Source organism: Hordeum vulgare, chromosome 1H (genome assembly GCF_904849725.1).
Source record: "Hordeum vulgare subsp. vulgare chromosome 1H, MorexV3_pseudomolecules_assembly, whole genome shotgun sequence".
NCBI classification, from domain to species: Eukaryota; Viridiplantae; Streptophyta; class Magnoliopsida; order Poales; family Poaceae; genus Hordeum; species Hordeum vulgare.
Genome location: NC_058518.1, coordinates 63,519,843 through 63,591,622, shown reverse-complemented (window position 1 = coordinate 63,591,622; position 71,780 = coordinate 63,519,843). Strand labels below are relative to the sequence as shown.

The 71,780-nt window shown below is 46.0% G+C and overlaps 3 protein-coding genes across 3 annotated transcripts; 2 read left to right on the top strand and 1 right to left on the bottom strand.

Annotated features, from left to right (window-relative positions):
* Positions 1-17,534: 17,534 nt before the first annotated feature.
* Positions 17,535-21,202, top strand: LOC123396640. The gene is made up of 5 exons (XM_045091522.1): positions 17,535-17,658; positions 17,734-17,819; positions 18,021-18,334; positions 19,629-19,716; positions 20,739-21,202. The coding sequence occupies exons 1-5, from the start codon at positions 17,535-17,537 to the stop codon at positions 20,787-20,789; spliced, it is 663 nt and encodes a 220-aa protein (XP_044947457.1). The 3' UTR covers positions 20,790-21,202.
* Positions 21,203-24,354: 3,152 nt separating this feature from the next.
* Positions 24,355-36,676, bottom strand: LOC123424309 (putative F-box/FBD/LRR-repeat protein At5g56810). The gene is made up of 3 exons (XM_045107950.1): positions 35,464-36,676; positions 34,489-34,671; positions 24,355-25,028 (listed from the first exon to the last, which is right to left on the bottom strand). Exons 1-3 carry the CDS (start codon positions 36,550-36,552, stop codon positions 24,744-24,746), a joined length of 1,557 nt encoding a protein of 518 aa, XP_044963885.1. The 5' UTR covers positions 36,553-36,676; the 3' UTR covers positions 24,355-24,743.
* Positions 36,677-37,047: 371 nt separating this feature from the next.
* Positions 37,048-38,551, top strand: LOC123424293 (glucose and ribitol dehydrogenase homolog). Its single transcript, XM_045107949.1, has 3 exons — positions 37,048-37,331; positions 37,428-38,169; positions 38,278-38,551. The coding sequence occupies exons 1-3, from the start codon at positions 37,053-37,055 to the stop codon at positions 38,298-38,300; spliced, it is 1,044 nt and encodes a 347-aa protein (XP_044963884.1). The 5' UTR covers positions 37,048-37,052; the 3' UTR covers positions 38,301-38,551.
* Positions 38,552-71,780: the final 33,229 nt, after the last annotated feature.

Genomic DNA, 71,780 nt, shown 5'->3' with positions numbered 1-71,780 from the left:
AAAGAACTATTGCGTGGCGTGCTAGATGAAATGGAAGAGTTGGCGGCGGAGTTGATCTGCAAATTAGAAAAGATATTTCCACCAGGCTTCTTTAATCCAATGCAGCATTTGATTTCGCATCTCCTGACCGAGGCAAGATTGGGGGGCCCGTTCAAAATCGAAGATGCTACTCAACTGAGAGGATGCACAAGACGCTTCGAGCTAAGTGTAAAAATAAACGTATAATTGAAGCATCGATGGCCGAGGCATTCATTACTGAGGAGGCGGCAAACTTCGTGACAGCACACTACGAAGCCAAAAATCATCATTTGCATAACCCGAAGCCTCGGTACAATGATGGCGATCCAAAAAAGGTCAATCCAACCTCAGCCTATTCAAAGGGAAGCTCGCACCATCTGGTGCTTCGAAAGGGAAATCGTTGGATGTCAAAGAATGGCGGACCATTTCATTGTATGTCTTCACCAACCTAACAGAAGTGCGGCCGTACATCGAGTAAGTTCTCAGTAAATTATTGTTCCGCAACTTCTAATTCCTTTCAACTACTCTTATTCCCTGATATTTGATATAGTCGATACGTCGCCGAATTCTCGAATGGAGCGGTCATCGAAAAGGATTCTGTCGAAGAGTATGAGCTTCTCGCAAAGCATGGAGGCGACTATCCCAGTTTCATCTCTTCGTTCAAACAAAGGGTAATTAATTACCATTAATGGTCCATTTGATTTCTTGGTCTAATTTGCGGCTAATGCATCCATTCATTTGTATTAAACTTGTAGGCTGATGCAGAGTCTATGGACGCCGAGTTGAGACAAGTCGCTAATGGTTTTGACTATAAGGTCCGTTCATTTGACAAATACAACATCAACGGGTATCACTTTCGTACCTTTGGCAAAGAGCTATCTATGCCCGACCTAAAGACTACAAATTGTTCTATCTCTGCTATCGGTGAAGGAGGCACCGAGTATTATGGAAGAGTTGAAGCAATTTATGAACTTCTATTCTATGGTGAAAACCCACCGACCGTCGTAGTCTTCAAATGTTATTGGTTTGAGTCGAGGGAGACTAGAAGAACTCATGAACATATAGGACTAGTCGAAATCAACCAAAACACCCACTTAGATGTTCCCGATGTCTATTATACGGCTCAACAGGCGACACAAGTTTTCTATCTATCGTGGGCCTGCCAAACTGATCCAAATCTTAAAGGTTGGGATGTCGTTTATGAAGTGCCACCACATTTTAGACCACCTACCCTCAATGAAGAGGATTACGAACCTCACATTAACCCAGACACAAATGAAGGAGAATTCTTCCAAGAAACACGTATGTCCAAGAAACGTTTCAAGAACCGCTCTACTTCACCCCAGAACATTGAAGTAGACAGCGACGGTGAATTCGTCTTAATCCCTGAGACCGAACAGGAAGAGACGGAAGAAGAAGAGGTTACTGCTGCGAATGACCTGTCACTTCTTGACCGATTACATAATGGTGGCCTTCCACATGTTCTTCCTGATAGTGATGATGATGATGCATTTATTGATGATAGTGAAGATCATGATGCATTTATTGATCCCGAAGCATATATAGACGAGCACGATTGTTATTAGTTCATGTCAGGTATTCAACTATTACTATATATAAATTTTGAGTTCATGTTAGGTATTCAATTTTTATTAGTCATGTTGGTATTTATGACGATGATACACTTAAATTATATACATTTTATTACTCATGTTGGTATTTATGTTGTACTAATTTCATTTAATCTTTGTCATGACAGGTGTTGAAAGATGGTGGGAAAGGGTCGAAAGCACTCCACGGCTCCTTCTTCGTCGGTGGGTGGTGGGATGGGTACTTCCATTCCTGCCTCGCACTCTACTACCCGGAACTCAATACGATTCAACCAAAGCCTTTGCTTTGCAAAAGATACCCGTTCAGCCCTCTTCGGAGAGCGTTGCTCTCTACTCTACATGGAGTGGCCGCTTCTTTGACTCTCGCGGCCCCCGTGAGAGGAGGTCGACCCCCCGCGAAGCCGAGAGGTACTAAAGGTATTACTCATGTTGGTATTTATGTTGTACTCATGTTGGTATTTATGTTGTAGTCATGTTGGTATTTATATACATTTTATTACTCATGTTGGTATTTATGTTGTACTAAAGGTACACGTGGCCGCGGGAGAGGTAGGGCGGTGGCTGCCACGCCTTCCTTGCCGCCATCCCAAGATGATTCACCTGAGAACATGACTTCTAGGGTGGATTCGTCTGAGATGGAGGCTACACGGTCTCCGGTTCACGAGCCTTGGGTCGACGAGCCTTAGGTCGACGAGCCTTAGGTCGACGAGCCTTTGACCCATGAGACTCGTGTCCCAGAGGCTCCGTTGCAGGCGACTCTGGAGCAAAGCAGGGATGAGGGTACGTCCCCAGAGACCCAGTGGGATACCTGGGCTGATCTGGGTCAGCCTGAGCCAAGTGGCCATGCTGATAGCGACGAGGAGCTGGGTGAGGGGGCTACCGTCTACCAGCGTGGTAGTTCGGGGCTCCCGCTCGTGCCCGCGACCCGCGAGCATAGGTGGTCGATTAAGCCAAATGGGGACAAGTAAGTTAATTTACTCTTATTTAACCTTTTGCCTTCACGTTTTCTCAAATATCTAATGTTTTGGCTTTAATTTGTCATACTGCAGGGGTTGGATTGTTGTCAAGGGTGTCCGCAAGCCCAACAGCGTCCTTGGTGTGCTTTGCCGTCAAAACTTCCCAGGTTTGTTACGTTGCCCGGTCGGGAGCGACAGGTAGGAATGACCTAGGAGCACTACTTGGGTGCCCCGGCCCTGCCAGAGGTGGAGATCGACAGTGTTTTGTGCCACACAAGGGCCGACATGGTGATCCAACAGTTCTGGGTAATTTCTCCTTTACACAATTATAAATCAACCATAGCTAGTTATTGTACTAATCGGTGTTGTCTTGTTTGCAGACGTACTACAGGTGTGAGGAGGGATGCGAGGAGGACGCGACAAAGGTTATCAAAATGGAATGTCGCCGCCTACTTCAAAACTTTCGGCACGAGGCTCGGGTGCAGGCTGTTCGAGACTACTATGCCTCGCGGCGTATTAGGAAGGAGAAGGTGAAGTTCCACAATTCTAAGATGGAAAAGGAGCATTACATGAAGGTAATTATATATTATTAAGGCTTTGTAGTTAGTTTCCTTGATTTGGCTCTTACGCGCTCAAATTTCTCTTTATTAACTTAGGTGCCACCGAGATGGTGTGTGGATAAGATGGATTGTTGGGAGGCCTTGGTGGATCAGTGGTGCTCCGAAATGTGGGAGGCCAGCCACAACAAAGCCAAGGAGAGGCATGGCAAAATGGTTGGTGTGCCACACCATCAAGGGAGCGTCAACTTAATCCAATTTGGCGAGAAGGGGGTATGTGGTTTGCTTCATGCCTCATGCAATTCATTCTTAATGCTATCTTGAGCCCTTTACTAATACAATTTTCCTCTCTCTCTCTTTTAGGCGCGTCACAACGAAGGTGCCACAGATGTACGACACGTATGCGATGGCCCATACTGCCTCGTACAAGAAGGTCAAGGCATTCTCTAAGTCTGACCTCGAGCATCTAGAAAACTTGAGCAACATCTACTCCCACCACAAGCTCGTGAAGTACAGAGATCATGGGAAGGCGGGGAAAGGGGAGGACTTTAACCCCGAGCGAGGGGCCTATTGATCCAGAGCTGGTGATGATAGCTGGCAACAGGAGGCCCCATGGATCGATCGCCATTGGAGACGGCCTTATACGTTGTCCTAGAACTCTCCGGCAGATAAAGGCATGCCAAACGAGATCATGTCCTGAGATAACACCTCGTCCACGGCCAGTCGAGCTCGCCATCGAGGTTAGTTTAATGGACTCAACTATATTTCCGCATTATGTTGTGCGTTGGAACTAATATGATTACAATGCTAACAATGAGTTGTGTTGCAGGCTGCTATTCTGAAAGAGAGAGAGAGAGAGGCAATGCAGGCGGTTTTGGCGGAGAAGGATAAGGAGATGAAGGAGCTGGAGGAGAGTACGACTACATTGGTGGAGGCGGAGAGGGCACGGAATAATGCGTCTAACCGGGCCATATACGAGCTCTTCGTGGTAAGTTTCTTCTTCATATTATTTCAAATCTTGCATTTTAATGTCCCTTTCATTAATAACTAAAAAGTTTGACTTGTCGAAACCAAATGTACAGTCTATGTGCGAGAAGACCAGCCAAGTCCCTCCGGCGATACCAGTCATTAACATGGCGGGGATGGTGAGTTTCATTTCAATGCAGTGATCTTAAGAGTGTCATCATGCTAACGACACATTGCAAACGATTTTTGGTGCAGAATATGTCCCTAAACGCATCGCACGACCCTTCTACAGTGGAGCCTTCTCCAGGGCAGCCTTCTCCAGGTGAAACAAGCCAGAGCCACCGTGCTTCACCGCCGTGATGACGATAATGGTATGTTATTTCTAGCGTTTTGCTTAACAACCGCATAATGGTCCAATATGGTTTATTAAGCATACTTAGCTCCATAATGGTCTCCTTCTCCTCCTCCTACTCCTCCTCCTCCTAAATGACATAATTAGCCAATTTAGCTCCAAAATGCCTTAATAATCATAGTTGTCTCCAAAATGACATATTTTACACAAGTTAGCTCTAGAATGGCCTATACTTAGCTTGGCTTCCACCTAAATGACATAATTAGCTTAGTTAGCTCAAAAATGGCCTATTTAATAAAAATGACCTATACTTACCTAATTATCCTCCAAAATGACATAATTAGCTCCAAAAAGGCATAATTAGCTAATTTAGCTCGAAGAAGTGGACAGGAGGAGAAGATAGAGGAAAAATGAAAAGAAGGAAGAAGAAGAAGAGAAGAAGAAGGAGAAGGAGAAGAAGGAGAAGAAGCCCTCCTTCTTCTTCTATCCTCCTTCTTTTCCTTCTTCTTCTCCTTCTTCTTTTCTTATTCTTATCCTCTTCCTTCTCCTTCTCCTCCTCCTCCTCCTTATTTTTCTTCTCCTTCTTCTTCTCTTCTTTCTTCTTCTACGTAGCTTATTTTCCCCAACATAGACATACTTAGCTAATTATCCTCCAAAATGACATAATTAGCTTAGTTAGGTAAAACATCATAAGAACCTTGGTTAGCTCATTAAAATGACTAATTTAGCTCCAAAACTACATAATAAGCTCATAATGGCATATTTAATAAAAAATGACCTATACTTACCTAATTACCCTCCAAAATGACATAATTAGCTCCAAAAAGGCATAATTAGCTAATTTAGCTCGAAGAAGAGGACAAGAGGAGAAGAAAGAGGAAAAATGAAAAGAAGGAAGAAGAAGAAGAAGAGAAGAAGAAGGAGGAGAACAAGGAGAAGGAGCCCTCCTTCTTCTTCTCTCCTCCTTCTTTTCCTTCTTCTTCTCCTTCTTCTTTTCTTCTTCTTCTCCTCTTCCTTCTCCTTCTCTTTCTCCTCCTCCTCCTTCTTCTTATTTTTCTTGTCTTTCTTCTTCTACATAGCCTATTTTCCCCAACATAGACGTACTTAGCTAATTATCCTCCAAAATGACATAATTAGCTTAGTTAGGTAAAAACATCATAATAACCTTGGTTAGGTCATTAAAATGACTAATTTAGCTCCAAAATGACATAATAATCTCATAATGGCCTATTTAATAAAAATGACCTATACTTATATAATTATCCTCCAAATTGACATAATTAGCTCCAAAAAGGCATAATTAGCTAATTTAGCTCGAAGAAGAGGACAAGAGGAGAAGAAAGAGGAAAAATGAAAAGAAGGAAGAAGAAGAAGAAGAGAAGAAGAAGGAGAAGGAGCCCTCCTTCTTCTTCTCTCCTCCGTGTTTTCCTTCTTCTTTTCTTCTTATTCTCCTCTTCCTTCTCCTTCTCCTTCTCTTCCTCCTCCTCCTCCTCCTACTCCTTCTTCTTATTTTTCTTCTCCTCTTCTTCTTTTTCTTCTTCTACGTAGCTTATTTTCCCCAACATAGACATACTTAGCTAATTATCCTCCAAAATGACATAATTAGCTTAGTAAAGTAAAAACTTCATAAGAACCTTGGTTAGCTCGTTAAAATGACTAATTTAGCTCCAAAATGACATAATAAGCTCATAATGGCATAAGAACCTTGGTTAGCTCATGAATATTATATACTTAGCTTGTTTTCCTCTAAAATGACATAATTAGCCCATTTAGCTCCAAAAAGACATACTTAGACAATTTAGCTCCAAGAAGAGGATAAGAGGAGAAATGAAAAGAAGGAAGAAGAAGAAGAAGAAGAGAACAAGAAGAGAAGGAGAAGGAGAAGGAGGAGCCTTCTTCTCCTTCTTCTTCTCCTTCTTCTCATCCTTCTTCTTCTTATTCTTCTCTTCTTCTTCTTCTTCCTTCTGTTCATTTCTCCTCTTCTCCTCTTCTTGGAGCTGAATTAGCTAAGTATGTCTTTTTGGAGCTAAATGGATACGAAACTTACTTATTTCTTCTCCTCTTCATCTAGTCTTCTTCTAACTTACTTATTTCCCATTTTGCAGATTACATTCAATTCACGGAAGCTTTGATTATATTTATGGAGTGCTTGAATATTGTTTCTTCTAAAATGGCTTCACGGAAGCTTGGATTGAAACTATTGTAGTAAATGGATATGAAACTTTGTATGTATGGATGGAACTAGTGTAATATATGGTTTGGTACGGATGAAACTTGCATAATATGTATGTATTATGGATGAAACTTATTTTAATATGGTTATGAGTATGGGTAGTTTGTGTGAAATATATTATGTCATTTGGAGCCTTTGTGTGAAATATATTATGTCATTTGGGGCAGTTTGTGTGAAATATATTCCTGATTTGTGTGAAAATTGTTGGATATTATTAAAAATAAAAGAAACAGTGGCAGTTTGGAGCCTTTGTCGTGTGCCCACCAACGGCAAAGGAGCTATAGCAGACGGCAAAGGGTCAAAGGGCAGATGGCAAAGGGGCAAATGAGAGGGGCTTTGGTTGTACCTTTGCCGTCAGCCCACCAGCACGGCAGACGGCAAAGGGGCAAAGGGGCAAAGGGCAGACGGCAAAGGGTCAAAGGGCAGATGGCAAAGGGGAAAATGAGAGGGGCTTTGGTGGTTCCTTTGCCGTCAGTCCACCAGCACGGCAGACGGCAAAGGGTCAAAGGGCAGATGGTAAAGGGGCAAATGAGAGGGGCTTTGGTGGTGCCTTTGCTGTTAGTCCACCAGCACGGCAGACGCCAAAGGGGCAAAGGGCAGACGGCAAACTATCTGTGGGCCCAGTAGGCTGTCGTTAGCACTTGACAGAGGTGCCCGTAGATGTGTCGTCCCATATTCATTGTCGTCTACCCCCTCACGGCAAAGATCCTTTGCCGTCAGCTGTCCCAATGCAGACGACAAAGAGGCCCTTCACCGGATTTTTGTTTGCCGTCCAGTTTGCCATCTGCTGACGGACAACAAAGGCCTTTGTCGTCCGGGGTGGCCCCCTTTGCCGTCCACCATGGCAGACGGCAAAGTATGTGCTCCCTGTAGTGTCCTCCTCCTCCTCCTCCTCCACCTCCTCCTCTTCTCCTCTTCTTCCTCCTCTTCTTCTTCTTCTTCTTCTTCCTCTTATTTCTATTTCTATTTTTCTTTATCCTCTTCTTCTACTTATTCTTCTTTTCTTCTTCTTTCTCTTCTTCTCTTCTTCTTTTATTCTTCTCCTTCTCATTTTTTTCTTCTCCTCTTCTTCTTCTCCTCCTCCTCCTCCTCCCCCTCTTCTCCTCTTCTCCTCTTCTCCTCCTCCTCTTCTTCTTCCTCTTCTTTCTATTAAGCTAACTAACTAACTAACCTAACTAACCAAGCTAACTAACTAACCTAACTAATTTAACAAGCTAACTAACTAACCTAATAAACTAAAAAACTAACCTAACTAATTTAACATAAATAAAAATAAGGAAAAACTAGATTTTCTCTATGGCTCGAAGACCACCACCATAGATATCATGACAGTATACCAAACCCTAAATCACTGGGTATCTAGCTAGATGTACAGTAGAAACTCAAACTGCTCCATGACAGATGGTCTTTATATGAAAAGATAGCATTTGTGTTACCAATTCCTACTTTTTGCAACTTAATTTTGCTGGTGAGAACCACAGGCTAGTGGCAGATGGTCTTTATTACAGATTTTCCCAAACACAACAGAATAATAAAAGCTTGGGCATTATTACATATTTTCCCAAGCAGGTGATTTGAACTATAAGTATGGTTATGTGACACTTGTAGACATATGCATTAAGATTCATTAAAGAATGTGACAGTAGTGCCTCTATCTACAGAAGAAGAAGTAATTGCGAGGGTTAAACCTATAATGTTCATAGAGGAACTGTAGCACAGAACCATGGCATGATTTCGCAGATGTTCCACAAGAACCACAGGAACCAAACAAGCACATCGGTAGTAGCTAAAGTCTAAGCTAACCTTGAGGGCTAAACCCACTAAAATGTGAAGCACGTAACATCACCACAACCCAGAACCATACAAATTGCATGGGGAGGGCTCACCCGCGGGGGCGGCTGGGGCGTCGTGGGCGGCGGGGCGGCGGCACCGGGGGTGTTGGGGCGGTGGCGCCGGGGCTGTGGGGCACCAGGGCGGCGCCGAGGGCGGTGGGGTGGCGGCGCGACAGGGCCGGTGGGGCGGCGACGGTGGTGGCGGCGGTGGGCGTCAGGGAGAGGAGTGGAAGAGTGGGTGGAGTGTGTGTGAGTGAGTGAGAGAGAGGGATCGGGTGGGGGCAAAGAGTCGTTACAGACATTAGCTCTTTGCCGTCTGCTGGCGGGCGGCAAAGAGTCTAGACTCTTTGCCGTCCGCTAGCAGACGACAAAGAAAAGGCTCGAGTTTGACCTAATGTCCCCGGAGTTAGGTGGACCCCACCTGTAGCTTTGTCGTCTGTTGTGCGGCTCTTTGCCGTCTGCGATTGACGGCAAAGAAGTGACTGATGGCAAAGACGTTCTATGCCATCAACCAGTTCTTTGTCGTACGCTTTGTGGAAGCTGACGGCAAAGACACTCTTTGCCATCAGCCAACAGATGGCAAAGATCTGGCAGACGGCAAATGAATGAATTCTAGTAGTGATTCACCACACAAGAATAATCAACATCGGTAGAGTAAATGGGATGAATAGTGCAAGGTACAACTCCGATTGCAATGGTAAAGTGAGATGGGGTGAAGATGGAGATGGTGCTGGTGTTGAGGGTGATGGTGATGATGATCTCGATGATGCCCGTGACAATGGTGATGACGATGAGGATGATCTCCCCCTCCAGGAGGGGTTCTCCCCGGCGTTATCTGCCCGCCGGAAAGGTCTTTTCTTCTCTGTAGGTTTCCACCCCGGAGCGGCGGCGGAACTCCGAAAAAACTTCTGTCCTAGTAACTTTTAGGTCACGGGGGTCATATAGGCCAAAGGAGAGCACCGGAGGCAGGACCCACCACCTAGGCAGCCTCTAGGCGCGTCCTAGGGGTGACCCGCGCCACCAGATCGCCTGGGTGACTAGTGGCCCCCCTCCGGCCCTTCTTCAGCCTGTCTTTGTGATCTGTTCGGAAACTCCTTCCCCGTAAATTTCATCTCAATTGGAGATGTTCTGATTTGGCAACTCTTCATGCTATTTTCTTCGCTGAATCCTGCGTCTGCTGTTTCGGCACCGGAAAGTTTTAAACTGTGTAAAATAAGCCAAAACACTATAAGAACAGCATCATAGTGTGAAATATATCAATGAATAGAGACAAATTATGATACAAAATAGTGATGCATTTTGGACGTATCAGCACGCTATCGCCCGAGAGGACAAACGGACAATTCATGAAATGGCTGAACTGCCACCGAAGGTGGAGAAAGAGGTCAACAATGGCGAGGATAGCTCCGGCAACGAGCACATCCGGCTCCATGGATAATGCCCACCATAACCAAACCTACCAAATTTTGATAGTCCGATTGCATGTTAATAGTGATGAAGTAGTCGAACGATGTGTGTAATGTATCGATGTAGTAGTTTCATGAGTTTTTATGGATTTGAGAAATCATATTTGAGGTGTCCACATGTGATAAGGCGAATTTAAGTCTTGACCGGTCAGTGTTTACGGGTGTTTGCCGGACCGAATTTATAAGTTTCGGCTGTAGATGCTGTCAGAACGAGGGTCAAACATTTTTACGCAGGTGACACGACAATATGGACACATACAGTGCTTGAAAAAATGTGTGGTAAAGAAATAGAGTACGAGGAAGATGAGAAGATAAAAAAAATGAGAAATGGTTTATATGAGGAAGACAAGAAAAGAGAAGAATGAGAAATGATCCCTGTGTTGGAAATATGCCCTGGAGGCAATAATAATTAGTTATTATTATATGTCTTTGTTCATGATAATCGTTTATTATCCATGCTATAATTGTATTGATTGGAAACACAATACTTGTGTGGATACATAGACAAAACACTGTCCCTAGTAAGCCTCTAGTTGACTAGCTCGTTGATCAAAGATGGTCAAGGTTTCCTAGCCATAGGCAAGTGTTGTTACTTGATAACGGGATCACATCATTAGGAGAATCATGTGATGAGCTAGACCCAAACTAATAGACGTAGCATGTTGATCGTGTCATTTTGTTGCTACTGTTTTCTGCGTGTCAAGTATTTGTTCCTATGACCATGAGATCATATAACTCACTGACACCGGAAGAATGCTTTGTGTGTATCAAACGTCGCAACGTAACTGGGTGACTATAAAGATGCTCTACAGGTATCTCCGAAGGTGTTCGTTGAGTTAGTATGGATCAAGACTGGGATTTGTCACTCCGTGTGACGGAGAGGTATCTCGGGGCCCACTCGGTAATACAACATCACACACAAGCCTTGCAAGCAATGTGACTTAGTGTAAGTTGCGGGATCTTGTATTACGAAACGAGTAAAGAGACTTGCCGGTAAACGAGATTAAAATAGGTATGCGGATACTGACGATCGAATCTCGGGCAAGTAACATACCGAAGGACAAAGGGAATGACATACGGGATTATATGAATCCTTGGCACTGAGGTTCAAACGATAAGATCTTCGTAGAATATGTAGGATCCAATATGGGCATCCAGGTCCCGCTATTGGATATTGACCGAGGAGTCACTCGGGTCATGTCTACATAGTTCTCGAACCCGCAGGGTCTGCACACTTAAGGTTCGACGATGTTTTATGCGTATTTGAGTTATATGGTTGGTTACCGAATGTTGTTCGGAGTCCCGGATGGGATCACGGACATCACGAGGGTTTTCGGAATGGCCCGGAGACGAAGATTGATATATAGGATGACCTCATTTGGTTACCGGAAAGTTTTCGGGCATTACCGGAAAAGTTTTGGGCTCATCGGTAGTGTACCGGGAGTGCCGGGAGGGGTGACGGGGACCATCGAGAGGGGTGTCACGCCCCAAGGGGTCTCATGGGCTATGGGAAGAGATAAACCAGCCCCTAGTGGGCTGGAATAAGTTCCCACTAAGGCCCATAAGGTTTGAGAAGGGAAAAACACAAGGTGGAAAGAGTTTCCAAGTGGGAAGGTGGAATCCTACTCCAAGTAGGATTGGAGTAGGACTCCTCCACCTCAAATTTTGGCCAAACCTTGAGGGTTTGAGGCTGCCTCCTTCCCTCCCTCCCTCCTATATATACTGAGGTATTAGGGCTGATTTGAGACAACTTTTGCCACGGCAGCCCGACCACATACCTCCACGGTTTTACCTCTAGATCGCGTTTCTGCGGAGCTTGTGCGGAGCCGTGCTGAGATTAGATCACCACCAACCTTCGGAGCGCCGTCACGCTGCCGGAGAACTCATCTACCTATCTGTCTCTCTTGCTGGATCAAGAAGGCCGAGATCATCGTCGAGCTGTACGTGTGCTGAACGCGGAGGTGCCGTCCGTTCGGCACTAGATCGGAGCAGATCGTGGGACGGATCGAGGGACGGTTCGTGGGACGGTTCGCGGGGCGGATCGAGGGACGTGAGGACGTTCCACTACATCAACCGCGTTTCTTAACGCTTCCGATGTGCGATCTACAAGGGTACGTAGATCGGAAATCCCCTCTCGTAGATGGACATCACCATGATAGGTCTTCGTGCACGTAGGAAAATTTTTGTTTCCCATGCGACGTTCCCCAACACCCTGAAATGGAAGCATGACGTTGTACTCTTACACAAACATCTATAGTCGGACGCCCCAAACCCGTCTCATATGATCGGGCAGGCAGCATGGTCAGTGACCGGTCGCGAAATTTCGATTCTGACGGGTTTCTTAAACGGGCCTCAAGTGCCCGGACTGACCGGCTCCTCTCATATCCAGCCAAATATGAGGCGGATATTGGGGTGCCAAATGCGACCCGACAGTCCGATCCCACCATAAATGTTGGGGAACGTTGCATCATAAAAAAAATCCTATGCACACATAAGATCTATCCATGGTGATGACCATCTAAGAGAGGAGAGATCGGATCCACATACCCTTCTAGATCGCTAAGCGGGAAGCGTTAAGAGACGCGGTTGATGTAGTAGAACGTATTCATGATCCAGTCATGATCCGTCCCATGAACTCCGTCCCGATATAGCGCCAAACGGACGACACATCCGAGTTCAGCACACGTACAACTCAACGACGATCTCACGCTTCTTGATCCAGCATGAGAGACGAAGAGGTAGCTGAATTCTCCGGTAGCACGACGGCTTGACGGCGATGGTGATGGAGTTACTCCGGCAGGCCTTCACCATGCAGTACCGAAATAACCTATGGGGTGTCATCGAGTAGTGGAGGGAGAGGGGCAACGCCGTGGCTTGTGGTGCAAAAAGCCTCTCTCACCTCCACTATATATAGGTGGGTGGGAGGGGTGTCACCCTAGCGAAAAATCCCTAGGGTTGGCCGGCGCGCCAACGAGGGGAGGACTCCTCCAATTCGGTTTGGTGGAGGAGGAGTCCTCCTCCTAGTAGGTTTGCCCCACCTCTCTCTCTCTCTCTCTCTCTCTCTCTCTCTTTCCACTTCGGCCAAAATAGGCCCACTTGGGCTGGCTGCCTAGCCCACTAGGGGCTGGTGCGCCACCCTTGGGCCTACTTGGTCCCTCTTCGGGTGGGTGGCCCCTCCTGGTGGAACCCCGAAACCATTCTTCACTCCCGGTACTTTACCGGTAATGCCCGAAATTCTTCACTACAAGAAAAACGCTCAATTATGACCCCCAAAAATGATGGTGGTTTAATTGGTCATTGATCCATGAACAAAATTCTGAAATTAGTCATGGCAAGTCTAAGAGGGTCCAAAGCCCATAACGTTATGAACTTTTGCGTCCATTAGGTCATGATCCTATTGCACAAAATTGTCATTAAGATGTGTAGAATTATTTATGATCATATTTCAATGCTACCATGACCAAATATAAGACCATAAACATATGTGTGGAGGTGACTGGACGACACCTCAGCAATTTTGCCTATATGTCATGTATATAGAGCAAAAATTTGTTTTATACGTATATGGATGAAATAAATTATATTAGATCAATACCAATAAATTATAATTATTCATTTTAATATCCTAAATATTTTAGAAAATACAATATAATTACCGAAATGAAATATATGAGCCCATACTAATCTCATAATGTGTAGACCCTATTTACATATATATTTTTGAAAGATGGTATAGGGTACCTTAACTTGGTGTTTCAGACAATAAAAAATTAAACATGACAATAAAAAATATGTGGGTGAATTTTTCAGTAATGCCAAATACTGTCATAATTAAATGAAAAGTGTTTCCACCCACAACACTCAACCAAAATATATAGCTTTCTTTTGAGGGAAATAATAAATATTGCACAACTCTTTTTAGGCAATCAAAAAATACAACTAGAGACAACAATATGGGTCCATATTTCCTAAATTCAATATCTATACGGACTAATATCTAAATCCAATATGGATCCATAATATTGAGTCATTTAAGAATACCACATGAGGTTAACTAGTACAAATGCCCGTGCGTTGCACCGGGCAAAAAATATGATCATGTGTCTGCAGCATACATGGATATATTTAGTGAGCGCAATAGACTGAGTCAATAGGCATGAGACACTACACCAATTCTCTTTTTTTCTTCCAGGAAAGAAACTGCACTAACATTAAATTGAACTCTTTGAAATTCATCTTGCTTTCACAGGAAAGCCCCAAAAGATAAAGAAGAAATAGTCCAACATTGAAAAAGTATGTAAATATATTAGTTGGATGAGAATAAACATATGAAGCAGCAATGATCAATAATAAACAAATAGGTGGGGAGTGAATTATTCCTACTTTATTCGTTGAGGTGCAGTGACTTTGCAACATAGAAGTAAGTAAGCACGGTTATTGGTTTGAATCCATGCTAGCTGTAATGATTTTACTAATAACACATCTTTTCTCAATTTTAAATTCATATTGCTATCACTTACACATTACTGGACAAGTCGTTCAGATTTCCGACTCGACTGGACTATGCGGCTTCCTTCCAGCCCATAGTCCATCCTAACATCGCCAGTGAAAGAGCTATTTGTTTCATACATAATGTCCATAGCTGGTGTCGCCTCAGCCTGAACAACCCAACCGAACCAAAAGAAATCTGAGACGGACTCTTCTTCATGCTTGAGGAAGTATTTCTGGAAAAAATCATGTTCTTCTCTTCAATAGAAGATGTTTCAAGTTTCTGCTGTACAAGACGACTCCTGAATTGATCCGAAATCCAGAAAGAGAACCATATCAGTATCCAACATAAACACATCAATTACACTCTAAATTCAGGAAGTAATAATACCTGAACTCGACCACATGACATCCAGCAGCTCAAAAGATCAGGTCTTATTGGTCTTGAAACAAACATGGTTACCCCGCACATTGGTGTTCTCCTCATGCATTTTTCATGAAGGGGACAAGGGATAATGAGAGTAATTAATTCTCACTGTTATTAGGATTTCAGATGATACCGAGCAGAGTTACCGCCAAATCCTGACTATCAACGTCGTCGACACACTGGCATGTGCTGACGATGCCATGGCAATTCAGAACCTGGCCTAATGGCTTAAAATCTCTATTGTTCTTCAATATGTACATCTCAAATCAACTCCGGATCAACAAAACCATGGAAACATCAATAAGTTCTAAACTATGTTAGTGTGGAAATAACTAAGGAAAATTAATGGCCTAATTCAGATCTTTCTAAATTACAATACAACTGTGTGATGTATGAACACAGATTCTAAGAAAATAAAGCACTAATTCTAGGCACACGCATGATAACTTTGCATGCTTAGATGGACTGGTTGCACTGGGAATAATTAAGCTCTCAATGCTAGAAAGTGATGCTTATATATTGCTGGAGTGATGCTCTGTTTCAAGTTAGTTGTGTTGTGGTCTTGAGATGAACAAGCAGTTTGAACAATACACAGGCCAACATCTTCGAATACGTCAAGCATTTCGATCTCATCCAATTTTGCAAGCCAATCACTCTCATCCAGACCATTTTGAAAAGATCCACTATAATGTTCTACTTCCTCAAGAAAACACTGTCTCCGAGCTTTGTTTACACGCAGAGCAGCTTCGAGGGCAGATGCAGTCAACTTATCAGGTTGGCAATCATCAAGTATCATTTCTACGATAACCATAGCCTCAAAGGCAGCAATAGATAGCTCAACCGCATCATTAGCATCTGCCTTACGGAGCTTCTGAACATCAGCTTTTCCACCCGATGGTTGATGTTTTCTTGCACCAAGTTACTCTACGGACTACTTGTTGTGTATCATCCTTAAGGCCTTTAGCCTCCTGCACAGCTTCGATCTCTTGTGCTTGACCATCAACACAAGAGTCCTTTAATGGTCCTTTGCATGTACCAGAATTTAGAATATGTGGGCTAACATTGGCTTGAACTGAGGAGATATCCTTGCTAGCCACTCTACCGACTTCTAGTTGCTTATCATCCTTAATGCTTTTAGCGTCTTGTACAGCTTTGATCTCTTGTACTTGACCATTAACATAAGAGCCCTTCAACGGTCCTTTGCATGCACCAGAGTTTAGAATCTGAGGTCTAACATTGGCTTGAACTGAGGAGAGTTGTGCTGCACTTTCTGAAGAAAGGTGCAGAGAGAAAGGCAGCACCTGGAGGGAAAAAATTGAACCCATGTTATAACAGCACACGACAAGAAGAAGATTTATGTTTGTGCAGCAGAGGAAAGAGCCAATTATTTTGACTGTTACAAGCCTATGTTTGCTACTATACTAACTTGTTCACTTATAATGCAATCCATCAAGGTGATTGAAAATTAAAACACATGCACAAAGTTTAGAACCCCATTAAAACCACAAGCACATTTGACATGAAGAAGCACACAATAGGCAAGATGAAAATGGCATGCTGAACCTACAATTTTATTCTTTCCCCATTCAATGAAAGATTACAAACAAATGGAACAAAAGTAAGTACATTGTACAAGTGTTCATCCCTGGAACAAACAATGTAACTCAGGGCAAAGAAGAAATCCACAGAATCATCATAACTGTTATGCAGGATTGAATCATTAAAGGATATAGGTACATGTGCTGCCATCTTCTGATTTATTTGACCCAACAGGGTTACAATAGCCTAAGTTGTGACCAAGCTTCAGTGATAAGCATCAAGAATCTTAGCCTACCTCTCTGTCTGTCGGAGTACTTGCAGCAGGCGTATCCTCGTCTCCTGACAAATGCAGACGGAACCCGCTGTAACCACCAGCGTTTACGGTGGCATTCCGACAACTCTGTTGCTCCTGTGCAGGGTCCAGAATGAACACACAGTCTTGCAGTTGAGTGAAGAGAGCACAAGCACATCAGATCAGGAACAGATTGATACACACATGCACATCAGATGCATTCAGACCCACTTCAATCTTATGCTATTTTCTACCAATGACCAATCACCATTTTGGGTCATTGTCAAATGTCAATAAGATGGGGTTGCTATCCGCAAAATAATCGAACCAGGGTTTCCCCCTTCCTGTAACGTGCTCAGCGGAAACAGAAAGGCTATCGCAAGTGCTGACAAACCAAAGGGGCGAATATTTCGTTCAAAAAACCCAAAGGGGCGAATAAAATGATAAACCCAGAGCCTGCGTACAAGGTTAGCACCAATCGACGTGCAAATCAGGCAAGGAAAGCGCACCTCACAAGGCGGCGACGAAACGCCGGCGCTGTCTATTCGGTGCTCGCCGGTCGTCGGCTGCCGATGCGGCTGAAGCCATTGCGGGAGCCACGCATTATCCTGAAGAAGTCGAAGGAACACAAGAGGGCGTCAGAAGAGGGCGCATCCCCACAGTTCACATCTCCCCCTCCCGCCCAACCGAGAGAGAGAGAGAGAAGAGAGGGATAGAGAGAGAGAATGGCGATTACCTCGGAGAAGCGCGGGGCCGGCGGCGTGTTGCGAGGTCTCGAGCATGGAGCGGCTGGCCGCCATGGAGGAGCTATGCTACGTCTCCGATGACGGCGCATCCATGCTCTTCTTCGACACCCTCTTCGAGACGGCCGAGCGCATCGCCTCCTCGCCCGCCGCCGGCGAGAAGCCCACTCCTGAAGACCGCAATGGATAAGCCGGGGAACGGAACGAAAGGCTTTTTTTTCTAACTTAAAAACGTACTGCAGATTAATTATCAGAAAAGCGAGGGGTGTTTTTACAAAATTACCGCGACATACGGCAGAAGCACTGCGCGCTTTATTATTATAGGGGAGATATGTTGAGTGTTTACCCGAAATAAGACGATAAAAAATATAAAAGAAACAAAAGAAGAAACACAATTACATAAGCTGGATTCTGATTGGTGGAACCATTTATGCCACGGATCGATGACATGAGACAAATCCTATTGTCCATTGCTAGCAATCCCACGTCCATCCATCCATTCATCCATGAGAAGAAAAGTAGAAAGAAAAAAAACTAGCAGACCCATCCTCGCGAACCCTACCCAGCCACTCGTCGCCTCCTTCCCTTCCAGATCGCCACCACCACCTTCCTCCCCATCCCCTCCCCGCACCAGTGCACGCTGTCGTTCGCTTCTCCACCTGCAAGCGAAGCCGAGCCCGCGGTCTCCCTCCCCAAGATCGCTCCGGGGCCCGCGGTCCTCCTCCACCTACAGCTCGTCCCCTCTACGATCGTGTTGCCGACCTGTTCGTTGTTGGGCTTCGACGAGCTGAGTAGCAGAGCACCACCGACGGATCCTCCTTCCGCCTGCAGTCGCTTGCCATCCGGCGACGCACGGTGAGTCATCTTCCACCTCTCCCGTTCATCCCCTTCTCCTCGCGGCGGAAACCTAGGGTTAGGTTTAGGAGCTCGCCGCCCGCGTCCTCGACCTGAGACCGAACATGCTACTTTCGCTCCCGCTCGTGGCTGGCTCGTGTTGCTCCTTCTATTAGTAGCCGGCAGCACACTGCAGTTTACAGCAGTGTTTGGGACAGAGAGAAAACAAAGAAGGGAGGGGATTAGCACCCAGCAGCCACAGACGAAATCTGAACCCAAAGTACCAAACCACGTTTCGTTTTGTTTTCTAGGCGCCTATGCTTCTAGAACTATTTTTCAATTTGATCGCTGCTACTTGGTGCGTGTGCTGGTGCCCATGAGGTAATTCTCGGCAGGAACCATGCCTCTCGATTTGCCAACGAGATCCAGAAAGATTGTTTGATCAATGACTGTATGATTCATGCCTATTCTAGGTAAAATTTCAGTAAACTGTAGTAGAAAAGGTAAAGAACCAGTAAGCATGACATTTACTTGATATGGTCCAGATTGTTCTTTTGAACACCATATGGTCCAGATTGTATCCAAGTAAAATAGCACGCTAGTTAAAATTTGTACGACGAAGCCATAACTTTAGCGCTCTAAATGCACCTTTTGATCGACTACTACCCTGAGTGTCGTTCCATGGTTATTAGCTGTGTTTTGTCACACGGGATTTTGAGTACTGTCTAGATGTGTTGCTCAAGAAGAAGCCTTACGTGTTTTTGTTCCTAAACCGTGTCATTCTTATTTTTCTTGTACTTATCATGTAGATGTCATGGTTGATAAAAGAGTGTCCGGCTCGGTCATATACCGTGTACATGTTGCCTAACAAGTTCGTTTTCTCAATAAAGAAGCTCTTCAATTTTATGAATCTGACAGCATTTAGTTTTCTGCCCATAACACTGATTTTTTTATCTTGTTGCTTCTTTATATGGTCGATTTTTTGTTACTCCTAGCTTGTTGCAATGTAGACTCTTGGCTTGGACGATATAATTTATTATCTTCTTTAAAAAAATGTATCTGTACAATATTTTGCCATGGATGTTAATTATGATGTCTAGCTTTAAGCTCACAATCTTAGTTAGGAGGAGAAAGCAGAGGTTTGAGGTTCCTTTTGTTATTGTATAATTCTCTCATTATGATCATTAATATAATTCGATTAATTTTTTTTCTCATTGGTCTATGACTTTAGTCGGATTTTCTCTGTGTGTGTATCTCTCTCTGCATCACTACACTCCGTCCCGCTTCTCACTGTGTTTCTGATGCCGTGGTGAAGGTTGCAGAGGTGGGAGGGAAGCAGAAGAGGGCGCGACAAGCTGCCACATCTCACGTCCAATTATACTATCGTCTCCATCCTCTCTGAGGTAAATTCATCTTCATCCCACATCTAAGTAGGTGTCCTCTGCCAGTGTGTGAATATTCTTCTTCTGTGCATACTGTGCTCTGTTGAGATGTGGGATGGGATGGCCTGTCGCTGCATGGTATAGCTGTTCGGAGATAATTTGTTTTTATTTATTTTATCAATCAAAGTGAAATGTTGTTGGAGTCTGTTATGTTATTTTTTGAATATACTCCATCGTGGTTAAATGTTGTTGGAGTCTGTTATGTTATTTCTAGAAAATCCAAACGAACAAGATGTGTAGTGTAAACGGAATCACTTCATCTTAATCCCATAACCTATCACTTTTACTGAAGAAAATTGGTGTTGCTAAAGTCTAGATATCTCTGCAATAGTAGACTTGTGATATTATGTGAGCACACAGCTCTAGTTCTGCAAGTCCCAATTAAAACTTCCAAAGTAACATCAGTTTTGCACTGGCTGTCAATTTTAACATCTGTAATACTTGAAAAGTTGTGTTGCCAACTCCTACTACAAAAAGAAATGATATTTCTTACTAATATTTATTAAGATGATCACATTCACATTTTTTATGCAAGACAATATATGTGTATTTTCCTACTTGTGTCACAATTAGGCCATGAGGGCAATATATTTTTATGTTCATGACTCCTTTATTTTTATTTGGAAAATTCTTTATTTTGTACAATGGGATTTACTTATTATGTTTCAATCATGTATAGGCTCAATTTCCTTTTTGTGCATGGGAGGACGCCTTGTATGTCTTGTTTTCTTTGTCTAACTGGACGACACATGCGCTTATCGGGTGTGGGAGTTTATTCTTTTAGTGTAAAATATGTGGCGACAGCTATTTTGTGTGTAAATCTAAAAATAATAATTATGTGACTGTTTTTTAAGTGAGTTCGATCGGACGCGGATTTTTGGGACATGCGGCTACGCGCTGCCGAAATCTAGCCCGTCCGTTCGCGCGTTGCAATCGCTACTTAATATAGCTCATTGGCCAATACTTGATTTGTTTATTATCAGCTTGGAGAATACGTCTCGTTATACAACACGCGTGGACCAAGTCTCATTTAATTTTTGTACTGGATCAGTCATAACTGTTGTGGACGTGGGATAGCACTCCATAAGCACCGGCCTTGTTCATGGCATGCCCTGTAGCTCTTCTTCCAGTGGAGAGCAGAAGAACAAGAGTAGATGGCCTCGGCGGAAACATACATATGTTAGCATATTGACGAAGGACTTGATTCTGTGTTTTACTTTCTTGGGTGTACGCCGGGAACGCGCTGATGTATATCAAACTTGTTTGTGCGCTTGCATTGCAGACTTCTTTTGCAGAAACATGGCATGCCTGTAGCTCCTCTTCATGATTCGAGTTTACTATGAAGAACGGAGTTAAGTGATTTTTCAGTAATAATACATGTAAGGATTTCAGTTGTAAATCAGTAGTCCGAAACAAGTGGTGAAACTAAAATACATCATTTTCCAAATCGATCAATGTTGGGTGGAGCGAGCTGGTGTGATTATAGACAGGGTGCATGCTTTTAATGTGACTAGCAAACATGACCGTGCGTTGCAACGGAAAAAAAATCACCCCCTTGTACGTATTGGACGATATGTGTAATAGGCATTTCCAAAATAACAAATATAGAGAATGTATTAATTAATATTGCACGATAAGCTTTATTGTGGAAAGTAACATGCAAAATAATAGCATATTTGAAATCTTCACTTTTTTAGCGATTTTCATATATAGATTTGGAGTTAGGATTTAAAAGATATGAATGTTTTAAAAGCATTTGAATTTACACAAAAAATGAAGCAATAGGAAAGGAAAAACAGGAAAGTAACATGCAAAATAATAGCATGTTTGAAATCTTCACTTTTTTCTGAACGATTTTCATATATAACATGTTAGATATAAAGTTAGGATTTAAAAGATATGAATGTTTTAAAAGCATTTGAATTTACATAAAAAATGAAGCAATAGGAAAGGAAAACAGGCCGACCCTAGAGTTGAACTCAGGCCTCCTGCTGAGGCAGCAAGCCATCGTGTGTCCGTCATTGGGCTAGGCACATGATTGTGTTGAAACAGAGGTGACACTTTATATATACCAGATTAAACGAATCGTTTTTTGTTTTCTCCACTTAAAAAGGGAGTGCGGGTTCAGTACGCAAAACGTCAGGGACTTTTTTGCAAAACTGTCATGACGAACGATAGAAGTGTTGCGTGCTTTATTATTAGAAAAGATTATGAACAGGGAGTAATATACTAATCTGGTAAATGTGATAGCTCAGAGAGCCTTGGTCGTGGGGTATAGACGCTGGCCGCTCCACCCATGTTGGTGTGTTTGCGTTTAGGGCACCGTTAGGCATCAGACTACTGATGCCCTGCCTCCCATCAGACTTGTCATGAGTCCTCCGATTGATTCAATCTGATGTGTGTGCTGCCCCTGGAAACAAGCTTGGACAGTTATTTCCTACGTACAAAATCCAGCATTAATTTCCTTCACAAATCATGCCGTTAAGTGGGCCGCTAATTACACGGAATTATTTGAGGATATGCATTTTTGGTCCTTGGATTTAGGATGCAACTTGCAGATTTTAGGGAACTTGCTTTTCAGGAAGCAAAACTTTTAACCAACATGGCAATGCCAAATTTGCATCAGATGCATGTGCTTGTACTTTTGTTTGTAGTTAGTTATGTTTCCATTAGTTAGAAAAATTGCTTATCTGAATGTCTGCTTCAATATTTTTGATTTTTTTGTCATGTCGGCATATTATGTCTCAGAAGCATCAAGATCTTGTCCCATCGACTAAACAAATAGAGAATTGCTTCATATATCCTTCCATCCAAAATAAAAATATTTTGAATATTTCAAAAGAATCATGATCTTGCTTCTATATGCTTGAGAATTGCTTCAAACCATCTTTTGTCAAAACGGAAAAAAATATTCCACATGTTTCAAAACCATCATGATCTTGCTTCCATCGACAACTACTTCAAACCTTCTTCTGTAAAAAAAAAGAAATATGTTCCACATGTTTCAGAAGCATCACGATCTTTGCTTGCATCGACTAGAGAATTGCTTTGAAACTTCTTTCGATAAAAAGGAAAAATATTCCACATATTTTGTAAGCATCACGATCTTGCTTCCTTCGACTAGACGACTGCTTCAAACCTTCTTATGTCAAAAAGGAAAATATTCCACGTGTTTTGAAAGCATCACAATCTTGCTTTCATTGACTGGACGACTGATTCGAGCCTTCTTCTCTCCAAAAATAAAAATATTCCACATGCTTCGGAAGCATCATCATCCTGCTTTCATTGACTAGACAATTGCTTCGAACCTTGTGTAGTCAAAAAGGAAAAAATATTCCACATATTTTAGAAGCATCACAATCTTGCTACCATCAACTAGACGCTTGGAACCTTCTTTTTTCAAAAATGAAAAATATTAATTTCCCATGTTTAGGAAGCATCATAATCTTGTTTCCATCAACTAGCTAGAATTGCTTCCAAAAAGAATATTATTTCACTCCCATTAAAAGGAAAAATATTTCGTCATAGTTACACTAGTTCATATAAATTGCATCCATGGAAGGCGTGATCTATGACGCTGACGGGTAGAAGCTGCAGTGCCCCTGTCCAAGCCCCTCGATCTTCTTCAATGCGTCGTCCTTGGGATGTATATACTCTACAACCTCAAGCGTCATGAGTCATGGAGGAGGTAAGAGAGTGATAAATATGCTTCCAAGAGTATCAACTGTTTTGCATCGTACAGTTGCAACCTCGTCGAATCGGTTTCACTTCCTTCGGTCATCTAGTGATCCTCCGACAGCATGGTTAGGCAACAACACCAGCGGACTACGGACGCCCGGTTGGAGATAGGCATGGCGCCACGTACGGAGGAGGGGCGCTCTTGCGCGAAGGAATGAAAGGAACTGGTCGTGCTGCTCGAGGAGAGGAGGAGGCAGGCGCATGCGAGGCCATGGAAAAAGGGGATCTGGGCGCTGCATTCGAGATGGAAGAAAAAGGGGATCTGGGCGCTGCATGCGAGATGGAAGAGATTGAAATCAACAGGAATATCGAAAGAGTGATTAGGGAGATGTTATGGGCAGAGATTTGTTTCTAGACGAGGGGATTCTTTTTTCTTTTTTTTAACGTGCATGCACAATTTATGGTCGTCCGATCCCAATTGAATCAAGGCCAGTCCATTGGTCTGGCGTTGGTCTCCTATCAGTCTATAGATAGGAAGTGTTTTCCTATATTTCATTGTCAGGCATACACACATGTAAAATACTCCCTCTTCTAAATATAAGTCTTTTTAAAGATTTCACTACTTTATAGTGTAGATAAACTCCTTTTGCTTCATATGTACTTCCTCCGTTCCTAAATACAAGTCTTTTAAGAGATTTTACTAGGGGTCTACATACGAAGCAAAATGAGTGAATCTACACTTTAAAGTATGTCTATACACATACGTATTTTAAAGTATGTCTATACACATACGTATGTAGTCCACTAATAAAACCTCTAAAAAGACTTATATTTCGGATCAGAGGGAGTAATCCATAGTGGAATCTCTAGAAAGACTTGTATTTAGGAACGGAGGGAGTACATCCCTATGAACGTGCATTATTTGTTTTAGAATTTAAAACTTCAGAATGTGATTGGTTTGATTTTTGCCACACACACCAAAAAAAAACAAGCTCCATGGAGCTCGTCCTAGAACCAGTTTTTTCACAGATCTCAGACTGATTAAAACTCTGTTGGAAATAAGAACTGAAGTTCAGACAACATCCACATGCATAAAGTGCAACCTATACATCCTGCAACATCTCGAAAGGATCAAACAAACTATGGAATTCACAAACAGTGCAATTTATACCAAGATGCCAACGATAAAACGACCACCAGGCACGAGCACCAACACAAGCGACAAGTTGGCAAAGCGTTCTGCGAGGCCCTGCGGTGCACATAAAGTTTGCCAGCAAGTTCAGGCCATGGTTACCTGTGCGACGACTAGATTAGGCGAAGCGTTGCCCCTTGATAAATATTTCTGGCCTACAGAAGCTTTGAAGCATCTGGCAGAACTCCTCAGCCTTGCTTTCAGCAACTGAGCAATGGAAAGATATGGTGATCTTTTCTAGCACTGTTGCCCAATGGAATAACCGTTTCATAAGAGCAGCTTCATGTTCAGTTCCTCTTAAATTGAGGATCCGTACTTCTCGGAGGCAATACAGCGCGAGTTCCTTGGTTTTCCAGTTTGGTGGCTGATCACAAACACAACCTGATGGGCACCCAGTTTGTGCCTGCAATGGGAGCATGTCAGCCCAATTAATAAGATCTGCCGAAATAATTGAATGCCATGAAATAAGAATGATGGAGCTGGAAATTCCAAGATCGGCTGAATATTTAAGGTGTGTGTTTTACAAATTTACAAAAGAATACCACCTGGAAATTAGTTTGAAGTCGACCAACCGCAGAGTATATGATTGTTGTACTCAAATAGAAAGTCAAATAAAGAACATTATTCTAATTTTATAGACAGTTGTGCCTTTTTTCTTGAACAAAGAAAGGTATTGTCCTATCGATAAGCTGTATCAAATGACATCTTAAATTGACCTTAGACCATTGGTACTGATGCAACCTTTAGAAACAAATGCGCCAAACATAGTACCTAAATCCTGAAAATGCTCGTTGGGAGATAAATGCCAGGGGAGGATGGTATCCTCACCGCAGGTGACTGCGATTCATGCAGAACCAATATCAAAACGCACGTATAATTTGCATACACATACGCAAATATTATAGTATAAGAGCCGTATAGCATCCATGCAGTAATTGCGTTTGACTGTTCAGCCCACACATCCAGCTAACCACACATTAAGTTCGACGCGCTCCTCAACAGCTCTACCCAGTAGCCACTCATCGCTCCGTCTATTTTCTCTCTCATTCCCCTTCTCTGCTCACAAAACCTCACACTTCTCTCCGCTCTGTTTGCCACAGTTAATTCATCCCCCTTTTCCATGTGTTTGCCCATGTCCTTCTCAAGCTCCTCAGCCCCTCGATCGCATTGATATGGATGAAGTGGCGCCACTCCCGCTGATCCGGTGCCCGGAATGCAACATGTTGTATGTGCTGTCGTCCGTCTCCGGCACAGTCAAAAACCCAGGAAGGCCACTTCTACAAATGCAAGCGCCAGGATGTAAGTATCCTCACCCAAGTTTCCATCATCAATCTGCGTGCTTTGCATGCTCTCAATCCACCTGAATTGAAGAACGATGTGGAGCCTTTCTCACTGGACATCCCGCACCAGCTGGCGACAGTGTTGATTAGCGCCTAATCCATCATACGTAACTTGTCTTTCAAAGTTTTACTACCTTGATCATTTACCAACGTAGCCCCCCCCCCCCCCCCCACACACACACACACACGGAAAATCTGCCTTGGCTGCGACCAAGCAGAAACAGTTCATAAATCCCTAGAAGGTCGTGTTAGACCATATAATCGTGCAACTACCTAGGAGTACTTATTAATCATCAGCTGTGGGCAATCACGTTGCACTTAATTGAGTCAGTTTCCATTTTTAGAACATAAGTGCTGGTGGGCAACTGTCATGTTGCTGATGAATCACGAGGACGACAAATTACGCGTATCCCACCTTGCATCCAACCACATCAATGCATGCTCCGATGCACCACACCACGGCTGCTCCCCAATAACCACGCTTCATAACTCGTTCATTTAGAAAAAAAGCAGGTTATTAGCACCAGCTCACACGCGCACAGGTCATTAAAATCAACAAGAGCCCCAAGGTGCCCATCCCGTGAGACCTGTTCTCACAGAAGTGCTCACCCAGCCATCCAATGATCCACTGCCTGTGCAACTCACCCCCTTGCATCCTCTCCTCCATATCTCACGGCCTTTCTACAACCAGACCGGAGAAAACAAAATCCGTGTGACAACCTAGTGCCCAGTTGAACCAGCAGCTCCAAGGAGCTTCTGTTCCGACCAGCGATTCCTTCGGGACTGGATCAAAGCAAGATACATGGAGCTACTCAAGGGATACTAATGTGCTAGAGAAATAAACTTAAAAGAACGATTTGAATTGCTAACTTTTCTGCCATAGGCAAACGTACTCCATGGCACTCTTTCTCCGGACAGAGGCAGCACGAGGTTGACTAAGGGGCTATGGCGCCGAGACTGTGATAGCACAGGATCATGTCTACAGCTGGTGATCATATGCAACCTACCCACACACATAACTGGGCCATATCACTCTGCCATAATGATATCTGACACACGTATGGCGTATTTAGCTTCCATATCGGGATATTACGAGTGCATATTTGAGTGCTGTTGAGATAATCACTATAATAAACCCGAATCACAAAGCAATAACCAACGTGCGCGATTCTATCCTTGCCTGGCACCATGTCCCTAAGATCCAGGTCCCCTAAATCTAACTATTTTATCAAGATTGAGGCTGACATGCAATGACTCTAGTCACATTCACATCATTGCCTTATATGTCAACCAAGAGCTGCTGCAATCCCCTCCAATTCCGACAGTTCCTCCCCGGAAGCAGCTACCTCTTCACCTTTGGGTCAATAGCTCCTGTGCGACACCTTTGAGGTGAATTGGAAGGAGTGAGACGTCTTTCGTCCGAATTGCCTTGGTGCGACACTTTTGAGCGAGGAAATAGCCCAGACACGACATGGCCCTTAATCTGAACTGATGCCCTCATTAGCTGTTAGGGGCTGGACCCACAACTTATCCACGTAAGCGTGGGCCCTACTTGGCGATGCATCTAGTTACGGGCCCCACTAGTCAGTGCATTAGGTGAAACGTGTCCCCGTGCCTGTCCGAACGGGTACCCCTATCTAAACCTGTGTTGCTCCCTCCTCTTCGTTCCCGGCGGTGAGCCGGCGGCGGCGGCAGAGCTTTTGTTCTGGGTGACAGCGACGGCAAAGCTTTCGGTCTCGGCGACGGCGGCGGTTGTGGTGAGTGAATCCGGAACCCTGTCACGTTCTCCTCCGTGTCAGAGTTAGATCTCACCGCATCGCCTCTGTTTCCCTCTGTTTTTGGTCAATTTGATCCAGAGTTGGGTGGGGGGAGGAGGGGGGGCTGACCGCGATGGAGCCGCCAGAGACAACAACATCCTTTCCAACCTATGTGATTTGTGCCTCGTATGCTTCCGCTAGCTCACCTCACACTGCCCCGCCATTGACAAACAGGCGTGGTGGTGCTCGGACGTTCGAATTCACTGTGGAATTTCTTCCTTCTAAGGCGAAGCTAGGTGATGGTAGCATGTGGGACATAAAGAGAGATACAATTGTGAAGTGGGAGATTGATTTTGCAGAGATTGAACCACAAGACCTACAGAGCATGGAAGAAAAGGCCGTGAAGAATGTGGTGGAAGAAAATGGGCAAGCAACTAAAGCAGCTGATCGATTTGAAGCAGCAAGCAAGTATGATGGCTGGAGCATTTTATTGTTGTGTCATTGCTATGGGTTTCTTGAGTGGCCCGGGTTTCTTTTACGTGATGTTCATCATGTTACAGTATATGTGGATTGCACAACCGTTTCCATCAGTTCAGACTTTTGGTTGCGTTGACTAGTGCATGAAGCTTAACATGGTATTAGAGCTCTAGGTTTTTTTTTCGCACGCGCAACTCGTGCTTTTTCCTCCTTCCCGACGCTCTTGCTGCAGCCTCTCTCGCCGACGCTTCCTCCCGCGTTGTGCTCGTGCTGCAGCCGCGTCTCCAGCTCGCCAGCTTTGGTCTACCGCCCCGCTCATGGAGGTGCACCAGCCGCGTCGCTCCAGATCGATTTCACGGCACCTGAAGCGCCCGGTTCCGCTTCAAGGTCACCGCATCGCTCCAAACCTCCAGATCGAGGCGGCTCCATCACGCTCACGGGAAGCTCGAAGTCGGTGGCGGCTGCTGCTGTGGATCGCGTCGCCGATCCTGTGTAGCCAGCCGCTGATCCACCGGCCCCCGCCAGCCGCCGCCTCCACCGGCCGCCGCCAGCCCCGATTGGATCTGCCTCTAGCAGCTTCAACTGCTGGTTGCCCCGCCCCAATCTCGCCAGAACGAGGCGCTCTGCACCTCGCCGTACTCCAGGGCGTGTTGTTTTGCACTCCCGATCGGATCTGGTTTTCTCTGATCTCTGATTCCTAAAAAAAATGTCTGATGCATTCGGCTACGTTGTTGTTCCTCGTTGTCCGGTGATCTTTGATGGCACTAACTACACCGAGTTCATTGGTTTCATGCGTATTCACATGCGTGGCATCCGTCTATGGGGTTTTCTTTCTGGCGAGGTTTGTTGTCCGCCATGTCCGGTTCCTCCCATGGCTCCTACTCCGCCGACCCCACCGGCTCTTCCTGCGGATGCTCCTCGGGCCGCAAAGGATGCGGCTAAGCTTGTTGATGAGGCCGTTGTGAGTGCTTATGATGAGAAGGTCTTGGCTTATGAGGAGGCTCTTCAGGTGTATCACGGTGCTCTGTCCGCTTACACCCAATGGCTTGATGATGATGCTCGTGCTGCAGCTGTTCTCACCTTCCTACTGCCTTTGAGATGTGGACTCGCCTTCGTCAGCGCTATGAGCCCTCTGATGATGCCTTATACCTCCCCGCGGTCCGTCAGGAGCATGCTCTTCAGCAGGGTGACTCTACTGTTGATGACTTCTATGCACAAAGTTCTGCTATCTGGCGCCAGCTCGATTCTCTCCGCATTGCTGGTTGTCGTACTTGCCCCTGTTGCCAGGCTGTCCAGGCCAACTTGGAGTTTCATCACGTCTACGAGTTCCTGTCTCGGCTCCGTAAGGAGTTTGAGCCCCGAGTGCTCAGTTGTTTGCTTGTGGCCGTATTTCTCTCATGGAGGCGCTTTCTGCGATTCGTGCTGAGGAGACTCGCTTACGTGGTGCTGGTTTGCTGGAGGTTCTCTCGGTGCTCGCTGCTCGGGCTACTTCTACGCCACCTGTTGCACCAACCCCTTCTCACTCGAGTGCTCCGTCGCTCTTGCCCACTCCTTCTGGAGGCTCAGGTCGCCCCCGTCCACATTGTGGCTACTGCAACAATGATGGTCATATTGAGTCCCACTGCTACACGAAGAAGAGACACTTGCGCCAGGCGCAATCATCATCTACAGAGACTTCGTCATCTACCTCGACAGCTTCAGCCATCGCGTTGACTGAGCAGGATATTCTGAGACTTAAAGCGTCTGCTTGCTGCTTCAGGTTCTTCCTCGACAGGTACTGCTGGTTTTATGACTGAGGCTTCCCGCACTGAGCAACCACCTTCTACACAGTCAGGACCGTCTCACGCACACTCTGGTTGGAATTGGCCTTCGCCGCCATGATATTATTTTTTTCTCTTCCGCTGCCATCATCCCTAATCTAGTGTGTGTTTTCTAGTTTTCTTTGTTTTCCGCTGCGTCCACCAAATCCGTTGATATTTTGTGTTTTCTCATGCCATGCGAGTCCACCATACCTTAGTCCGTCGGCCTTTTCTTTGGTCCTGATCCTTTCTGTGCAACTTTTGTGGCCTATTTGCCCTTGTTGTTTTCTATAGGATTTTCTGGATTTCTTTTGCATTGTCGATCTACGTCCATCGTGCCTTATCCGCCGAGCTTCTTTCGCCGACGGTTGTCGTGGACTATGATTTTCTGCACAATGCTTTATTCCTCTGATGTGCCATCTCTTTGGTGTCTTCCTCTGATGTGCCATCTTCTTTTGACAACCCATCTTCTCTTGATACTTATCTTGTATCTTCAAGTGATGCGGTGTCTACCTCTGATGTGCCATCTCTTCATTATCTCCTTCGGCGACTCAACAAGTTTTGAAGACTCTTCATGCTACGACGACACTCTCAAGACGCGGATTTGGATTATCATTTTTTTAGTATTACACTTCTTCAAATGCAATGCTATTGCATACGCTTTGCATTTGAGGGGGGTGTTCGGAAGTATTAGTATTAGTCTAGGAGTCCTTATTAATCTATGTTTACTTTCCTTGCACCTCAAGTCATGTGTAATATATATATGCCCCTTGGGCCTTCAATAAAGATAAGTTGCTTTCCTAACATGGTATGAGAGTTTAAGTCCTGGTTTTCACTATTTACTAAAAAATTGCTAGTAGCCTCCCTTTGTGTCCACGTAGAGGCATCTTGAGCCATACGTGAGTTTCACGCGTAGTCGCTCTCTTCCGGTTGCACGTGTTGACTTGTCATCCCCGTCACACGTGAGAGAGGGTGTTACAGTATATGTGGATTGTACAACCCTTTCCATCAGTTCGGACTTTTGGTTGCGTTGGCTAGTGCATGAAGCTTAACACATCAATCGCTAGAACTTGTTAGAGTTTCAGTTAGTGTGTCAAGCTAGTAGTTTTAGTTAGTCATGGATCATTTGTTAGCTCAATTTGAATTTGTGTGAAGCCAAACTTGCCTGAATTCTTGTAATGATATTCTCAGTTACAGTTCTATTTAGTCCATTGATTATTTGCTTCCCCTGATGAATAAAATGCAGGAATTGAATTCACAAAGTGCATCAATTCTTCAGTTAACAAAGTGTTCTTCAGTTAATCGAGGGGAAGGAGTGTAACGTTTCGGCGGAGCTGGGCCGGCCGGGCTCCTCGTTTTTGCGAGAAAGAAAGAGAAGGTCCAACAGGTGGGCCGAATTTAATTAAGCCCAAAAACGTCTGGCAGGCCTACTCAATTTGCACGGACCGTTGCTTCAGAACGCTGCCAAAAAAAAAGGTGCTAAAAAGACCAGCCAATGAAAGCGCAGCTCGCGGATCGCTGACGTAGCCCTACTGCCTGATCCAGACCGTCCATTCACGGTGATCCAATGGTCCGGACAAGTGCGGGGTTTTGATGGGGGTTTGAGGGGTTTTGAGAGGCTTTCAAGGGTTAGGGTTGAGCATAACTAATTCAAAAAAATAGAAAACTTGTGCCAATCATCGTTCTATGTGACTAACTCGATAGGAAAAATAAGAAACTTGGACTATGGAGTTTTTCATGAAAAAACCTTCACAAACTTGGCTATCACCAACGAGGTTGTAGGGTTTTCAAGGATTAGGGTTGAGCATAACTAATTCAAAAAAAATCAAAAAAATAGAAAACTTGTGCCAATCATCGTTCTATGTGACTAACTCGATAGAAAAATAAGAAACCTGGACTATGAAGTTTTTCATGAAAAACCTTCACAAAATTGACTATCAAGAACGAGGTTGTAGGGTTTTCAAACAACCCATTTCTAAGCAAGTTTTTTTCCACCATGTCTAAAACAGCCAAATCAATTTGAGTTGTTAGTATATGACAAAGTAAGAACATGTGCACTGGTTTTTCATTTTTTTGATTTTTTTTTCAATTTTTTATGCTCATTTCAAATTTGGTCAAACCTAAGTTTGACCAACATTTAAACAAGTTTCAAACATGAAAATGAAAAACCAAGCCTAGATCCTTCTTAGTCACTCCAAAATGAAGCTTTTATGAGGTTTTTGAAAGTTTCAAGTTCAACACCCAAAACCACTTGTCTTCACACATGAGTTTCAAATTAGCTCCAAAGGTAAGGTAAACAACCCATTTCTAAGCAAGCTTTTTTGTCCACCATGTCTAAAACAGCCAAATCAATTTGAGCTGTTAGTATATTACAAAGTAAGAACATGTGCATTGGTTTTCCAATTTTTTGATTTTTTTTTTGAATTTTTATGCTCATTTCAAACTGGGTCAAACCTAAGTTTTACCAACATTTAAACAAGTTTCAAACATGAAAATGAATTTGACAAGTGGTTTTGGGTGTGTAACATGATGTATAGGGTACTGATGTGTTGACAATTACATTTAGATGTGTTAGACAATTCCATATAAATGAATTGCATTACAAAAGATATTGAATTTACAAGTTTATAGCATTTTCTGGATTATTCAGTAAATAGAAAAGGTTTATTCATGCTCACGTGGGGGGCTGACCGGTCAATCTAACCCGTGGGCCAGGGATGTCAGTCTCACTAGTTAAATCCTCTAGTTATACGGTCAAATGTGTCGTACCCTAGCTATTTACACATCCAGATCTGCGTCACTCTCGCCCCCGGCGACCACCAAAACCACACAATCCAGCCCCGCCGCCGCAGACCAAGCGTCGCCGTACGACGATCATGAGGCCCGGATCTTCCAGCTTGCGCGGCGGCCATTCAAGCGACAGAAACCGCTCCGACAAGGATCGGAATGGTGCGAAGCGGCCGGCGCCCGACTCTTACCCGGAACGGGCGGCGCGGGTTGCTTCCGACGCTGCTCGGAAGCGCGGCGCGCGCAAGTACACGAACTAGGGGCTCGCACCGCTGCGTGCGTTCGATCGGCGCGAGGTGGAGGAATATGACCGCCTGGTGGCTCATCTGGCGCGGGTGGCGCGGGGAGCTCCGCCATTGCACGCGCACCGTTGCCGCCTCCGAAGAGGGAGGGGAAGGAGCATGGCTTGGTATCACGCCCCGGGCGCCTCGGCTTTCTGCCCGAAGACTACGTCGACGACGGCGACCTCGACGGCGTCATCGTCGAGATTATGGAGCGCACCAAGGACGAGCCGCGGCAGCTCGTCGCGCGTCGGCAGATGGAAGACGAGCTCAACGAGTTCCGCTTCCACCAAGCCATCAAGAAATCTCGCGCCGACAGGGGGTGGACCGCCTCCGACTCCGACTGAGCACCTCTGGGGCTCAGGTCAGCCCAATTTTGGAGATCTAACTAGGGGTAGGAGCTGCGGGATACCCGTGTAGAGTTATGTAATCGAAGTACTCCGTGTGGCTTTTGCTCCGACGAGCCCGCCATTAGAACTACCGGTACTACTCCGTGTGTAATCGAACCAAATTATCTGCTATGTTTGCTAAAATCTATCTATGTTGTTTGAATTCGGTCGATTTCGGTTGAATGATTGTAAATATGCTTGTCTGAATCGAAGCTCGCCAGGGTTGTCGTGCTTCATCGCCGAAGAAGAAGAGGGAGGATGCGCGCACAGGGGAAAACTATTTAACCGTAGTCGCCTCCATCTGGGTCCCACGCCGACGTGGATAAGCTGTGGGTCCCGCCCGGCTCCACCTAATCCTGACAGAGATTGTGCTTAAGGGCCATGTCGTGTCTGGGCTATTTGTGCGCAGAGAGATGTCGCAGCAGAGCTGTTCTTGCGAACGATGTCGCTTTGCAGCCAATTCGCAGGAAAAACGTCGCACATGAGCTATTGACCCCTTTACCTTTCCTATACCACCTCGCCCACCTCCGTCCCTAGTGGTCAGGGAGGGCGTATCATGGTGCACAGTACACCATGCCAAATTTTATTTTTCTTAATATTCTATGTATAACTTTGCAACACCCCAATTCTAAGTGAGAAACATGTATGGCTTATATTTGGGCACTGGCTCATTTCTGCTCAGGGTACGCCACTGCTGGCGACCTCCCCATCTTGCAACATCACCATCTCCTCCCTGTAAGAGCATCTCCAGCAGGGCCCCTAAATGGGATCCCTAAACAGTTTTTGGGGAGCTGGAAATGGGGTCTAACAGGGCCCCCAAAATGGGAAACCTATGATGTTACCAACACCTTGAGTAATATGCATTTTCTTTGGGAGATACATATGCCATATATTTGTCACATAATTTGGAGCAAAGCACCGGTATCAAATCAACACATAGAGTAGGGCAACTAGCAGTTAAAGCTTAGGCGTGCCAAGAAATAAATATGTGTACTAAGATATTATTAGATAAACAAAGTAAGGATAATATTACCACCGGATAGCCATGTGTGTCAAGAAGTTTAAGAGACAACTTTCTGACACCAACACACATGCTGAGGACATGGAATGAACTGGCTCCAAAGGAATGTCCATTTGCCACTATTTCCAGGGCCATGAATGCAATGTTTGGGTGTTTTGTAATGCCCTCCATCAAGTACTCATGGTTAGTAACTTCCTGCAGTGGAGCCATGGGAAGTCGCATAAAATGACATATATAAATGGAAAGGACACAAGCACCTTGTTTAGAAATTCAATAACAGACAACAAATGGTTCTTTTATGCTAGCAAGTCTGAGGTGATGAGCCATCATATGAATAACAAATATATTAGTGCAGTGGTGGAGGTCGTTTTTTTACGCTAGCAAGACCGACCTCATGTGCCATCTTAAATTACCAATATACTAGTGCAGCAGCAGTAGTTTGTAATCTCAACGCTAACTGATCAAAGGCAATAAAAATAACACTATCTCATGGGAATGAAGCTGCTAGGAAGGATAAAGGACGGAAAATGATCCTATGAGACCTGGTCTTTTCTATCATGAAATTAGACCCACCTTAGAATATGCCACGTGTCCACACCTATCTCAGCATACTGTTACTCTTTGTCTTCCCGATATCTCTAAACTGTACCACACAATACAGCAACTCTCCGTTAAGGAGCAGGATAGGCGAATGTGAGCCATGGCATGAGGCAGGGAACGTTTCATCCGAGTGAACGCCAAGATCTCAGTTCAACAATGAGGCCAAGACTACATGAGTTCTTGTCCAATTTACATCAAGTACTACGAGAGTTTTTGTCCAATTTACAAGTATATGACTACATGTGTGCTTGTGCAATTTACAATTATAGGACTACATGTGTGCTTGTCATTAGCATCCGGGAATGAACCAGGAAGGTCCATTCCATGACCACGGCACCACACTACTAGGAAAGTTGCAGTTTACTAGTATTGTGTAAGTGAACTCACCGGCAGATAGAAAAGTGTTAATTTGAGAATCCAGATAACCTCAAAGCGCCGTAGAAGCCTTGTACAATTACTATTGTACATCTTGTGCGACTCTTGTCCATATACAAAAAAAAGGTTGGTGCTCAGCCGTTCTAGATTTTCCATTTTAAGCTGGGTGTAGCTTGGATGATAATAATCCATCCACAGGAGGCATGTCAGCTGAGGGGCCAAGATGTTTGCAGACGGTTGATTACCTCTCGAACTATACGAAATGCAGGAGCTCACACTTAGAAATTGGAGTGCCGACGCCATAACAGTGAGCTGCTCCAAGCCACGCAGACTCATCAGCCTCGTTCGCAGTAGAGAGTCTGAACGAATGGTGAAGCTGCCCAGACCAAGGGGATTATCTGACCGAAGATCCCTCAGGTCTATTTCAAGGAGAGAATCGGAGTGGATTGCGAAGTTGCGCACACCCCAGGAATTATGAACGATGAGTCTCCGCAGGGATGGGCACCGTGGCCAGGAGACAGCGTCACCGAGCATTGACGGACCATGTAGCCGGACGCGATTCAGGAAGAGATTGGTGAGCCGGGCGAATACACCCGAAGACGGCACGGCGAGGCCGAGCCCGAGATGGCCTAGTTCGAGGCTGATTGACATGGCGTTCTCGAAGCAGGGCAGCTCGAATGCGCCTCCTTCGCCAGGCTCGTCCAACGAGGTGTTCTGCTCGGTGTTGATGAGAACCAGATGGCCGGAGAGGCGGCGCGCGGCAATTTGAAGCCAGGACACCATGGACTCCGGGGTGCCGTCAATGACGGCGACGTCGAGGAAGCGTAGGGCCGGCGCCTCATGGGCGGCGAGGGCGAGGCGTATGCGGTGGGGATCATTGTGGGGGAGAAAGTGGAGCTCCGGGAGCAGCGTCCAGAGGCGGCGCCAGCGGCGGGAGAGGACGCTGGTCCGCGCGGCGGCGGCGGCGTCGCGGACCAGGAGAAGGATGTTGATAAGGAGGTCGTCGGGAACCGCGCTGAGGCGGTCCTCGCTGCGGCCGTCGCCGCCGTCGGAACGCTTGGGTGGTCGCTTGGCGGCGATCTCCCCGTCGCGGTGCTCCATGGCGAAACGATCTAGTTGGAGATCTGGAAGCGGGGTGGGGTTGCCAACGCCATCGCCATGGCGGCCGATGGGGAGTGGGAAATCTGATTCCAAGGAGTGAGGAGTCGCCGCCGTTTCCCTTTTGGCGAGAGAGCGAGAGAGAGGAAGTTTGTGGCGTTGTGCTTGCGGGCTAGGTAAGAGAAATGGGCGGCCCACAAGTGTTATGATTGTGGGCTCTAGTGGGCTTCTAGGCCCGTTTACCATCAGGTCGGCCGGACCACAGGATCAACAATGGCGATCGATCGACTGTCTCATCGCCCAGAAACATGTAGCAGCAGCTTCACGCTAAGCGGCGTGCGGTGCAGCTCGGATTACACTCGGTCACTCGGACACGAGCGGTGTCACCACGTGGCGGCGACAGCTGCGAGACTCGTGCCACGTCCGTCGCCACGCGCCATGCCCGCGCTGCTTCGTTGCACCTTTATATCGGCCCCTTGCCACCCAGTGCCTTCCACCGTGCCATGAGCGCACTCCTCGCAACACCCACCAGAGCCCAGCCGTTTCTCCTTCTTCTTCACCGTCTCCGACCGAATCAGCTGCGTCCCCTCCCCACCACCAGAGCGCTAGCTTCGTTCGCCGCGTCGTCGCCAAGAGCACCGCCCGCTCGCCGGGGGACCAGAGCAATGGCGTCGCAGAAGTTCCCGCCGCAGCAGCAGGACTGCCAGCCCGGCAAGGAGCACGCCATGGACCCCCGCCCCGAGGCCATCATCAAGAACTACAAGTCGGCCAACAAGCTCCAGGTAAATCGGTTTTATTTACCACTGCTTGTCGATGGCCTTCCGTGCGTTCAGCTGCGGTTTGATTGATATGCGTGTTGATGTTGGGTGCGCGTGCAGGGCAAGGTGGCGCTGGTGACCGGCGGCGACTCGGGCATCGGGCGCGCGGTGTGCCTGTGCCTCGCGCTGGAGGGCGCGACGGTGAACTTCACGTACGTGAAGGGGCACGAGGACAAGGACGCGGAGGAGACCCTGCAGGCGCTCCGCGACATCAAGTCCCGCACCGGCGCCGGCGAGCCCAAGGCGCTCTCGGGCGACCTCGGGTACGAGGAGAACTGCCGCAGGGTGGTGGAGGAGGTGGCCAACGCGCACGGCGGCCGCGTGGACATCCTCGTGAACAACGCGGCCGAGCAGTACGTCCGCCCCTGCATCACCGAGATCACCGAGCAGGACCTGGAGCGCGTGTTCCGCACCAACATCTTCTCCTACTTCCTCATGACCAAGTTCGCCGTGAAGCACATGGGGCCCGGGTCCAGCATCATCAACACCACCTCCGTGAACGCGTACAAGGGCAACGCGACGCTGCTGGACTACACGGCCACCAAGGGCGCCATCGTGGCCTTCACCCGCGCGCTGTCGATGCAGCTGGCGGAGAAGGGGATCCGCGTCAACGGCGTGGCGCCGGGGCCCATCTGGACGCCCCTCATCCCGGCCTCCTTCCCGGAGGAGAAGGTGAAGCAGTTCGGGTCCGAGGTGCCCATGAAGCGCGCCGGGCAGCCCAGCGAGGTCGCGCCCAGCTTCGTCTTCCTTGCCAGCGAGCAGGACTCCTCCTACATCTCCGGCCAGATCCTCCACCCCAACGGTAAACCCTTCACCAGCACGTCGTTGGTTCTTCCCATCTTGGCCATGAAATTCATTGCAGCTAGGATCAATGTTAATCAATTGTTTTTTGCGTGTTAACGGGTTGCAGGTGGTACCATCGTCAATAGCTAGATCGAGGTTGGAGAAGCTCGGGAAGAACAGGGTGAAGTGTGCCCGTGGTGTGCGAGTCTGTAGTACGAGCAAGTGTGGCGTGTTAGTCTCGGAGTCAGCTGGTAGTGTTTTGTGTGGCAGTAGTACCGTTGTGTGTTCGGTAGGGACTTTTGGCGCTGGAGCCACGAGGGCAAGCGTCAAACGTTAAATAAAATAATGTAACGTGCATGCATTGCAAGTTGAACTATGGTCATACTCCCTCTATACCTAAATACAGAGACGAGCATGTGAAAGAACAATTTAATCGAACTCACTATTCTATTGATGACCAACAAATTTATTTATAAAGGGGAACAGGTGCCAGGGATGGGAGTCCCTAGAAAGAGCGGTTGCCAGGAGATGTTCCCGAACAAACGACGTGACGGTTTCCTGGAGAGGCTTCCGCACTGTGCGCTTCCTTACAACAAGGATTATCTCTAATTACAAAGTAATTAAATCCTAACACTCCCCTAATCCTTGATTGTTCTTGCAAATCATACTTTGGAATCATCTCCTTTAAAAACCCTGTGGAAAAAGTAAGAAATATATAATATGCCCTTCTGAAACCCAGTGAAAAAAATAAGGAAAAATATATCGTCCATGCTTGTATTGAAATTGCTTCATTGAAAACTTTGATCTTGTCTCACTAAAAACCTTAGGAGAAAAACCATCTGAAAAATCTCACAAAGAAAAAGAAAAAATAAGAAAAAAGATAATACAATATGTCAAGAAAAACTCCTTCTAAAATTCAATGGAAAAAATAACAAAGAAAAAGAAAAAATAAGAAAAAGGATATACAATATGTCATGGAAAACTCCTTCTAAAATCCAATGGAAAAAATAAGGAAAAAATGACATGTATCGTCCATGCTTGTATTGATATTGCTTCATTAAAAACCTTGTAAGAAATTCACAAAAGAAAAGAGTGCAGTACTAAAGAGGCAGGGAACTTTTTTTTTGCAAGAGTTTTTCATATAACCAATTCCACTTAAATTGCAGGAGTTTTTCATATAACCGATTCCACTTAAATTTTGAACAAAGTTTATCATTCTACTAAACCATATACATTTACATGAATAAAAACTGTAATTTTTTTTGCAGATTTTTTTTCCTGTTGTATTATATGTAAATTTCACAAGGATAGTACCTTGTACATCATTTGCGCCTAAAGTACTTGAGTACAAGACTATGCCCCGCTCTGTTATTTTGTCAAGAATCAAGTTAGAAAAGCATGATATTGAATATGTTTGTTATTTTTTTCAGTTTTTTAATGCTACAATAAAGCCATACATTAAGGAAATCAGCTTCGTCATGTTCGAGGTACAGCTCCTCCCCTTTCATACTAGATTTCATTTCCTTTGATCCCATTGCAGGCACCTGTACATATTATTAAAAAAAAGTATAAGCAGTGAATTGTTATTGAATAAACAAGAACTGTCTACATTGTTTATGCCAATTAGTGTAAGTGCATAGCCTGATATTTTTTCAGTCTTTTTATCTGATCATAGTCCTAAATCATATGTAATGATCATTTTAGTTCTAGAGTAAAAGGTCATAGCATCTCAAACTTCAAGTACAAGTAAAAGGTATTTATATACAATTCCAAATTTTATAAAATACAGTCATAGATCCATTGCTTTTCTTTAGGAGTAAATTTGTAAATATCATCATAGTTTCTGATTAGTGTACAATTTTTGTCAGTGCCAAAGTGTCTGAAAATACAGTCATAGCTTTCTGAAAATACAGCATTCCTAGCCTTTTCAAACATTTTTTCCTAAATCATTTCATATCTTCCTGAACATGTTCCCCCTAATCCTTTTTTCTTTTGATCATGTGTTGTAACCGTAGTTATGAATTTTAAAACTTGCAAGTAGTTTCTTTGTTCCTGTCTCCGTAGACTACTTGGTCCTAGTATTCTTCCTGGTTCTAGTGTTCTGTTTGTGACACCTAAGTACAGTTATAGAGCTTAATTTTTGGTCCCTGCAGCAAGTAAGTGAAGATTTCGATTGTGTTTTATTTTCATACAGTTTTAATAAGGTTTTTTTTTCATGATTATCCTGCATATGATCTTGGATTTGGTTTGTGAAACTGATGAGTTTCTTCAGCTATGTAGTTATCTACACACAGTTGTGAGTTCCCGCCTTCCTCCTCCCACGTCGCCCCCGCGAGGCGACCGGGGGGCAACCCTAAATCCCGGCGGTCTCCCCCTCCCCCCTCATCCTCCTCCCTCGCCGCCGCCCGAGGGAGGCCGACAGCGGCGAGGCCTCGTGGTCCTCCTGGTCGGGCCGTGCTGGCGCAAACCGGTGGCTCGGGTCAGAGCGTGGAGCTCTGTCGGGCGACACGACGGTGTGGTTGGCAGAGGCGGAGCTCTGGTGCCTCTGCTCCTCCGCGGGGGGTGGCCAGGTGTTGGGGCGTGCCTGCTCTCCGAGACCGGCGGCGGCGAGGCCAGATCTGTGGTCTGATGACGCGACCGGATTTGGGGCTAGGCGACGCGGGCCGAGGGCGGCACGGGCCGCAACAATGGCAGGTCGGTGGGTGGGTACCCGGTCTCTAGGTGCTCCGATGGCTGGGCGGGGCGGGCAGCTCGGACGGGCTCCCCGGTGAGCTTTCTTGGTGGTTGGCGATGGTCCTTGGGGTTTTCCTTGCCGGCGGACGGGTGTGTGCTGGTGGCCTTGCGTGGACGTGTGCCGGCTGCCGAGGTGGGGCGACACAGGGGGTGTTCGGTGGGGAGGTAGGCTGGAGGGATGGGAGGTGCCAACGAGGTCGGACCACCCGCCACCAACACGGGGGTGTGTCGGTCGTGGATGCGTCCGCTCCCCCTCCTTCCCCTTTCCCCGACCATGTGCAGCTTGTTTGAGGGTTTGGCGGCGGGGTGGGTCCTTTGATCCAAAGCCGGTCACTTTGGCTGGTCTTGGGGGTGTTTGGATGCAGGGTGGCGGCCCGGACCGTTGGAGACACGTCGTTCGTGGGTGGAGCATGTGTCTCGGGTGCGGGTGCGCAACTATGGCCACGCGGGTGGTTTGGTTGCACGTGATTGACGGAGCTAGGGTGCGTCGAAGGGGTGTGAATGCTGAGGTACACCACCTGCTCATGAGCCGACGGTGGAGACGTTCATGGACGCCATATCATTCATTGATGGGGGGATAACCCCGGGGTAGGCTCTGTTGGAAATATGCCCTAGAGGCTATAATAAATTAGTTATTATTATATTTCTTTGTTCATGATAATCGTTTATTATCCATGCTATAATTGTATTGATTGGAAACACAGTGCATGTGTGGATACATAGACAAAACACTGTCCCTAGTAAGCCTCTAGTTGACTAGCTCGTTGATCAAACATGGTCAAGGTTTCCTGACCATAGGCAAGTGTTGTCACTTGATAACGGGATCACATCATTAGGAGAATCATGTGATGGACTAGACCCAAACTAATAGACGTAGCATGTTGATCGTGTCATTTTGTTGCTACTGTTTTCTGCGTGTCAAGTATTTGTTCCTATGACCATGAGATCATATAACTCACTGACACCGGAGGAATGCTTTGTGTGTATCAAACGTCGCAACGTAACTGGGTTACAATAAAGATGCTCTACAGGTATCTCCGAAGGTGTTCGTTGAGTTAGTATGGATCAAGACTGGGATTTGTCACTCCGTGTGACGCAGAGGTATCTCGGGGCCCACTCGGTAATACAACATCACACACAAGCCTTGCAAGCAATGTGACTTAGTGTAAGTTGCGGGATCTTGTATTACGGAACGAGTAAAGAGACTTGCCGGTAAACGAGATTGAAATAGGTATGCGAATACTGACGATCGAATCTCGGGCAAGTAACATACCGAAGGACAAAGGGAATGACATACGGGATTATATGAATCCTTGGCACTGAGGTTAAAACGATAAGATCTTCGTAGAATATGTAGGATCCAATATGGGCATCCAGGTCCCGCTATTGGATATTGACCAAGGAGTCACTCGGGTCATGTCTACACAGTTCTCGAGCCCGCAGGGTCTGCACACTTAAGGTTCGACGTTGTTTTATGCGTATTTGAGTTATATGGTTGGTTACCGAATGTTGTTCGGAGTCCCGGATGAGATCACGGGTGTCACGAGTGTTTCCGGAATGGTCCGGAAACGAAGATTAATATATAGGACGAACTCATTTGGTTACCGGAAGGTTTTCGTGCATTACCGGAAAAGTTTCGGGCTCATCGGTAGTGTACTGGGAGTGCCGGGAGGGGTGCCGGGCACCATCTGGAGGGGTGTCACGCCCCAAGGGGTCTCATGGGCTATGGGAAGAGATAAACCAGCCCCTAGTGGGCTGGAATAAGTTCCCACTAAGGCCCATAAGGTTTGAGAAGGAAAAAACACAAGGTGGAAAGAGTTTCCAAGTGGGAAGGTGGAATCCTACTCCAAGTAGGATTGGAGTAGGACTATTTTGGCCAAACCTTTAGGTTTTGAGGCTGCTGTTGGTGAACGTCGCATGGGAAACGAAAATTTTCCTACGCGCACGAAGACCTATCATGGTGATGTCCATCTACGAGAGGGGATGTGTGATCTACGTACCCTTGTAGACCGTGCAACAGAAGCGTTAGTGAACGCGGTTGATGTAGTGGAACGTCTTCACGTCCCTCGATCCGCCCCGCGAACAGTCCCACGATCTAGTGCCGAACGGACGGCACCGTCGCGTTCAGCACACGTACAACTCGACGATGATCTCGGCCTTCTTGATCCAGCAAGAGAGACGGAGAGGTAGAAGAGTTCTCCGGCAGCGTGACGGCGCTCCGGAGGTTGGTGATGATCTTGTCTCAGCAGGGCTCCGCCCGAGCTCCGCAGAAACGCGATCTAGAGGTGAAACCGTGGAGATATGTGGTCGGGCTGCCGTGGCAAAGTTGTCTCAAATCAGCCCTAAAACCCCACTATATATAGGAGGAGGAGGGGGGAGACTTGCCTTGGGGTCCAAGGACTCCCAAGGGAGTCGGCCGAGCCAAGGGGGAAGGCCTCCCCCTCCCAAACCGAATTCTACTTGGTTTGATAGGTGGAGTCCTTCTTCCCTTTCCCACCTCCTTCTTCTTTTTTCCTTTCCTCTTTGATTTTCTATCCTATGCGCATAGGCCTCTCTTGGGCTGTCTCACCAGCCCACCAAGGGCTGGTGCGGCACCCTAAACACCCATGGGCTTCCCCGGGGTGGGTGGGCCCCCCCCGGTGAACTCCCGGAACCCATTCGTCATTCCCGGTACATTCCCGGTAACTCCGAAAATCTTCCGGTAATCAAATGAGGTCATCCTATATATCAATCTTCGTTTCCGGACCATTCCGGAAACCCTCGTGACGTCCGTGATCTCATCCGGAACTCCGAACAACATTCGGTAACCAACCATATAACTCAAATACGCATAAAACAACGTCGAACCTTAAGTGTGCAGACCCTGCGGGTTCGAGAACTATGTAGACATGACCCGAGAGACTCCTCGGTCAATATCCAATAGCGGGACCTGGATGCCCATATTGGATCCTACATATTCTACGAAGATCTTATCGTTTGAACCTGAGTGCCAAGGATTCATATAATCCCGTATGTCATTCCCTTTGTCCTTCGGTATGTTACTTGCCCGAGATTCGATCGTCAGTATCCGCATACCTATTTCAATCTCGTTTACCGGCAAGTCTCTTTACTCGTTCCGTAATACAAGATCCCGCAATTTACACTAAGTCACATTGCTTGCAAGGCTTGTGTGTGATGTTGTATTACCGAGTGGGCCCCGAGATACCTCTGCGTCACAGGGAGTGACAAATCCCAGTCTTGATCCATACTAACTCAACGAACACCTTCGGAGATACCTGTAGAGCATCTTTATAGTCACCCAGTTACGTTGCGACGTTTGATACACACAAAGTATTCCTCCGGTGTTAGTGAGTTATATGATCTCATGGTCATAGGAACAAATACTTGACACGCAGAAAACAGTAGCAACAAAATGACACGATCAACATGCTACGTCTATTAGTTTGGGTCTAGTCCATCACGTGATTCTCCTAATGACGTGATCCAGTTATCAAGCAACAACACCTTGTTCATAATCAGAAGACACTGACTATCTTTGATCAACTGGCTAGCCAACTAGAGGCTTGCTAGGGACAGTGTTTTGTCTATGTATCCACACATGTAAATGAGTCTTCATTCAATACAATTATAGCATGGATAATAAACGATTATCTTGATACAGGAATTATAATAATAACTATATTTATTATTGCCTCTAGGACATAATTCCAACAGCTGCCTCCTCCCCTCCCTCCCTCCTATATATAGTGGGGTTTTAGGGCTGATTTGAGACAACTTTTGCCACGGCAGCCCGACCACATACCTCCACAGTTTTACCTCTAGATCATGTTTCTGCGAAGCTCGGGCGGAGCCCTGCTGAGATTAGATCACCACCAACCTCCGGAGCGCCGTCACGCTGCCGGAGAACTCATCTACCTCTCCGTCTCTCTTGCTGGATCAAGAAGGCCGAGATCATCGTCGAGCTGTACGTGTGCTGAACACGGAGGTGCCGTCCGTTCGGCACTAGATCGGAGCGGATCGTGGGACGGATCGCGGGACGGTTCGTGGGACGGTTCGCGAGGCGGATCGAGGGACGTGAGGACGTTCCACTACATCAACCGCATTTCTTAACGCTTCTGTTGTGCGATCTACAAGGGTACGTAGATCGGAAATCCCCTCTCGTAGATGGACATCACCATGATAGGACTTCGTGCGCGTAGGAAATTTTTTGTTTCCCATGCGACGTTCCCCAACAGTGGCATCATGAGCTAGGTTCATGCGTAGATGTAATCTCGAGTAGAACACAAAAGTTTTTATGGGCGGTGATGTGCGTTTTGCTGCCCTCCTTAGTCTTTTCTTGATTCCGCGGTATTGTTGGATCGAAGCGGCTCGGACCGACATTACTCGTACGCTTACGAGAGACTGGTTTCATCGCTACGAGTAACTCCGTTGCTCAAAGATGACCGGCGAGTGTCGGTTTCTCCAACTTTAGTTGAATCGGATTTTACCGAGGAGGTCCTTGGATGAGGTTAAATAGCAATTCATATATCTCCGTTGTGGTGTTTGCGTAAGTAAGATGCGATCCTACTAGATATCCATGGTCACCACGTAAAACATGCAACAACAATTAGAGGATGTCTAACTTGTTTTTGCAGGGTATGCTTGTGATGTGATATGGCCAACGATGTGATGTGATATATTGGATGTATGAGATGATCATGTTGTAATAGTTAATATCGACTTGCACGTCGATGGTACGGCAACCGGCAGGAGCCATAGGGTTGTCTTTAAACTAACGTTTGTGCTTGCAGATGCGTTTACTATATTGCTAGGACGTAGCTTTAGTAGTAATAGCATGAGTAGCACGACAACCCCGATGGCGACACGTTGATGGAGATCATGATGATGGAGATCATGGTGTGACGCCGGTGAAAAGAAGATCGTGTCGGTGCTTTGGTGATGGAGATCAAGAAGCGCATGATGATGGCCATATCATGTCACTTATGAATTGCATGTGATGTTAATCCTTTATGCACCTTATCTTGCTTAGAACGACGGTAGCATTATGAGGTGATCTCTCACTAAAATTTCAAGACGAAATTGTGTTCTCCCCGACTGTGCACCGTTGCGACAGTTCTTTGTTTCGAGACACCACGTGATGATGGGGTGTGATAAACTCAACGTTCACATACAATGGGTGCAAAACAGTTGCACACGCGGAACACTCGGGTTGAGCTTGACGAGCCTAGCATGTGCAGACATGGCCTCGAAACACATGAGACCGAAAGGTCAAGCATGAATCGTATAGTTGATATGATTAGCATAGATATGCTTACCACTCAAACTATTCTCGACTCACGTGATGATCGGACTTGAGATAGTGGATTTGGATCATGAACCACTCAAATGACTAGAGAGATGTACTTTTTGAGTGGGAGTTCTTAAGTAATATGATTAATTGAACTAATTGTCATGAACATAGTCTAATGGTCTTTGCGAATTACGATGTAGCTTGCGCTATAGCTCTACTATTTTTATATGTTCCTAGAGAAAATTTAGTTGAAAGTTGATAGTAGCAAACTTTGCAGACTGAGTCTGTAAAACCGAGGATTGTCCTCGTTGCTGCGGAGAGGCCTTATGTCCTTAATGCACCACTCGGTGTGCTGCACCTCCAGCGTCGTCTGTAGATGATGTGAACATCGGACATACACGTTTCTGATGACTACACGATAGTTCAGTACAAAATACTTAATGGCTTAGAAGCAAGGCGCCGAAGACGTTTTGAAACGTCACGGAACATAAGAGATGTTCTAAAGAGATGAAATTGTGATTTCATGCTTGTGCCCTTGTTAAGAGGTATGAGACCTCCGACAAGATTCTTTGTCCACGAAGTAAAGGAGAAAAGCTCAATCGTTGAGCGTGTGCTCAGATTATCTGAGTACGACAATCACTTGAATCAAGTGGGAGTTGATCTTCCAGATAAGATAGTGATGGTTCTCGAAAGTCACTGCCACCAAGCTGTGAGAGCTTCGTGATGAACTATAACATATCAAGGATAGATACAATGATCCTTGAGCGATTCGCGATGTTTGACACTGCGAAAGTAGAAATCTAGAAGGAGCATCAATAGTTGATGGTTAGTAAAACCACTAAGTTTCGATAAAGGCAAGGGCTAGAAGGGATACTTTGTGAAATGGCAAAGCAGTTGCTGCACTAATGAAGAGACCCCAGATTAAACCCAAGCCCGGGACTAAGTGCTTCTGTTATGAGGGGAATAGTCATTGATGCGGAGCAACTCTAGATACTTGGTAGATAAGAAGGCTGGCAAAAGTCGAAAGAAGTATATTTGATATACATGATGTTGATGTGTACTTTACTAGTACTCCTAGTAGCACGAGGGTATTGGATACCGGTTCGGTTGCTAAGTGATTAGTAACACGAAATGAAAGCTACGACATAAACGGAGACTAGCTAAAGGCGAGGTGACGATACGTGTTGGAAGTGTTTCCAAGGTTGATATGATCAAACGTCGCACACTCCCTCTACCATCGGGATTCGTGTTAAACCTAAATAATTGTTATTTGGTGCTTGCGTTAAGCATGAACATGATTGGATCATGTTTATTGCAATATGATTATTCATTTAAAGAGAATAATGGTTACTCTATTTGCTTGAATAATCACCTTCAATGGTTTATTAAATCTCGGTCGTAGTGTTACACATGTTCATGATATTGGTGCCAAAAGATATGAGGTAATGATGATAGTACCACTTACTTGTGGCACTGCCGCTTGAGTCATGTTGGTATAAATTGCATGAAGAGGCTCCACGCTGATGGATGTTTATACTCACTGGATTTTGAATCACTAGTGACATACAAATCATACCACATGAGCAAGCCTCGTTTTCATTGAGATGAAACAAGATAGTAACTCGATGGAAGTGATACATTTTGATGTATGCAGTCCAATGGGTGCTGAGGCACGCAGTGGATATCATTATGTTCTTACTTCAATAAGGATTTGAGTAGATACAAGAGTATTTACTTAATGAGTCACAAGTATGAAATATTGAAAAGTTCAATTCTGTTTCAGGAGTGAAGTTCGTCGTAACAAGAGGATAAACTGTCTATGATATGATCATAGAAATGAATATCTGAGTTACGAGTTTTGGTACACAGTTAAGACAATGTGGAAATTGTTTCGCAGTTCATGCCACCTGGAACATCATAGTGTGATGATGTGTTTGTACGTCATAGCCACGCACTATTTGGTATGGTACATGCTATGATGTCTCTTATCGAATTACCACTATCGTTTATGGGTTATGCATTAGAGACAACCGCATTCACTTTAAATAGGGCACCGCGTATTTACGTTGAGATGACACAGTATAGACTGAGGTTTAGAGAAATCTAAACTGTCGTTTCTTGAAAGTTTGGGGCTTCGACACTTATGTGAAAAAGTTTCAGTCTGATAAGCTCGAACCCAAAGCGGATAAATGCATGTTCATAGGATATCCAAAACAGTTGGGTACATCTCCTATCTCAGATTCGAAAGCAAAGTGTTTGTTTCTAGAAACGGATCCTTTCTCGAGGAAAGGTTTCTCTCGAAAGAATTGAGTGGGAGGGTGGTAGAACTTGATGAGGTTATTGAACCATCACTTCAACCAGTGTGTAGCAGGGCGCACGAAGTTGTTCCTGTGGCGCCTACACCAATTGAAGTGAAAGCTGATGATGGTGATCATCGAGCATGGGATCAAGTTACTACAAGCCTCGTAGGTTGACAAGGTCGCGTACTACTGCAGAGTGGTATAGTGACCCTGTCTTGGAGGTCATGTTGTTGAGCAACAATGAACCTACGAGTTATGGAGAAAGCAATGGTGGGCCCGGATTCCGACAAATGGCTGGAAGCCATGAAATCCGAGAGGGGATCCATGTATGAAAACAAAGTGTAGACTTTGGAAGAACTACTTGATGGTCATAGGACTATTGAGTAAAGATGGATCTTTAAAAGGAAGACAGACGATGATGGTGATAAGTCACTATTAAGAAAAGCTCGACTTGTCGCAAAGATGTTTCCGACAAGATCAAACAGTTGACTATGATGAGACTTTCTCACTCGTAGCGATGCTAAAATTCTGTTAGAATTATGTTAGTAGTTGCTGCATTATTTATGAAATATTGCACATAGGATGTCAAAACATTGTTTCCTCGACGGTTTCCTTGAGCAAACATTGTATGTGATACAACCAGAAGGTTTTGTCGATCCTAAAGATACTAACAAGTATGCAAGCTCCAGCGATCCTTCAATGGACTGGTGCAAGCATCTCGGAGTTGGAATATACACTTTGATGAGGTGATCAAAGATTTTGGGTTTGTACAAGGTTTATGAGAAACTTGTATTTCCAAAGAAGTGAGTGGGAGCACTATAGAATTTCTGATAAGTATATGTGGTTGACATATTGTGGATCAGAAGTAATGTAGAATTTCTGTAAAGCATACAAGGTTGTTTGAAAGGAGTTTTTCAAAGGAATACCAGGATTGCGCTACTTGAACGTTGAGCATCAAAGATCTATGGAGATAGATCGAAAGCGCTTAATAGAAGTTTCAACAAGATGCATGCCTTGACAAGTTTTTGAAGGAGTTCAAAATAGATCAGCAAAGAAGGAGTTCTTGGTTGCGTTGTGAGGTGTGAATTTGAGTAAGACTCAAAACCCGACCCCGGCAGAATAAAGAGAATAGACGAAGGTCGTCTTCTATGCCTTGGCCGTAGAATCTGAAGTATGCCATGCTAGGTACCGCACCTGATGTGTGCCTTAACTCAAAGTCTGTTGAGAGGTACAGAGAGTGATCCATGATTGAATCATTAGCCGCGGTCAAAATTTATCCTTAGTAACTGATGGACTAAGGAATTTTTCTCGATTATGGAGGTGGTTAAAAAGTTCGTCCTAAAGGGTTACGTCGATGCAAACTTTGACACTAATCCGAATAACTATGAGTAGTGAAACGGATTCGTATAGTAGAGTAGATATTTGGAGTATTTCCGAATAGCACATAGTAGTAGCATCTATAAGATGACATAAAGATTTGTAAAGAACACATGGATCTGAAAGTTTCAGAACCGTTGACTAAAACCTCTCTCACGAGCAAGACGTGATCAGACCCCATAACTATATGGGTGTTGGATTCGTTGGAATCACATGGTGATGTGAACTAGATTACTGACTCTAGTGCAAGTGGGAGACTGTTGGAAATATGCCCTAGAGGCAATAATAAATTAGTTATTATTATATTTCTTTGTTCATGATAATCGTTTATTATCCATGCTATAATTGTATTGATTGGAAACACAGTGCATGTGTGGATACATAGACAAAACACTGTCCCTAGTAAGCCTCTAGTAGACTAGCTCATTGATCAAAGATGGTCAAGGTTTCCTGACCATAGGCAAGTGTTGTCACTTGATAACGGGATCACATCATTAGGAGAATCATGTGATGGACTAGACCCAAATTAATAGACGTAGCATGTTGATCGTGTCATTTTGTTGCTACTATTTTCTGCGTGTCAAGTATTTGTTCCTATGACCATGAGATCATATAACTCACTGACACCGGAGGAATGCTTTGTGTGTATCAAATGTCGCAACGTAACTGGGTGACTATAAAGATGCTCTACAGGTATCTTCGAAGGTGTTCGTTGAGTTAATATGGATCGAGACTGGGATTTGTCACTCCGTGTGACGAAGAGGTATCTCGGGGCCCACTCGGTAATACAACATCACACACAAGCCTTGCAAGCAATGTGACTTAGTGTAAGTTGCGGGATCTTGTATTACGGAACGAGTAAAGAGACTTGCCGGTAAACGAGATTGAAATAGGTATGCGAATACTGACGATCGAATCTCGGGCAAGTAACATACCGAAGGACAAAGGGAATGACATACGGGATTATATGAATCCTTGGCACTGAGGTTCAAACGATAAGATCTTCGTAGAATATGTAGGATCCAATATGGGCATCCAGGTCCCGCTATTGGATATTGACCGAGGAGTCACTCGGGTCATGTCTACATAGTTCTCGAGCCCGCAGGGTGTGCACACTTAAGGTTCGACGTTGTTTTATGCGTATTTGAGTTATATGGTTGGTTACCGAATGTTGTTCGGAGTCCCGGATGAGATCACGGGTGTCACGAGTGTTTCCGGAATGGTCCGGAAACGAAGATTGATATATAGGATGACCTCATTTGGTTACCGGAAGGTTTTCGTGCATTACCGGAAAAGTTTCGGGCTCATCGGTAGTGTACTGGGAGTGACGGGAGGGGTGCCGGGCACCATCTGGAGGGGTGTCACGCCCCAAGGGGTCTCATGGGCTATGGGAAGAGATAAACCAGCCCCTAGTGGGCTGGAATAAGTTCCCACTAAGGCCCATAAGGTTTGAGAAGGAAAAAACACAAGGTGGAAAGAGTTTCCAAGTGGGAAGGTGGAATCCTACTCCAAGTAGGATTGGAGTAGGACTCCTCCACCTCCAATTTCGGCCAAACCTTTAGGTTTTGAGGCTGCCTCCTCCCCTCCCTCCCTCCTATATATAGTGGGGTTTTAGGGCTGATTTGAGACAACTTTTGCCACGGCAGCCCGACCACATACCTGCACGATTTTACCTCTAGATCGCGTTTTTGCGGAGCTCGGACGGAGCCCTACTGAGATTAGATCACCACCAACCTCCGGAGCGCCGTCACGCTGCCGGAGAACTCATCTACCTCTCCGTCTCTCTTGCTGGATCAAGAAGGCCGAGATCATCGTCGAGCTGTACGTGTGCTGAACGTGGAGGTGCCGTCCGTTCGACACTAGATCGGAGCGGATCGTGGGACGGATCGCGGGACGGTTCGTGGGACGGTTCGCGGGGCGGATCGAGGGACGTGAGGACGTTCCACTATATCAACCGCGTTTCTTAACGCTTCTGCTGTGCGATCTACAAGGGTATATAGATCGGAAATCCCCTCTCGTAGATGGACATCACCTTGATAGGACTTCGTGCGCGTAGGAAATTTTTTGTTTCCCATGCGACGTTCCCCAACAGGCTCATCATGCCTACTCCTTTGCATCCAAGTATAAAGGGAATCATCAGCTTCCTCCAGACGACCAACTCCTCCTGGCCGGCTAGGAAGCGCTTGCTAGCTAGGAGCGAGACAGCAACCCCTCCTGGCCGGCTAGGAAGCGCCTGCCGGCTAGGGGCGAGACGACAACTTCAAGGCCGGCTAGCGGCCTCGCTAGCCGGCTAGACAACCCTAGTCACATCCAATCCTAGGTTGTGACGGGACTCTATGATTAAAGGTGAATACGCGTCAACACGGGTACAAGGTTGGGGCGCACGACAGATACAGTGTCAGCGGCCATGCCGCTGACCTAGGCCGACTCCGACCGTCAACCCGGCATAGTACTGGCCCGTCAGCACCCACTCCATTACCAAGCTTGGCGTGGTAACAGTGGAGACGGCCGTATCGGCGACCCATGACGAATCTCGCAAGACGATGCTGGACGTACTACATGTGTCCTGCGTCGGCCTTACGCAAGAGCTCCATTGGCTGGCCGGCGGGTCCCATGGCCAGATGGGACCTCGCAGCCGGCGGGCCCCTCCAACGACAAGACCAGACCACTGTGGGCCCCTTGGCCAGCCGGCGAGGCTGCCAGGCGGCTCCCTCTTATGTACTTTTATCCATATTATAGGTCGGTGGGCTCATCTATAAAACCCCCCGACCCCCTCCATGAAGAGGGTCGGCAAACTTAGCACACACACCCACACATACAAGAGAGGTAGACATGAGCCGGCTGCTCCATCTTCTTCCTCCGCCGAACGTCTCAAGGAGCACATTGTAATCCATTGGGTGCATTAACCATTCCGGCAGGACTAGGGGTGTTATCTCCCACGGAGAGCCGTGAACTTGGGTACATCGTGTGTCACTCTCGCTTGTACCAATCCCGTTCCCGGAGCCCGCCGGTGTCCTTACGATTCTCACCACTCATGTTTAGCCTACCCATGGCTGATGTCGTGAGTAAACACCGACATTTGGCGCCCACCATGGGGCCGTCCGCAGCACCGGTCGGAGTTACGCTCCAGGCGGGACCCTTCGCCAACACCGCTGGATGCCTTGCGTCCGGATCGTTCAGCATGCCCATGGAGCCTGCCCTTGCGGAGGTTTTTGCAATGCTGACCGATGATCCATGCCATCTCACGGACTCTGATGAGGAGTTTGCCAGCAAGTCGCTGCCCAGCGAAGTCATCGTCGCCGTCGCAAACCTCGACGTTCTCTTGAGCGACCTGCACCTTGACGATGAGCCTCGCCACCTCCACGAGGGCATCGACATCGATGCGCTATGCGCAAGCTTTAGCAGGCTCTCCCTCGAGGATGTGCATGCACCTGATGAGTACCCTAGCGAGGTGCTCGTCTACGATGATCCACCGTCATCTGCGGGGGTGTCTTGCCCCACACCACCTCGCCGTCGTCTCCAACCTCATGAAGGTGATGGTTATTGGTGCCGGCACCAGTAAGCCTCATGTCAAGGCTTTAGTGGAGGCAGCTGACCCTGCTGCGGGCTCTGCAGACCCGCTTCACGCCACCCTTGCCGGCATGAAGACACCTATCGCCACCAAGGCAAACCCAGCAGATGCTAGGGCCTCGCTCGAGGAGGCCCGCCAGCAGATCCTGGAAGAGGACATTGCTGTCGCCACCGCGAAGCGTCGGATGGAGGCCGTGCAGCGTGAGTATAACTCTGCTTACGGCCTCACTCTGGCTGCTGATGGCCCCAATCGGCGCGGCAAAATCCGTGGTCGCGGCAGGGTCATCGCTGAAATCTTAGGTGGCATGCAGCCCATCTACGATACTCCTGTGGCCAACATGCGGGCCACCCAGGCGGCCATGGCAGAGATGTCTGGTTTGGAGGGCGAGGAGCGCGCCCTTCAAGAGAAGCGGGTCAAGGATCTCCTTGATGCCGTTGTTGGGGAATGTAGCATGGGAAACAAAAAATTTCCTACGCACACGCAATACCTATCCATGATGATGATTATCTACGAGAGGGGAGAGTGAATCTACATACCCTTGTAGATCGCTAAGCAGAAGCGTATTAACACGGTTGATGTAGTGGAACATCTTCGCGATTCAATTCGCAACCTGTCCCGCGATCTCATCACGATCCGTCCCGCGATCCCATCACGATCCATCCCGATCTAGTGCCGAACGGACGACACCTTCGCGTTCAGCACACGTACAACTCGATGACGACCCCCGCCTTCTCGATCCAGCAAGAGAGACAGGGAAGTAGATGAGTTCGCTGCTAGCGTGACGACATGCCAGTGATGGTGGTGATCTATTCTTGCAGGGCTTCGCCTAAGCACCGCAGAAATCTGATCTAGAGGAAGAACTACAAACTAGAGGAGAGGGTAGCACGTGGCTGAAATTGTGTGTCACAAAAACCCTCAATACCTCTAGTATATATAGGAGGGAGGGAGGGGAGGAGGCAACCTCAAACCCTCAAGGTTTGGCCGAAATTGCAGGTGGAGGAGTCCTACTCCAATCCTACTAGGAGTAGGATTCCTCCTTTCCACTTGGAAACCCTTTCCACCTTTTCCACCTTTGTGTTTTTGCCTCTCAAACCTCATGGGCCTTAGTGGGAGCTTATGTCAGCCCACTAGGGCTAGTTTGTATCCTCCCACAGCCCATAAGGCCCCTCGGGGCATGACACCCCTCCCGATGGTCCCCGGTACCCTCCTCGCACTCCCGGTACACTACCGATGAGCCCAAAACTTTTCCGGTGACAAAAACAGGACTTCCTATATATGAATCTTTACCTCTGGCTCCACCACTACCGCCTCCTAATGACGGCCGTCTCCAGGACCAGTACCCCGAGCAAGACGGGGCCTACGTTATTTTCACCAGCGAAGGCGGCGACAAGCACAACCAACGACAGCGCCGGCGTGAGGTGAACGCCACGGTCCCCTCGGTTCCCCAATTCATGCATTGGTCTGAAAAGCCAATTACATGGAGCCTAGCTGACCATCCTGCGGTGATGCCAAACCCTGGCTCATACGTGCTCGTCCTCGACCCCACCTTCTCCTCCAAGAGGCTCACCTGCCGGTTCTCCCGGGTGTTGGTCGACGGTGGCAGCAGCATAAACATACTCTACCACGACACCCTGCTTAAGCTTGGGCTGAAGGAGAAGGACCTCCAGCCGACAAGCACTGTCTTCCACGGCATCGTGCCGGGACAGTCCTGCTTGCCGATTGGCAAAATCCAGCTTGATGTCCTCTTTGGTGACAAGGCGCACTTCCGCCGTGAACCAATTTGGTTCGAGGTGGTGGACCTCAACAGCCCCTACCACGCGCTGCTGGGCAGGCCAGCTTTGGCCAAATTCATGGCTGTCCCCCACTACGCCTACCTCAAGATGAAGATGTCGGGTCCCAAGGGCATCATCACCATCGCGGGCAACTACAAGAAGTCGCTCGAGTGTGCACGCGATAGAAGCCGTCTGGACGATGCCCTAGTGATCGCTGAGGAGAAGAGGCAGATCGACCGGCTCGTGGCTCATGCTACCAAGAAGCCGGTGATCCCTTCTCCACCATCCCAGTCGGCCGGCGAAGGCTCATTCGAGCCGGCCAAGGAAACCAAGCAGGTGCCACTCAACCCTGCGAACCCCAAGCAGCGCGTCACCAGTGGTGCCAATCTCAGCGCCAAATAGGAATGCGAGCTCATCGACTTCCTCTGTGAGAATCGGGACATTTTTGCATGGTCCCCAAAGGACATGCCAGGAGTCCCGAGGAAGTATGCCGAGCACAAGCTTCATGTGCGGCCGGATGCCAAGCCGGTGAAACAACCCATGCGCCGCTTCGTCGAGGGGAAGCGGCGCACAATAGGAGAAGAGATCGCCCGGCTGCTCGTAGCCGGCTTCATAATGGAGGTTTTCCACCTGGACTGGTTGGGTAACCCAGTCCTGGTGCTGAAGAAAAACAAGCCATGACGAATGTGATCGACTACACAGGCTTGAATAAGGTGTGTCCGGAAGATCCTTTCACTTTGCCCCAGATAGATTAAGTGATCGACTCCACAACTGACTGCGAATTGTTGTCCTTTCTAGACGCCTATTTGGGCTACCACCAGATCAAGCTATATCCAGCCGACCGGCTGAAGACCTCCTTCATGATGCCCTTCAGGGCCTACTGCTACACCACCATGACGTTCGGTCTGAAGAACGCCGGTGCCACTTTTCAGCGCTGCATGCAAAAATTCCTCCCGCCGCAGATCAGTAGGAACATCCACGTCTATGTGGATGACATCATCGTCAAAACCAAGCGACATTTTAGTCTCCTTGAAGACTTGCGAGAGACGTTCGCCAATCTGCGTGAATACAAGATCCGGCTCAATCCGTAGAAGTGCGTCTTTGGAGTTCCAGGCGGCAAGCTCTTGGGTTCCTTCATGTCCGCTCGCGGCATCGAGGCCAACCCTGAGAAGATCGAAACCATTGAGCAGATGGTGAAGCCGACTCGAATCCTCGACGTCCAGAAGTTTGCTGGCTGTCTGGCGTCCCTTAGCCGGTACGTCAGCCAGTTGGGCGAGAAGGCGCTTTCACTCTATCAACTGATGAAGAAGACGACCAAGTTCGAGTGGAACGACCAGGCGGACAAAGCCTTCCTTGACCTCAAGCACGTCATCTCGAGCCTGCCAATCTTGGCGGTGCCGGCTGAAAGAGAGCCCATCCTCATCTACATTGCGGCAACCACTCGCGTGGTTAGTGTGGTTCTGGTAGTGGAACACAAGGAGGAGGGAAGGTACTGCTAGTACAACGCCCTATCTACTACCTGCGTGAGGTCTTGTCCGCCGCCAAGCAAAACTACCCCCACTATCAAAAGATGTGTTATGGTGTTTACTTTGCCGCCAAGAAGTTGAAGCAATACTTCCAAGAGCATGCCATCACTGTGGTGAGCACTGCTCCACTTTCAGAAATCATGGGCAACCGTGATGCCACCGGCCGGATTGCCAAGTGGTCCATCTCCATGGCCGACCACGACATCCGCTACGAGCCGCGCACCGCCATCAAATTGCAGGTGGTGGCTGACTTCCTCGTCGATTGGGCTGAAACCCAATTTCTGCCACCGCCTCCAAACTCCACTCATTGGCGGATGCATTTCGACGGCTCAAAGATGCGAACTGGTCTGGGAGCCGGCATCGTCTTGACGTCTCCGAAAGGATACCAACTCAAGTATGCCCTCCAGATACATTTCGCCGCCTCCAACAACGTCGCCGAGTATGAAGCTCTTGCTCACGGCCTCCGGCTTGCCAGAGAGATTGGCATCCGACGGAACCTTTGCTTCGGCGACTCGGACCTTGTGGTGCAGCAGGTGTCTGGCGAATGGGACGCCAGGGACGCTAACATGGCGAGCTACCACTTCCTCATTCAGCAGCTCAGTGGCCTGATACGTCTCCAACGTATCTATAATTTTTGATGGTCCCATGTTATTATCTTGTCAAATTTTGGATGTTTTGTATGCCTTTTATATCTTTTTTGGGACTAACTTATTAACTTAGTGCCAAGTGCCAGTTCCTGTTTTTTCCATGTTTTTGACCCTTTTCAGAGGAGGATTTTAAACGGAGTCCAAACGGAACGAAACTTCCAAAAAGATTTTTTCCAAAACAGAAGAGGATCGAGAAGCTTGAGAACCAAGGCAGGGGGTCTCCAGGGACCCCACAAGCCCCCTAGCCGTGGCCAGGGGGGCCGCGCCTCCCAGGCTTGTGGGCTCCCTGGGCCTCCCTTGCCCTAGGTCTTTCGCCTATATATTCCATTAAATTCCAGAAAAAATCAGGAGATCATCGAAAGTACTTTTTCGCCGCCGCAAGTTTCTGTCTCCACAAGATCCCATCTGGGGCATATTCTGGTGCCCTGCCGGAGGGGGATACGGATACGGAGGGCTTCTTCATCAACACCATGACCTCTCTGATGATGCATGAGTAGTTCACCATAGACCTACGGGTCCATAGCTAGTAGCTAGATGGCTTCTTCTCTCTCTTGGATCTTCAATACAAAGTTCTCCATGATCTTCATGGAGATCTATCCGATGTATTCTTCTTTTGCGGTGTGTTTGTCGAGATCCGATGAACTTGGATTTATGATCAGATTATTTATGAATCTTATTTGAGTTTCTTCTGATCTCTCTTATGCATGATTTCATATCCTTGTAATTCTCTTCGAGTTGTGGGTTTTGTTTGGCCAACTAGATCTATGATTCTTGCAATGGGAGAAGTGCTTGGTTTTGGGTTCATACCGTGCGGTGACCTCACCCAGTGATAGAAGGGGTAGCGAGGCACGCATCATGTTGTTGCCATCAAGGGTAAAAAGATGGGGTTTTCATCATTGGTTTGAGTTTATCCCTCTACATCATGTCATTTTGCTTAAAGCATTACTCTGTTCGTCATGAACTCAATACACTAGATGCCTGCTGGATAGCGGTCGATGTGTGGAGTAATAGTAGTAGATGCAGAAAGTATCGGTCTACTTGTCTCGGACATGATGCCTATATGTATGATCATTGCCTTAGATATCGACATGACTTTGCGCGGTTCTATCAATTGCTCGACAGTAATTTGTTCACCCACTGTAATATTTGCTATTTTGAGAGAAGCCTCTAGCGAACTCTATGGCCCCCGGGTCTACTCCACACCATATTTTCAGCCTTTCTCTTTTACTTCGCTGCACTTTCCTCCTTCAGATCTCACTTTGCAATCAATCTTGAAGGGATTGACAACCCCTTTATAGCGTTGGGTGCAAGCTCATTTGTGTTTGCGCATGTACTCTGGACTTGACGAGATTCTCCTACTGGATTGATACCTTGGTTCTCAAACTGAGGGAAATACTTACTGCTCCTGTGCTGCACCACCCTTTCCTCTTCAAGGGAAAAACCAACGCAAGTCCAGCCTCCATCAACGTGTCAATCTCTGGCACTGTTGTCTATTGCCGCAGCATGGCCCTTTCGAGGGCTGCGAGTTCCATCACTCCCTTAGGGCGGACAAGAAGGCGGTCTAAAGCTTGGCCAAAATTGTCTCCACAAGGCAAGCAATCCCAGCCGGCGTCTCCCTCGAGCAACTATACAAGCCATCCATCAAGTCGTCTCTAGAGTCGGCATCGATCTTTGTGCCGACAGATCCTTTCGTGCCATCGACGTCGGCTACACCGGCTTTGCCGGCTACAACTAGTGTGCCGACTACACTAGTTCTACCGGCAACAATTGCTCTGCCGGCTACAACAACAACATCGGCCATGCAAAGCCTCGAATCCTGTCGGCTCAACACCCAGTGGGTGGCCGTCATGGAGGTAGACGGCGTGCCGGCTGCCACGACGGCACCAGAGATAGAAGGTCTCGAGCCTACGACCACATCATCAAGAGCGGGGGCTTCAGAAGCTCCTAATCCTCAGGTCGAGGCGGAGCCTGCTCCTATGTCGGCTCCTGATACGTCTCCATCGTTTCTACTTTTCCAAACTCTTTTGCCCTTGTTTTGGACTCTAATTTGCATGATTTGAATGGAACTAACCCAGACTAATGCTGTTTTTAGTAGAATTTCCATGGTGTTGTTTTTGCGCAGAAATAAAAGTTTTCGAAATGACCTGGAAATTTACGAGGATTTTTTGTGGAATATATAAAAAATACTGGCGCAAGAATCAACCGGAGACGTGGAGCGAGGAGCCCACAAGCCCAGGAGGCGCGACCCCCTGGCCGCGCCTAGCATGCTTGTGGGGCCCTTGTGGCTCCGCCGCCTCCAATTCCAGCTCTATTTAGTCCCTTTCGTCCGAAAAAATCAAGGAGAAGAGTTCATCGCGTTTTACGATACGGAGGCGCTGCCACCACCTATTCTTCCTCTGGAGGGCAGATCTGGAGTCCGTTCTGGGCTCCAGAGAGGGGAGATCGTCGCCATCGTCATCACCAACCTTCCTTCATCACCAATTCCATGATGCTCTTCACTGTTCGTGAGTAATCTCATCGTAGGCTTGCTGGACGGTGATAGGTTGGATGAGATCTATCATGTAATCGAGTTAGTTTTGATGGGGATTGATCCCTAGTATCCACTATGTTCTGAGGTTGATGTTGCTACTACTTTGCCATGCTTAATGCTTGTCACTAGGGCCCGAGTGCCATGATTCTAGATCTGAACCTATTATGTTCTCGTCAATATATGTGTGTTCTTGATCCTATCTTGCAAGTTGCAGTCACCTACTATGTGTTATGACCCGGCAACCCCGGAGTGACAATAGCCGGAACCACTCCCGGAGATGACCATAGAATGAGGAGTTCATGTATTCACTAAGTGCTAATGCTTTGTTCCGGTTCTCTATTAAAAGGAGAACCTTAATATCCAGTGGTTTCCATTAGGACCCAGCTGCCACGGGAGGGATGGACAATAGATGTCATGCAAGTTCTTTTCATAAGCATGTATGACTATATACGGAATGCATGCCTACATTACATTGACGAACTGGAGCTAGTTACATATCTCCCCATGTTATAACTGTTGCATGATGAATGTCATACGACATAATTATCCATCATCGATCCAATGCCTACGAGCTTTTCCTACTGGTCCTTGCTACATTACTTTGCCGCTATTGCTTTCACTGCTGCTATTGTTACTGCTACTGCTATCACTGCTTCTACTGTTACCATTGCTACTATTTCTATCACACTACTTTGCTACTGATACTTTGCTGCAGATACTAAGTCTTTCAGGTGTGGTTGAATTGACAACTCAACTCTAATACTCGAGAATATTCTTTGGCTTCCCCTTGTGCCGAATCAACAAATTTTGGTTGAATACTCTACCCTCGAAAACCGTTGCGGTCCCCTATACTTGTGGGTTATCAAGACTATTTTCTGGCGCCGTTGCCGTGGAGGCATAGCTCTATTCTCTGAGTTACTTGGGATTTACGTATGTTGATCACTATGAGGAATCCGAGAGATCCAAAAACTAAAGTCTTGCCCTCAACTACGACGACAGGTAAGGAATTGCCATCTAGCTCTGCACTTGATTCACCTTTAGTTATGAGTAAGTTTGCGACACCACCTCCTGCTAGGAATTTTGATGTGTCGCCTGTGCTTGATGATGCTACTTCTGCTATCCATGATGCTTGTGATGATGCTTTGCTTGATACTGCTTTGCCACTAGGTGCATTCCTTGATGCACAAATTGCTAGAGTTGCTGCTGAATGTGATGATACTTCTGAAACTGCTGAGATTATTGAAGTAGAACCTGCTATTTCACTTGTTAGAACTAGCTCTCCTAGAGATGAATTGCCTGATATACCTAAGGGTTATGTTATGGAGGGAGAGATAGCTGAGGACTTTCTTGCTTGTAAGGATAGCTATGACCTTGAGAAATTACGGCGAAAGTGGAAAGAAAAATCTTTGAATGCTAGGATGAAATACGACCCAAAGTTTGCTACTTCGCCTATCTTTGTGACCGATAAGGATTATGAATTCTCTGTCGACCCTAAGTTAATCACTTTGGTCAAATCTGATCCTTTTCATGGTTATGAGTCTGAAAAGATTGTAGCACATCTTACTAAGCTGCACGATATAGCCACCCTATTCACGAGTGAGGAAAAGATCTGCCACTACTGTATCCTTAAGTTGTTTCCTTTTTCGCTAAAGGATGATGCTAAGACTTGGTTCACTTCTCTTGCTCCTTGTTGTGTGCCTAGTCCCCAGGATATGATCTACTACTTCTCTGAGAAATATTTTCATGCCCATAAGAAACAAGCTGCCTTGTAGGAAATATATAACTTTGTGCAAGTTGAAGAAGAGAGTCTCTCACAAGCTTGGGGGAGGCTTGTCCAGCTGTTGAATGCTTTGCCTAATCACCCTCTTGAGAAGAATGAAATACTTGATATCTTCTATAATGGACTAACCGATGCTTCTAGGGACCACCTAGATAGTTGTGTTGGTTGTGTTTTGAGGGAACAAATTGTGGAACAAGCTGAGATTCTATTAAATAATATCTTGTGCAATGAGAATGCTTGGACTATTCCCGAACCACCTCCGAAGCCAACTTCGAAGAAAAGAGGTATCCTATTTCTCAGTCCTGAAGATATGCAAGAAGCTAATAAATCTATGCGAGAGAAAGGCATTAAATATGAAGATGTCAAAAATCTACCACCTATCGAAGAGATCCATGGTCTTGATAACCCGACACAGGTAGTAGAGGTAAATTCTCTTCGTAGATTCAATGAGAGTGATATTCCTTTTGATAAACCTGCTAGCTTATGCCTAGATGAATTTGATAACTTTGTTGCCAAACAACAGAGTTTCATTGATTATGTTAGCAGACAATTGGAACAGAATGCTCGCATACTTAGTCATTTAAGTGCTCGTGTGGATAGGAATGTCAACGATCTCAAACTCTTGAGTAAACATGCCTCTATGGTTAATACTCAGGTAGAACAAGTACTTAAGGCTCAGAATGACTTGCTCAATGAGTTGAATGACAATTCTGTTAGAGTCGTCACTAGAGGCGGTAGAATGACCGAGGAACCTTTGTATCCTGAGGGTCATCCTAAGAGAATTGAACAAGATTCTCAAGGAGTTAGCACTGGTGCACCTAGTCATCCTAGGAAGAAAAAGAAAGATGATAGGAACTTGCATGCTAGCAACCCTGTTGCTGTTACACCCGAGAATCCAAATGATGTCTCTGTTTCTGATGCCGAAACACAATCTGGTGATGAACATGAGCCAAATGACAATATCGATAGTGGTGTTCATGATGATGCTCAACCTAGCAATGATAAGGATGTGGAGATTGAACCTAGTGTTGATCTTGATAACCCACAACCTAAGAACTAGAGATACGATAAGAACGACTTCATTGCTAGGAAGCATGGTAAAGAAAGTGAACCATGGGTTGAGAAACCCATGCCCTTTCCTCCCAAACCATCCAAGAAAAAGGATGATGAGCATTTTGAGCGATTTGTTGAAATGATTAGACCTGTCTTACTGCAAATGTGTTTGACAGATATGCTCAAAATATCTCCTTATGCTAAGTACATAAAGGATATTGTGACTAATAAGAGGAGGATACCTGAGGTTGAGATTTCCACCATGCTCGCTAATTACACCTTCAAGGGTGGAACTCCTAAGAAACTAGGTGATCCCGAAGTGGCCACCATACCTTGCTCCATTAAAGGAAACTACGTTAGAACCGCTTTACGCGATCTTGGAGCTGGTCTTAGTGTTATGCGTCTCTCTCTTTATCGAAGACTTGAATTGGAGAAGTTGACACCCACTTAAATCTCCTTGCAACTGGCCGAAAAATCAGCTGCTTTCCCTATCGGCATTTGCAAGGATGTGCCTGTTGTGGTTGCTAACGTTACTATCTTAACAGACTTTGTTATTCTGGATATTCCCGAGGATGATGCCATGGCGGTCATCCTTGGAAGACCCTTTTTAAACACTGCAGGGGCTGTTATTGATTGCAACAAAGGCAATGTCACTTTCCATGTCAATGGTAATGAGCATACGATGCACTTTCCGAAGAAACAATATCGAGTACATTGCATCAATGCTATTGAAAAAACTTCATCGATTCTTATTGGGAGCTTCGAATGCCCTATACCTATTGTTAAGATGAAGTATGATTTTCTTGTTGGGGATATGAACATCCCCATTGAGGTAACCTAGTGACTATTCGAAAATTCTCTGTTTATATGCGATTCGAAAAAAGTTTGTCAAGGAGATTTGATCAACCTCATTGACGGATTTCTTTTGATGACCATGAGATGGATGAATCTAGGAGTCACAACCCACTGTTCCGAACTTTTACATTCGGTTGTTTAGAAGAAAAATGATAGATTTAGCTTTAGTTTTTCCTGTTTTCTGCTTTTTGCGTTCCGTAGAAAAGTGTCCCGAAAATAAAAGTTCTTCAAATGCCCTAAAAATCAAGTATGATTTTTTCTAGATTTTTTGAAAAATTCTGAGACGGAGAGCTAGTCAGGGGGATGCACCAGTGGGCCACAAGCCCAGGAGGTGGAGGCACCCCCCGTGGCCGCGCCTACCAGGCTTGTGGGGCCCACGTGGCCCCCCTCCACTTATTCCAGCTCCCATCTCCTTCTCCTACCTCCAGGAAAATTCATCAAACCCGTGTTCTTGCTCTTCTTGCTGTGATTTTCGATCTCCTTGTGCAAAGCCCGATTCACCAAACTGTTTTGGGGGAATTGTTCCTTGGTATGTGACTCCTCCATTGGTCCAATTAGTTTTTGCTCTAGTGCTTTATTCGTTGCGTAATATTGCTGCCTTGGTGACCCTGTTCTTGAGCTTTGCATGCTAATTTTAGTTGGTCCCAAGTAGTTTTGATGCATGATATGGCCTCTAGGCACTTGTAGGAGTAGTTGCTATGAGTTTCGTTGAGCCTTCTTCACTTTTCCTTTGAGTCACTAAAAATTTCAGAAAAGGAAGATGTTCAGGAGAAACTATCATGGTGGTTCCTCAAGCAAGAAGGGTCCCCGTCTCGCGATTCGAGAGCCCGATCCATACCAACCGAGGAACGCACAAGTACAACCATGTGAATGGCCTTCTGATGAATTCATGATTGATGCAAGTTTCAAAGACGAGTTTGATATATTTTTTCACAACGTCGGACTCGAAGAATTCATCTCCGATAAATGTGAACAGTATACTACTCTCACTGCTTGTTTTGTTCGTAGATTCAAATTTTCAGCTGGCCGTGACACATCCATACTGTTTGACCTCTATGACAAATCGTATACCATGGATTTAGAGGATTTCAATAGAATTTGCAAGATACCTGATTGGGGTAGTCTCAATGATCCTCCTAAGTCTTCGGTTAGAGATTTTATCTCTAGTATAACTGTTGGAGAAACTAGAGATATTACGCAGGCTACCATGGGGAGCATTCATTTTCTTGCCTTGCATTACTTTGCCCTCTTCATAGGTAGATGCATTAACGTCAAGATTGAGCATTGTCACCTCTGTGCACCTGACCTTAGTATTCTTAAGAGCGCAGTAACGAGTGATAGAAGTTTCAACATGGGAGCTATAATCACGAGGAGGCTAAATAATAATGCTAATGAAGGGGATTTCTTTGGTGGGATCTATGCTACTCGCATAGCAAATTTTCTTGGAATACCCATCCGCGAAGGAGATCCTCCGCTCCATACAGCTTTCCTTGATCGCGCCGCTATGACACGCTATCAGTTCCTTGAGAGGGATATGAATCCCTCCTATACCGGTTAATATTTAACCGACAACGTGTTTTCCATATTACCCTTCCTGCTCCTGTCTTCTTTGACTTTCAGGTAAAACGGAGATATTACATAACCAGAGGAGAGGTAGAGGAGTATGAGAGGGAGGCAAAGGCTACTCGCCTTCGTGAGGCAGCTATTCAGGCGGTAGCTGTCGCGTTCCCGTACAACCCCCATTATGATTTTGGATATCGCCCGGATCAGCCATGGGAGTAGACCAACTTAGGCCAAAAGACTAAGCTTCGGGGAGTACGTGTTTCTCACCGACTTTATATTCAGGCGCACGCTTTCACTTTGTTAGTCGGTGTTCACACCTTGCCACTGTATCATCCATGCTAGTTTATTTCTTTTTCTCGCTTTCTTCTCGTGTTTGTTTAGATTGAGAAAACCCAAAACGATTTCCCGTTCTTCTTTTGCTTGTTGGGAGCTTTCCCGTGTAAATAGTTTTCTTTTTCTTTGGGTCAAGGTAGAAGACCATTGTTACAATGTTTAGTGGCTCTCGCATGCATATCAGTTTATCTGTCAAAGAGCCATATTACTTTGTCTTCTCCTTTGTGTTTGCTTGCAGATTCCAGCGTAGTCCAATGAACGAACACTCTTATTATTGTTCACATCATTCGGTCATGCAAGTGAAAGGCAATAATGACGATATATGATGAGGTGACTGAGCGTGGAAAAGCTGGTATGAACTCGATCTATTTTGTTTTTGTAAATATGACTAGCTCATGTTCCTAATTCAATTTTCTTATGAGAGAAACATGTTTGCAATGACAACTTAGAGATCATAGTTTCTGATGCCATGCTTAATTAGCTAGGAGCTTATAATGGTTTGTCTTGGATGCCAACATGAATTTTGAGATGATTATGATGTACTATGATAGGATGGTATCCCCCTTTGAATCATTCAAGTGGCTTGACTTGGCGCATGTTTACGCATGTAGTTGAAACAAATCAACATAGCCTCTATGATATTCATGTTTATGGTGATTTATGTCCTACTCATGCTTGCACTCAATGTTGGTTAACCTCAATGCATATTGATGATTGTTGCGGCTCTCTAGTTGGTCGCTTCCCAGTCTTTTGCTAGCCTTCACTTGTACTAAGCGGGAATATTGCTTGTGCATCCACTTCCATAAACCCAAAGTTGTTCCATATGAGTCCACCATACCTACCTATATGCGGTATCTACCTGCCGTTCCAAGTAAATTTGCATGTGCCACTCTCTAAACCTTCAAGAAATAATCTGTTTTGCATGCCCGTACCGCTCATGTGGTGACAAGGGGCGGTCAGTATCTTCCATGCTAGGCGTGTTATCCTCGATACGTGTTTATTCACTATCATTCACGAGAAAGGGGACGGTAATTGGAATGCCCAGTTCCATGCTCAAATCGAAAAGGTAATTGCAAACAAAACCCCCTGGATTGTTGCTGGTATGGACGACACCCGAGTATTCGGCTAGTCGTGGAGTGTGATTGATCGGTGGTGGGGGAGTCAAAACTTTACTTTTCTGTTTGGGAACTGCCTATAGCATGTGTAGCAAGGAAGATGGTGAAAACTCTTGGTCATCGCGTTGACAATGAAAGCATGCCACCCAGAATTATTTATCTCTGTCTTCAAAGCTAGAGCTCTGGCACCTCTGCAAATCAATGCTTCCCTCTGCGAAGGGCCTATCTATTTATGTTTCTGTTGAGTCATCCTCTTCTTATAAAAGCACCAATTAGAGAGCACCTCCGTCATTTTTATGCTTTGCTTTTGATTGTTATTGAGTATGACTGTGACTGGATCTTCTTTGCCATGAATTACAATGTTCAGTCAGCCCTTGGTCTTTGAAGGTGCTCTGCATTTATGTTTTGCGGTCTCAGAAAGAGCTAGCGAGATACCATCTGTTCATATTGCTTCACGATTGTTTTGATTGAAGTGTTGACGTTTGAAACTTATTATTATTGCTCGCTAGTTGATTATGCCATTGATATGAGTTCCTCTTGAGACCTAAATGTCATTGCTTATGTGGTTAGCTTATGAACTTGCTGAAAATCTGAATATGAGTTAGACATAATTGCAACAACAAGATCAAACAGAGTTCGTGAAAGTTTTTATTTTATCTCTTTCAGTTTGTCAACTGAATTGCTTGAGGACAAGCAAGGCTTTAAGCTTGGGGGAGTTGATACATCTCCATCGTATCTACTTCTCCAAACTCTTTTGCCCATGTTTTGGACTCTAATTTGCATGATTTGAATGGAACTAACTCGGACTAATGCTATTTTCAGCAGAATTGCCATGGTGTCATTTTTGCGCAAAAATAAAAGTTCTCGGAATGACCTGGAAATTTATGAGGATTTTTTGTGGAATATATAAAAAATACTGGAGCAAGAATCAACCGAGACGTGGAGCGAGGAGCCCACAAGCCTAGGAGGCGCGGGCCCCCCTGGCCGCGCCTTGCAGGCTTGTGGGGTCCTCGGGGCTCCGCCGCTTCCAATTCCAGCTCTATTTAGTCCCTTTCGTCCGAAAAAAGCAAGGAGAAGAGTTCATCGCATTTATGATATGGAGGCGCCGCCACAACCTGTTCTTCCTGTGGAGGGTAGATTTGGAGTCCGTCCTAGGCTCCAGAGAGGGGAGATCGTCGCCATCGTCATCATCAACCTTCCTTCATCGCCAATTCCATGATGCTCTTCACCGTTCGTGAGTAATCTCATCGTAGTCTTGCTGGACGGTGATGGGTTGGATGAGATCTATCATGTAATTGATTTAGTTTTGATGGGGATTGATCCCTAGTATCCACTATGTTCTAAGATTGATGTTGCTACTACTTTGCCATGCTTAATGCTTGTCACTAGGGCCCGAGTGCCATGATTCCAGATCTGAACCTATTATGTTCTCGTCAATATATGTGTGTTCTTGATCCTATCTTGCAAGTTGTAATCACCTACTATGTGTTATGACCCGGCAACCCCGGAGTGACAATAGACGGAACCACTCCCGGAGATGATCATAGTATGAGGAGTTCATGTATTCACTAAGTGCTAATGCTTTGTTCCGGTTCTCTATTAAAAGGAGAACCTTAATATCCCGTAGTTTCCATTAGGACCCTGTTGCCACGGGAGGGATGGAAAATAGATGTCATGCAAGTTCTTTTCATAAGCACGCATGACTATATACGGAATGCATGCGTACATTACATTGACGAACTGGAGCTAGTTACATATCTCCCCATGTTATAACTGTTACATGATGAATGTCATCCGACATAATTATCCATCACCGATCCAATGCCTATGAGCTTTTCCTACTGGTCCTTGCTATGTTACTTTGTAGCTACTGCTGTCACTGCTGCTACTGTTACTGCTACTGTTGTCACTGCTGCTACTGTTACCATTGCTACTGTTGCTATCACACTACTTTGCTACTGATACTTTGCTATAGATACTAAGTCTTTCAGGTGAGGTTGAATTGATAACTCAACTGCTAATACTCGAGAATATTCTTTGGCTTCCCCTTGTGTCGAATCAACAAATTTGGGTTGACTACTCTACCCTCGAAAACTGTTGCGATCCCCTATACTTGTGGGTTATCAGCTCTCCCGTGGGCACAACCCATCCTGGCCTTCCTTCTTCGCGGCGAGCTTCCCCAAGACGAGGCGGAGGCAAGGCAGATCGAGCGCCGATCCTCGGCATATGCCATCATCAACCGCGAGCTGGTTCGACATAGCGTGACCGACTTGTTTCAATGCTGCGTCGAGCGAGAAAGGGGCCAGGAAATCCTAAGAGATATACATCAGGGTGAGTGCGGGCATCATGCCGCCTCTAGAACCCTGGTGGCCAAGGCGTTTTGCCATGGATTTTACTGGCCCTAGACCCTTGAGGAGGCCGTAGACATGGTCAACAAGTTCGAAGGCTGCCAACGCTTCAGCACACAGAGCCACATGCTGGCTTCAGCCCACAAAACCTTTCCCTTGTCATGGCCGTTTGCCGTCTGGGGGTTGGATATGGTGGGACCATTCAAAATCAATCGAGGCGGCATGACACATCTTCTAGTCGTTGTTGATAAATTCACCAAGTGGATTGAGGCCAGGTCAATCAAGAAGCTTGACGGTCCCACGACCGCCAGGTTCATCAAGGACATTGTTGTTTGCTACGGCGTCCCCCATAGCATCATCACCGACAATGACACCAACTTTGCCAAGGGTGCATTGGCACTCTTCTGTGCCAAAGAGGGAATCCGGCTCGACTTGGCATCGATGGCACACCCGCAATCCAACGGCCAGGTGGAAAGGGCAAATGGCCTGATCCTGGCCGGCATCAAGCCAAGACTGGTGGCACCACTAGTCAGGTCAGCCGGCTGCTACCTCTTGACCTTGCGTTGGTTTTTCCCTTGAAGAGGAAAGGGTGATGCAGCACAGTAGCAGTAAGTATTTCCCTCAGTTTGAGAACCAAGGTATCAATCCAGTAGGAGTATCAAGGCAAGTCACCAATGTACCTGCGCAAAAACAAACAAACTTGCACCCGACGCTATAAAGGGGTTGTCAATCCCTTCATGATTAATTGCAAGGTGAGATCTGAAAGTGGAAAGTGCAACAAAGTAAAAGTGTAGGGCTGAAAATATGATGTGAAGTAGACCCAGGGGCCATAGTGTTCACTAGAGGCTTCTCTCATTATAGCAAGTATTATGGTGGGTGAACGAATTACTGTCGAGCAATTGATAGAACTGCGCAAAGTCATGACGATATCTAAGGCAATGATCATACATATATGCATCACGTCCGAGACAAGTAGACCGATACTGTCTGCATCTACTACTATTACTCCACACATCGACCGCTATCCAGCATGCATCTAGTGTATTGAGTTCATAACAAACATAGTAACGCCTTAAGCAAGATGACATGATGTAGAGGGATATATTCATGCAATAGATATAAACCCCATCTTTTTACCCTTGATGGCAACAACACGATGTGTGCCTCGCTACCCCTTCTGTCACTAGGTGAGGACACCGCACAGTATGAACCCAAAACCAAGCACTTCTCCCATTGCAAGAATTATAGATCAAGTTGGCCAGACGAAACCCACAACTCGAAGAGAATTACAAGGATAAGAAATCATGCATATAAGAGATCACATGAAACTCAAATAATATTCATAGATAATCTGATCATATATCCACAATTCATCGGATCTCAACAAACACACCGCAAAAGAAGATTACATTGGATAGATATCCATGAAGATCATGGAGAACTTTGTATTGAAGATCCAAGAGAGAGAAGAAGCCATCTAGCTACTAGATATGGACCCGAAGGTCTGTGGTGAACTACTCACGCATCATCGGAGAGGCAATGGTGTTGATGAAGAAGCCCTCCGTGTCCGAATCCCCCTCCGGCAGGGCACCAGAACGGTCCCCAGATGGGATCTTGCGGAGACAAAAGCTTGCGGCGGCGGAAAAGTATTTTCGTGGCTCTTTCCGGCAGTTTCAGATTTTTGGAGAATTTATAGGCGGAAGAAGTAGGGCAAAGGAGCCATGGGGGCCCACAAGCCTGGTAGGTGCGGCCCCCAGGCCTCGGCTAGGGGGCTTGTGGCCTCCCCCGAGGTCCTTTGCCTTGGTTCTCAAGTTCCGTGCGTATCTTCTGTTACGGAAAAAATCATTCCGAAGATTTTATTCCGTTTGGACTCCGTTTAATATTTTCCTCTGAAAAGGGTCAAAAACATGGAAAAAACAGGAACTGGCACTTGACAATGAGTTAATAGGTTAGTCCCAAAAAAGATAAAATTCATACAAAACATCCAAAGTTGACAAGATAATAACATGGAACCATCAAAATTATAGATACGTTGGAGACGTATCAAGCATCCCCAAGCTTAACTCCTGCTCGTCCTCGAGTAGGGAAGTGATAAAGACTGAATTTTTGATGTGGAATGATACCTAACCTATTTGTCCTTTGTAACTTCTTTCTTGTGACATGAATGTTCAGATCCATAAGATTCAAAACAATAGTTTACTATTGACATGAAAACAATAGTACTTCAAGCATACTAGCAAAGTGATCATGAACTTTTGAAATAACAAGGCCAAACAAAGTTATCCCTACAAAATCATATAGTCTGGCTATGCTCCATCATCCCCACACAACGAATTTAAATCATGCACAACCCCGGTATTGGCCAAGTAATTATTTTTGCACTCTTACTTTCTCAAACTATTTCAACTCTCACGCAATACATGAGCGTGAGCCATGGATATAGTACTATAGGTGGAATAGAGTGTGGTGGAGGTTGTGAGGAAAAAAGGAGGAGATGGTCACATCGACTCGGCATATCAAAGGGCTATGGAGATGCCCATCAATAGATATCAATGTGAATGAGTAGGTATTACCATGCAATGGATGCACTTAGAGCTATAAATGTGTGAAAGCTCAAAAGGAGAACTAGTGGGTGTGGACCCAACTTGCTTGCTCATGAAGACCTAGGGCAATTTTGAGGAAGCCCATCATTGGAATATACAAGCCAAGTTATATAATGAAAATTCCCACTAGTATATGGAAGTGTCAAAACAAGGCACTCTCTATCATGAAGAAGATGGTGCTATTTTGAAGCACAAGTGTGGAAAAAGATAGTAGCATTGTCCCTTCTCTCTTTT

What these genes read in the sequence shown, in the direction of transcription:
- LOC123396640 (XM_045091522.1), top strand. Translation starts at nt 17,535, where the DNA reads ATGGAGGAGCTATGCTACGTCTCCGATGACGGCGCATCCATGCTCTTC. An exon ending in GAAGCCCACTCCTGAAGACC is followed by an intron (nt 17,659 to 17,733) that starts GCAATGGATAAG and finishes ATTAATTATCAG; the next exon opens with AAAAGCGAGGGGTGTTTTTA. An exon ending in TTGCCATCCGGCGACGCACG is followed by an intron (nt 18,335 to 19,628) that starts GTGAGTCATCTT and finishes GCCGTGGTGAAG; the next exon opens with GTTGCAGAGGTGGGAGGGAA.
- LOC123424309 (XM_045107950.1), bottom strand. Translation starts at nt 36,552, where the DNA reads ATGGAGCACCGCGACGGGGAGATCGCCGCCAAGCGACCACCCAAGCGT. An exon ending in TAACACTTTTCTATCTGCCG is followed by an intron (nt 34,672 to 35,463) that starts GTGAGTTCACTT and finishes GCTCCACTGCAG; the next exon opens with GAAGTTACTAACCATGAGTA. An exon ending in ACACACATGGCTATCCGGTG is followed by an intron (nt 25,029 to 34,488) that starts GTAATATTATCC and finishes CTCCCATTGCAG; the next exon opens with GCACAAACTGGGTGCCCATC.
- LOC123424293 (XM_045107949.1), top strand. Translation starts at nt 37,053, where the DNA reads ATGAGCGCACTCCTCGCAACACCCACCAGAGCCCAGCCGTTTCTCCTT. An exon ending in AGTCGGCCAACAAGCTCCAG is followed by an intron (nt 37,332 to 37,427) that starts GTAAATCGGTTT and finishes GTGCGCGTGCAG; the next exon opens with GGCAAGGTGGCGCTGGTGAC. An exon ending in CCAGATCCTCCACCCCAACG is followed by an intron (nt 38,170 to 38,277) that starts GTAAACCCTTCA and finishes AACGGGTTGCAG; the next exon opens with GTGGTACCATCGTCAATAGC.